This window comes from Eupeodes corollae, chromosome 2 (genome assembly GCF_945859685.1).
Source record: "Eupeodes corollae chromosome 2, idEupCoro1.1, whole genome shotgun sequence".
Classification (NCBI taxonomy): Eukaryota; Metazoa; Arthropoda; class Insecta; order Diptera; family Syrphidae; genus Eupeodes; species Eupeodes corollae.
Window position 1 is genome coordinate 132,192,882 of NC_079148.1, and position 72,089 is coordinate 132,264,970.

General features: G+C 33.4%; 3 protein-coding genes across 4 annotated transcripts; 2 read left to right on the forward strand and 1 right to left on the reverse strand.

The window, feature by feature from the left end:
* Positions 1-2,854: 2,854 nt before the first annotated feature.
* On the forward strand, positions 2,855-36,344 carry LOC129944280 (uncharacterized protein KIAA1143 homolog). The gene is made up of 4 exons (XM_056053619.1): positions 2,855-3,197; positions 3,269-3,440; positions 4,822-5,007; positions 36,217-36,344. The coding sequence occupies exons 1-3, from the start codon at positions 3,093-3,095 to the stop codon at positions 4,998-5,000; spliced, it is 456 nt and encodes a 151-aa protein (XP_055909594.1). The 5' UTR covers positions 2,855-3,092; the 3' UTR covers positions 5,001-5,007; positions 36,217-36,344.
* On the forward strand, positions 36,277-47,523 carry LOC129944279 (uncharacterized). 2 transcript variants are annotated; one of them, XM_056053617.1, is made up of 7 exons: positions 36,277-38,862; positions 38,926-39,195; positions 45,090-45,146; positions 45,369-45,632; positions 45,699-45,878; positions 45,953-46,319; positions 46,388-47,523. In XM_056053617.1, the coding sequence occupies exons 1-7, from the start codon at positions 36,277-36,279 to the stop codon at positions 46,390-46,392; spliced, it is 3,729 nt and encodes a 1,242-aa protein (XP_055909592.1). In that variant the 3' UTR covers positions 46,393-47,523. The 2 variants fall into 2 exon arrangements, with proteins under 2 accessions (XP_055909592.1, XP_055909593.1); XM_056053618.1 differs by lacking the exon at positions 45,090-45,146.
* Positions 47,524-59,425: 11,902 nt separating this feature from the next.
* On the reverse strand, positions 59,426-60,580 carry LOC129946208 (uncharacterized). Its single transcript, XM_056056304.1, has 3 exons — positions 60,290-60,580; positions 60,050-60,127; positions 59,426-59,989 (listed from the first exon to the last, which is right to left on the reverse strand). Exons 1-3 carry the CDS (start codon positions 60,451-60,453, stop codon positions 59,623-59,625), a joined length of 609 nt encoding a protein of 202 aa, XP_055912279.1. The 5' UTR covers positions 60,454-60,580; the 3' UTR covers positions 59,426-59,622.
* Between the last annotated feature and the right edge of the window lie 11,509 nt (positions 60,581-72,089).

The following is a 72,089-nucleotide window of genomic DNA, read 5'->3' on the forward strand; positions in this document are numbered from 1 at the left end:
TGGGTAAATATATGGCTCAACTTTCCATATAGTAAGTTTAGAGCGAGGAAACATTTATTTCTATTTTAAATCTATTTTCAAAGTTCACTTTGTTACATCCAAAACATGCAAAAATGGTTCATTTTGACATTTCTTCCATTTTTTTCAGTGTTGTCATACTTGCTTTTTTTGTGTTGGGGATTTCTTTGATTTTAGTGCTCAAATGCAAAAAATGCTTTGCATACACCCAAACTCACACCCACCCCAAATCCTTTAGTGATTCCAGGTAGAGGATTTGCAGGATTACATACCTAGCTGTTAGTACGCCGCCGTGTTTTCAATTTAAAAGAACTTGTTTTAGGCTCAAAAATGTAAGGTTAAGTCCGAAAAAGAAAATATTTGTTTCTATGGCTTAATATTGTTTCCTCACCCTAATATTTAAAACATGTTCTATTGAGACCCCTAGTAATGAAAAGTCGACCCAAATATATAATTTGCAAAATTAGATCCCATGAGAAATGGGTCAATAAAGAGGAAATCAAAGCTGTCAGGGACAAACTTTTGGGGTTGCGTCAGTATAGATGATCTCAATACTAATATAGAATTTTTTATTAAAAAAGGAAGGAGTTTTGTTGTTGTCTTTTCAAATATTTTCTTGATTTGAAAATTATTATAACAAAATGTTGAAAATGTTGTTTTGAAAAAAAATTGCAGTACGTGAGTAAAGAATGAAATTGCTGACGTAGATCCTGTTCTACACGATGCTTTTTACTAATACGAGGTATGTTTTTTTGTTTCAACAAAATTAGAAGTAGCTGCAGCTAGAATAATCGCTATAGCACAAAGTGCCAATCACTCACTTTGATACAGAAATGTCCATCACTCTCCATCTATTTACATATGTAAAATACAAATTGTTTTATTTTTGATTAAAGTTTTTACAATTTGTATGAATTGTATTGTTGAATTCATTTATTTTTTACAATACAATGTAGCTTAAAATGAAAATTAGTGAACTTTTGCTGAAAGAACTTATCTTGATGTAGTTTATCATCACTTTCTATCAATATATAGTTATTTTACACATTTAAGCTTTGACATTGCTACGTACATATAATAAGGATGCAACTACATTATTAAGTTTATCCCGTTTCTTTTAAAAAAGGTGTATTCATACACCGAGATACGTGTCCTATAATTGCAAAAATGTAAAGCTAGACCTACACAACCGAGCAACAGCCACTATTTGACAGATTGACAGATTAATTGATAATGTACTTTTTATTTCTAGCACAAAAACATAATGTGTAACTGCATAACAATCAATCAATTATAAAGCAGAAATACATAACCGAAAATGGTAACCTCATATATTAAAAGTTGCAAACTGATCCAGAAAAATTAATGGAGGGAGACATTAAGGTTAGGCGAGCACATGCAACTTTTTTGAAACCACAACAGAATGGTTTCTGCATTTTATTTTTTGTTTGAAAATTATTTAATTAAATTTCAGGATTGTGATCTAGGAATCATTCCCTTTCCATTGCTGTACCTATCTTTGATTAAGACCTATTTAACAACAAGTTATGGGCAAAAATTCATGTTCAAACTTAAAATGCGAATATCTCGCTTAATATGCGTCCCAGAGGGTCAAAAGTCGGCAATTTTTGATCTCCATCATTCATCGTTTTAGACCACCTAGAGGGCTGAAATTTCAGGATTGTAATCTAGGAATCATTCCCTTTCCATTGTTGTGCCTATCTTTGAATAAGACCAATTTAACAACAAGTTATGGGCAAAAATCCATGTTCAAACTTAATAAGTTTACAAATGGACGTTTAATGTCAATTATGTGCAATTAAGGATATAGCATAACCCCTCGATAATGTGTATTAATTCATATTGAATTTTATTTTGTATTTGTATTTTGTATTTAGTAAAAACAAATTTAGAGAACTCATTTGAATGTGGCTACTACCGCTACTATAGAAGGTGTTGCTTTCAATAAAATATCAAAACTTTGCATTTCAAGCTCACATAGCTTCAACTTATACTTCTTCGAAAAAGGGATCTTTTAGCCATATTTAATATACAGAATGACATGTTTAACGCCACAAAAACGCATGTTAAAAAAAAAACATTTAAATAGCTAAAAAATCCGACAACGGTGGTCAATTTTGAAGTTTTTTCTCAACTCTCATTGGTGAAAACATTTAAGACATTGGGAAATTGGAATAACTAACAAGTATTTAACCATTACATAAAAATATAAAAAGTCGATTCGAAATGCACCTAGTAATTTAAGTGATAGGTGATGCTCAGAATTTTTGCATTGTGGAAGTAAGCCATTCAGTACACTGTCACAAAATAAATTGAAGTGCGCAAATTGGAGTTTGCGCAGTTCACTTATGTTGTGAGTGGGGTTGTTTGTGCTGTTTTTGGAAATAATTTTGTAAAAATAATATTAATTTAAATTTTTGAATGGCTGGCCTGAGTTTAGCAGTATTTATGTAGCCATTCTCTAGCGATTACTGTTTCTTCTAACAATGAATCTAAGTACAGACCATTGACAGATATTGCATTATTGTTTAATCTGTAAATGCTTTGATAATAGCTGCCTACGAGCTGAAAATATTTATTTTTTTTAAGGATCATACGGCAGCTCCTCGTTTTTCCTTAAAAAAATTTGAAATTGGGAGCTTGTGAAATTACTTGGGTGAGCAACTTAAAGTTGCGTAATGGGCATTGTTCCTAACTAACAGTGTATACTACACCTTAAATAACTAAAAACTAAAACAAAACTGAAAATGACATTTCCCTTTTGACGAACGACAGCTGCTGCTGCGTTCTTTTTCTAGTTTCCCTCTTCAAATTTTTCCGCAGCTAACTTCAGGTTTAACAAGTATATTATATACTTTTCCTTTGAATTGGAATAAATTCTAATTTAAATTTTTATTCCTCCCAATATTTTACCTACAAAACTTAATTTAAAAAAAAAATCATAATTAAACAATTCTATTTTACACTCAGAATTGTCAATATCAATTTGTTGATCATAAATCTTCGATTATGTTCACCAAGAAAGTGAAGTCTTATAAGAATATCTAAAGAAAATGTCCAAAAGGAACATTAGTTACATTAAACCGCAAGATCCAAGTTTTTTGCAAAAGTTAAAGGCTCAAATTGGCTATAAGGAAGGTCCGGACGTTAATTCCAAGGTAAATATCAGTTTTTCGAAGAGTATTATTTTTTGAAAGAAAAATTATTTGATATAAATTTTCCCGCCCAGCGCCAAAAACTCGAAGATCTTGATAGAAATTCAGAAGACGAAGGGGATTACAAAGAAGGTGAGCGTGAGGGTGACTACGAAAGGGACGACGAGAAACCCCAAATTGTTGTAATAAAATCGGGCGACCTAACAGCCGAAGAGGCAGAAGCAGAAAAGCGGAGGATAGAGAAAGGTAAGCAAGAGTTTTTAAGTAGTTCCAAGTTAAGTGATGTATTATGGTGTATAGATAAAGATACTTAAGTAGAAGTAACAACAACAACAACAACATACAAAAACCAACAAAAAAAAAACAAAATATTTTTTGCTCAACCAAGTTTTCTTTGCATCCCGTGTCCGTGCTCGTACGTCGTACCCCGTAGCCCGTACCCCGTTTCGCCATCCAGGTCTTTGTCAGTCGTTGTTGTCGTCGTCGACGTTGTTCGTCGTTCGTCGCTGTCTCCGCGCCACGCCACCGCTACATACTTTGTTGTTGTTGCCTTCTCACTGCGTTTCAACCATTTTGTGTATATTATATACTCTTCTGTCAAAACGTTGTACATAGAGCAGTGCTATTTACACAATGTACTAAACTTTTCGCATTTTATTTTCATTTTCTCAAAAATTATCCGACTGTCCCTCGCGTCGTGGGTGAAAAAAAAATCTTAATTGTGTTTCAAAACTTTTAAAACCCTCAAAAACACACAAAAATAGTTAAAATCTTTGCCAAAAAAACCGTCTCATTAAAGTGCATTAGTTAATAAAAGTTTTTTCCTCAATAAATTTGCAAAAGAAAAAAAAATATTTTGTTTTCAAAAAAATACAACTCAATCGGAAGCTGAACAAGTTTTAAACAAAAATTGGTAAGTTTAAGTTTGGTCTGCAATTGAAAATCAGTTTAAATCGGCGAAAAATAAAATTTTCAAAAAGAAAAATCTTTCATAACCTCAATTTGTGTCCATGGGAGCGCCTCATATTGTGCAGCACTCTACTCTACACAGTGGGAACTCCCTTGGGTAATAGAACGAATGGTTGTTCCACCAAGTTGTTGTTGTTGTTTGGTTATTTTTTGTTGGTGCCTTCGTTGGTCGTTGTTGGTACTGTTGAGTTGAGTTAAGTTAAGTTGAGGCGCTTGTATAGTTTGTAGGGTTGGCGGGCTGATAGAAAAACAACGAGGGTCGGGAGGAGGGTTGATGACGGTGGTAGCAGGGGCACCAGCAACGGCGCGGCGGCGACGACGGCAAGGCAGGCACTTTTTACCAACAAATGTGTGTAGGTTTGTGGAAGAGGTTGAGGCAGAGAGGTGGAGGGACAGAGGGGCCCCCCAAAAGGAATTACCCGCGAAACAGAGACAGCATAATGTTTCGAGTCGACATCATCGGTCGTAACACCATTAAAAGGGGCAAAGAAGAGTAGGTACAGCACAGCTTTTGAATGCGGGGTGCAGGGGATGCAAACTGCAATACGAATATTTTTATATATTTTACATTTTTTTTTATTATTTTTTTTTTTGACTTAATTATTTTTCTAATTGATTTGTTGTATTTATTTTGTTTTTTTGTTTTTATTATTTTTAGAGGAAGCCGAGAAACCAGCCGATCTTAGTCAAAGGATTGTTTTCAAAACTAAAGCTAAAATAGTCGATGAGACATCAGTTAAAGTTAAAAAAGGTAAAAAGTTAAAGAAGACAGCGGCTAAAGAGGCAAAGAGTAAACTATCTTTTGCCCAAGAAGACGAAGAGGAAGAAGATTTTTGAAAAATTGGTAAGTGTAATAAATTTAAGATCTTTTGTTTTTTCTTTCTTTTTGCTAAGATAAATATTCAAACAAAATATAATTAATTTAATTTTTATGATTTGTTTGTAAACTTAAACAAAAAAAAAGGATTTTTAAGGAGTTCCAAATTGGTATTCCTTGATTTCAAGTCAACATGAAAATTTTGGTTCTTTTGAACAAGAATATACTTTTTCAAGGTTAACCTGTTGTAAAAGGTTAACTTGAAAATATTTGGAATCTGAATGACAAAAAAGAACAAATTTGCTTGGAAACTTATGAATAACCAAAAACAACAACAAATAAAGTGATAGTAGTGCATGAAGCTGATCTTATAATATAATTACTTTCCGTTTTCCCAATCGTATATTTGTACATATTAAAGTTTAGTTTCCTTTTTTTATATATTTGTTAGTTCCTATTAAACTGTAAAAGGAGTAAAGGTTATATATTGATTTGCTTTTATAAGTTTTAAATTTAAAGCAGAAGTCAACAGAAATTATAAACTTATCAAAATTTTGCGTTCTTATAACTTAAAAGTTCAAACTAAAAATTTGTATGCCCACTTCAAAACCTAATGAACATTTTTTTTTACCAAATGATCATAACTCTTACAATTTTAATGCATTCTAAAACATAATTCTTTTCCTCTTGTTGTTTTATTGAAACTCAGAAAAACAAAAACATTAACAAACAAAATATTGTTCTTGCACTTCAACTTGACTAGGATTACTTTTTTAAATGAGTATATTCGTATTAAGAAGAATTAGAGTAAAACAAAGAATTTATTTGTTGTCAAAACTTTTGAAACCATAACAATAATTATTTATATTAGTTCAGTCAACTTATTTGTGGTTTTATTCAAAAGTCTCGATGATGGATAAAATTAAATGTATTGCATTTATTTTTTAGGCTTTAAATAAAAAGAAAGTTACGACAGCAAAATTAGCCTAACACTTAACTGTCGTTCCTTAATAAAATGCATTTGAAATAATTTCGTATGACTTATGCATCGGTATTATTGGTGACGTACCTTATAGTCTTTTGGGTAAGAACTTATACATATTTTTGAAATCATATTAAAGACATATAATATTCAATAAATAGATGATTTTTAAAAATAAATATAGGGTTAATTTATTTAGCATTATTATTTTTCTGTGCATCCAAACATATATATTTCTATTTGATTTTAATGAATTAATAAATCAATCAGCCCTATCATGAATTCCATCGTAATCGGAAATTTTTACGAATCCCGAAAAACTGTATCATGAAATCCGTTCGTAGTGGAAAATCTCATACAATTTTGCATTCCGAACGGATTTCATGATGCAGTTTTTCGGGATTCGTAAAAATTTCCGATTACGATGGAATTCATGATAGGGCTGAATACTTCTGATGAAAGGCAAAATATGGAAAAACGATTAAGTGAAAGAGTATTTCTGTAGTTTTTGATAATAATTGATTTTTAAATCGATCATTAAGCCTATATCTAGAGAATAAGTTTTGTTATTTTTTAATTTAATTTGCTCAGAAAATGTAATACATAAATTTGAATGTTGCAAAAATTGAATTATTACTAAAGGAATTCACAACACAACCAAAAGTTTTTAAAATAGGTTTTTTTTTGATTATCATTAACCAAATTTGTGTCTGTATACTATTACCTGAAGTTTTAAGGCACTACAAATTAAGTGCATGTGTTTTAAATAAAAAATCAATAACTAATTGAACTTACACAGGTTACATTCAGCAAATGGACTTAAAGGTGGTGTTATTAAAAAAAAAACCTTTTCTAACCAGTTTAGGTACTGTGAATACAATATTTATTTGAAATTGTTCGAGTGATGAGATATTCGTTAAAAGGCTTTTACCATCAAAAGAGACCTCTTAGCAGGTTTTTTGACAGTTTCTTTTGAAAAAACAACCCTTTTTAATGTACAGTAGAACTTCCATAATTCGATCTATCAAAATGAAAGAGACAAAATTGGAGTTATAGAAACTTCGATTTAAAGAAATGAGACAAAAGTGTTTAATTTTTTTATTTTATTAAATGGAATGTTATTTAAGAAAAAAAAATGGTTTTTGATTAACAAAAGTTTAAAAAAAATCAGTAATCATTCATTTGTATTTTTTTTCATTACATTTCAATTTATAAAAAAATTCAATCTCGTTAATTACATTGAAAAAACGATCTGGCGTGTTGTTTTAAGTAAGAGAGCATCACGTATTGTTTCAAGGCTTAATGGACCTTAGCTTGTTTCGGCTGCGCAGTTAAGCCTTCACCTGGATCTGCATCAGCATCAACTTGATCGTCACTGATGGCTTCCACAAAAAATCCAGATACCATCCACGACTTTTTGTTCTTTCGATACTTACAGGAAAATACATTACTCCTTGTAAACATCGTGGCTTATTGCTTTTTCCGATCAAAAGATTTTTTTTTCTTTTTTACTCATATTTGCTGCAATCATACATGTTATCCGCTCTTTACTATTTTAACCACCGTGACATTTCTCACCCTTAAATGCCAATGTTTTATTTGGAAGGCAGTTATAAAAAAGTCTAGTTTCGTTGGCATTCAAGGTGTCATTTTTACTGTAACCTTCGATTAGTTTTGGTAGAACATTTTGTGTCCAATGCTCGAAGTCTTCTTGATCAATTTTGGCACTCTCTCCAAATAGTGTTTTTTGAACAATGTCATTTCTAATTGAAAAAAAAATATTGTAAACATACATACAAACTCTGTATGTACAATTTGTTGTCACGTTGAACCTACCTTTTTTTTAATTTACTAAGCCAACCTGTACTTGCAGCGAAATCAGTTTTTCCTCTTTCAGTTGCAAATCGTTTAGCCTTCTCCTTTATAAGTGTCCCTGAAATTGGGAGGTTTTTATTCCTGGCTTCCTTAAACCATTTGGAGACAGCCTTGTCAACACGATCATATTTCTCATTGAGGTTTTTTTGTCGTGAAGTTTCAGCATTTATTTTTTGATTTTTATCGGGTGGAAAGTAACCCTTATTTTATGGCTACGACTTTCTTTTTGACCCCACTCTCAACTTCATTTATGTCTTTCAGCTTTTGTTCAAAAGTAAGATGCTTTAATTTTCTTGTTGACATTTTAAATTCGTGAATTGCTGCTTTTCCAAAAAAAAAAATAAAACTAGGATCTTAGCATAAAAACTAGTTAACCCGTTCAAAACCGAAGTTGAAATGAATTAATGAAAAACATACAAACTCTGAAAAGCCATACATCTTCTTCAAACAAACCTAAAGAAATTAATCACAGTAGATTCAAGTATTTTTCAAAAAAATTGAAACAATTGGGGGTTTCCCAATTAAGAGCAAAGAATTTAGAATGTATCTACTGTACAAACGTCTAAAATAATTATAGTAGCCTTAGTAAATTTCGAAAATGAGGTCAACTAAAATGAGATTTCCCAATAGTAGACAAAAGTTCGAGTTAAAGAGACTATTTGGCTTTTGACATCAAACAGAATCTAAAAAATTCGATTTATAGAGAAATTCGGCTTACAGAAGTTTGAATTATGGAGGGAAAAATTCATGAAAATAATGTTAAAAAATCAAAGTTCTCAATAAAATTTTGAGTTATAGAGAAATTCGACTTAAGGAAGTTCGAGTTATTGAAGTTTGACTGTAATAAATCTTTAATATTATTTAAGCCAATGAAAATAATATTTTAACAGAATGGCGATTTTGGAATTCGAAATTTATCCGAAACTTGCTTTGAAATAAAATTAAATTATTTGAAACGTTTTCAAAAAGAAGATTTATTGACAATATTGTATAAACGGCTTTTTTTATAACATGTTTTTATGAAGAATTAAAACTCAATAATTTAATTTGATGATCAAAAATATAGCTTTCTGAAACAGATAAAAGTTTGCCATGTTTTAAAATAAATAATAGTGATTTAAAAGAAGCACTAATAAAAAGAAATTAACCCGTTGGCCACCATCATGGATTTAAGAAAACCATATTAACTTTAGGTTTGTTCCCAACCTCGACCGAAACTGCCAAATGTTAACTCCAACAATCATTGCCTAAATGCTGTTCCACAATTTACACAAATTTGGTAGTTTAGGACAGAAGAGAGAGACAATTTCATCACATGACATTTCTTTGGGCAGAAATTGTAAGTCTGTAAATGTCCTAGTGTGGTACGTAAATTGAAAATGAGCGTCGTTCTTTCGTTTTGCTTCGCATTGATTAAGTGCCAGACAATTTTTGCCAAGAAACCGTTCAATACTTTTTTGGCAGTTTTATTTTCTCGGAGAGAATTTCATCCCCAATCTTTAAAAAATGTTTGCCCAAATATCTTTGGAACAAACTTTTTATGTAAAACAAAAGCTGGTTATTGATACACACGAAATAATTAGAGACCCACCCTTAGTGTAATTAAAATTAATACCAAAGTTTAAACTATTCCTGAACTTTTTTTTTCTTGGATTTCAAATGCAAGTATGTTGTAGCTCAAAGTATCTTCTAGGTTAAAAAACACTTTTCTCCAATCAAAATCTTCATTTTGTTTTTTATATGTGCTATCTCTTGAAACACCTGTCTTACGATATGTTTTTAACTGAGGTGATGGGATTTGAAAGAAAATTGTAGCTCCCTTTATAATCATCCTTAACATTCTATTTACGCTATACACGTGCCAAAAAGCGATTAATATTTTTTTGGAATGTAATCCACCAAACTTTTGACATGCATAGTTTGTGATGAATCTCAAATTTAAAAATTTAATATTCATCAAAATCAAATTTTTTGAATCTGATTTTTGTTAACTATTTTTTCTAAACCTGTTATTCTAGAAAGAAAATTGTAAAAATTTCAGTTGCCTAAGTTTTTTCAGATTTCTATTTAGAGTAGCTTTTTTTTAAAGATGGAGGAATATGGTCATAAAATTAATAGGAAAGCTAATTAAGTTTAAAAAAGAAATAAGAACAAGTTTTAATTTATTTATTGTTGCAGATGATTCTTGAAATTTATTACTCAAAAGTATCTTCCTAAAAATATGACAAGATTCATGTTGAATTCCTTACAAAGCTATGGAAGTAGTTAACAAAAGAATTTCAAGATTTTGATTAAAATTTATTAAAAAAAAATAATTAAAGTAAAAATAATTCAAAACCTAAAAAAAAATATTTTGAAAGCTGTTACAAATTTTACTTTAAAACATTTTTTGCAAAAAAATATAAAAAAATAAAACTTGAAAATATTTTTGCAAAAAACGAAGAAGGAAAAAATAAAACAAAGAAGATATTTTATAGCCATTTTCTCCTTTTTTACACCCTGTTTTCGTTTGACGTGTCACCAGTCACCACCACCGCACCGTCGTCGTTGTTGTTGTCGTCGTCGTCGTCGTAGTCGACAACATCGACATCGTTGTCATCGTCGTCATCTACTTTGTCGTTGTCGTCTTTTCCCTGTTTCAACAAGCTTCCCATTTTAAAAACAGCTTGTTTTCTCTGTCCCTCTTTTGCTATATTTAATACAATTTTAAACGACCAACTAACTTCTTGCCGTCTTCGTCGAACCCCATCCCGCCCAATGCTCCATAGCCTTGCAACGCTTTCTATGAAACTTGGCTGGGGGATAGTGTATAGAAAATCGAGCGCATTCAACCTTTTTATTTTTAAATTACAATACAAAAAATACTTTATTTCTCGGTCGTTATGACCAATTGATAAAAATGACTAAAAGCCAGTGACAAAGTTATGTCTAACTTGGCATTGCTAAAATTATCAACGCCTTATGAGGTGACTCACTATATGAGAACCACGTTGAATTTGGGTTACAGGCCGAAGCAATCGGAATTGGAATTGAAATCCAATGGAATTCTGACATGGCCACTTTCGGTTTGGCTTGAATTCTGCTCCAATCGAGAGGATTCTAACTTATTATGAAGTCTATGGATGCCTAAAGTTTCAAATAAAGCAAATGAAGCATTTGGGGTCACAAAGGGGGCTGAGGGGTTGGAATGGGAAACTAGCTAATGCTGGGATCTGCTATTCTGCTGTTCGCTTCAGCTCGAGCTTGCATGTGCGATTTTATAAATCCATCGTTACAAACATTTATATATAGGTATAAGTATATATGTATGTAGGTTTTTATGAAGTACGTATTTTGTATCTATATCTACGAACTACGATGGCATTATACCACCACTACATGCACATAATATTATATACTCGGGACCTATGTATTAGTACGGTACATATGTTTTTTTTTTTAATATTATTTTTCGTGTAGGTACCTTGTCCGCTGATGAAAAAGTATGTGTGCGTGTCGAAAATAATTTTTCCTCGTTACTATACTAGAATTAACAAAATCTAATTTGTTGAAATAGAGTTTTTCATTTTTTTTGGTACATTGAATTGAAAAATAAATCAAATCCCATTTGGGGTGAGAAATTGTTAATGTTAACGTTGACGCAAAGGGCACCTAAGTGTTCCTTTTATTTTACAATGATTGTAGGTTGTAGGTGTCTTACTTACATATATACATAGGTACATATGTCAGGTAAATTATGTTGCGTAATTTCAGCACAAATTAATAGGAAAGTTGTTTACCCATGTAACTGAGAATGGAATGCAACCGATTGCCTGGCACCCTTATTATGCGTGGCATGGGGGTGATAATTGAGCTTGTAGGTTATGTTTTATTATCATCATCATTATTAACATCACTCCTGAGTGATGATGCCCTAACAAATGCTGATGGGATTGTTTTGGGAATATTTAATGTTTTTCAATTTGAATTGATGGGGATTCTTATTTATATATAAAATTTCCGTATTGACGAGAAATATTTTATTTCAGTCTTTTAATCGTCGATCTTATTTCCTCTTAGTTCGTTTTCTTTTAAGAAACAAAAAAAAAGTAATCGACAATGTTTTCGATTTTGCTTTCTCTTGAACTTCTTTCTTTTCTTCTTTTTCGACTTCGTCTTCTTCTTAGTTTTTGTTTTTTGTTTCCTTTTAGATATTCTCTTTGTTCGCCTTATATTTAATTTCTTTTTGGATTCTCATTCGTTATGATTCTTAGTTGGGTTTCTTTCCCTTAGACTTAGTTCAGTTGTTGGCCAGTTATTTAAGATTAGGAAGAAGATACTAGCATACCAATATGGAGGTGGAATTTTTAGATGAAGATACAAGAGGAGGATATATACATAAAGTAAAATTGTTCAAGCAGCCTGCAATCCAGTCAACTAGCCACCAGCTGCTTTTGAATCTCGAAGGCAAATAAGACAAAAATGAGGGCATTCGACAATAACTCAAATTTATATGATGTGCCACATACCCACAATTAAAGGGTAGCCGACCTATGCGGAGGGAAGACATTTGCTATTTTTTAAATATTTTATTAATTTATTTTATTTATTGAACCAAAAAAAATAAAACAAATACACATTTTTCTAGTGTAAACAAGAATTATTGTTGCGTTCTTTCGAATTATTCGATAGCATAAACAATCAAAAGTGAGGTACATACTATATATGTACAGTACAGTATACCAGAAATAAGTTTAGATAGGTACACATAAGTATGTAGGACGTAGGTACATATATTTTTTCTTCAACCGATTTTATTACCATCAGAAGTAATTATTAATTGAGGTATAATTTATTTATTACCTCTTAATTTGAAATTGTTGAATTAAGTAATGTTTTTATAAACCATTCAAACTGAATGTTTGTTATTTACCTTAAAATAATTTATTTTTAAGGGTGGTAACTTTTTTTTTTTTTAAATAATATTGCAGCCAAATACCTAACTTTTTTTCAATAAATTTTTGTTGGAAGGTTATAGCTGTTGTTGGGCGGCCATGTTGGCTTAACAATTTTATTGATTTTCTTGCATTTAGGTTGATACATATTTACAAGTATATAATATAGTAAACATATATATTATACGTACATAGATAGATAGATAATGAAGTAGAAATGGTATATTTATAGATTGAATGATGTTTTTAGTCAGATATTTTACTGAAGGAATTTTGTTATAAAAAATAGTTTTTTTTAACACATAATTTAGATATTGTACACATATTTGTATCATTGGCACACCTTTTGGAAACGATATAACTATGTACCTAAGTGTCATTAAAATTGATCTTTGATTTAATTTAACAATTTAATTTAATTGTTTTTAATATTGCCATAATTGCTAACTTAATATTTTAGTACTTCTGTTTACTTAAATATCTTGAAATTTATTTGCCTCTTTTGTATTTGTCATTTACTTGTTTTAAAGTTAGTAAAACCAAAATGACTCAGTACAAATATTTTGATTGTTTTAAAGAAGTAAAGAAGAATGCATTTCCTTTCCATAACTAGGTACTTTCTCTAAAAGCAAATGATGTATCAGTTTCTGTTTGTATTCCTTAGAAAACCTTATTATTGAACTCAAGATCAAAATTCCCTTAGAACTAGTTTTGTCGTTAAACTAGTTTTGATTTTTTCCAATTCACATCCATATTATTGAGTTCCTTCAAACTAGTGTTAGAGCAAAACCAGTTTTAAAAGGATTTATAGCTGGGTATAACTTTTCCTTAAATTAGGACTATAAAAGTTTGAATTTTCAAAAAAGTGCGTTTTTTGATTTCCATATATGTATAGTAAAGTGAGAAATTGCCAACAAAACGATCCGCAGCAGCCAGATTTTTGAATTTTTAAATTGGTGCAACTGAAAGAAGATCTGTCAGAATAATAATAAAAACAACACACAAGAAGAAGAAAGTTTTGTTAAAATCAAATGTTAAAATTAACCTAGCAAAGCAACTAACTAAAACTAATAAAATGGACAATTTTTAAGAAAAAATGGTAAGAAAATATTTGGAAACTGAGATTCTATAAAAAAAAGTGCATTTAACAACTGCTTCAAGGAGGGGGTTTGTTCGTAGACTACTACACTAACATGTGGTGTTGAAGCGAGCTTGAAGATCACCTCAATTCTTTATATATCTGAATCGAGTTGAAATGAGCTTGATTTGATTCCCGTCGGAGATCGGAGTCGAGTCAAAATTTGAGAAAACCTGTGTGGAGGAGTTGATTTTACAGATAATGCATTATGGTCTGTTTATTTGCATGTTTTTGTACAAAAAATATAGTTTTATTTTAATCAAATTAAAAAAGAAATTTTACATGGAGAAAGTAGCGTATTCTTATATGTTGCTGAACCATCCAGTCCTTCAATGTTTAACACGAATCAAACTATCTCACTTGCACTTCGTAAGAAACATCGAAACACCATTTGCATTTTAGAAAGTGCTGTCAAACTTGATCATTTTTAAATCTTCTTGTGCGGTGGAAACACCAAAAAGATTTATTTAATAGAAACTAAGATAAATTCTCAGTGGAAACATAGCAAAACTTAGCTATCTTTTTTATATTCTTGCAAAATAAGCCCAGCTAGTCCATTTTCATTAACAAAACTAAATAATACCAACAGTAACAGATTGATTTTTTTCGCCAATGAAAAACACACGATTTCAAATGCACAACTACTCAACGAACACAGCCATCGAGATACAAATGCAATATCAATCGTACCAACATTTGAGAACGAAATCATATAAGATCCATTCGAGACTCGTATAAATGTCAAAAACTCATCCATAGTAAGGTTCTACTCTAACTTTTATCGGTGTTATTCATACTATGGATATTTTTTTGTTATTCGTGTAAAATTCTACTATACCATGGATAGATTTTCCAACAAAACGCGGGTAATATAAAAAAATGCTTGCGTTTTTTCTTGGAAATATTTTTTATTTTATAAAAGTTATTTCAATATTTGTTTTAACTTTTGTAAAGGTACTTTGAAAATATTTAATGATAAAGGGATTTTGAAATTTGTAGGCTCGTACAAATATTCATAAAACTTTCAATATTTTTAAATTGAACTTATATGAACTTCAGGGTGTTTTTTTGCGACCAATATCTTGAGGCAAATAAAGAAATTTAATTTCCTAAGGCCTTGTAAAATTATCAAATTTTGTATGTGGAATTTAAATTTCTTGAGCGTGTACTAAATTCAGTGGTAATCTGTTATAACGAAATCGCTTACTAGAAAATATCAATTATTGCTAACTAATCTTTAAGTCCCAGAAGAGATTCATACAAATTGTAACAATCGAAAATCGGTTTTAACGATATCACCTATGAGGACTGTTTTACGAATAATAAAACAAATTTTGCATTTTCGTTTGCTAGAGAAAAAGGTAAAGCTAGTGTAAAAATTTAGTCTTTTTTAGTAAAAGCTGAATTTATTTAAAAACTCGAATTCAAGGCATAGATTACGTTGCATACAACTTAAACAAATTGAAATTTTGCGAAACTAAAAAACATTGTCTTTTTTTTAAATAAAAAACACAAATTTGAACATTGGTTGTAATGAAATACCCGATATGACAACAAAAATTTCCAGTCCCATGGAATTCGTTATAACCGATTTTGATTAAGGACGAAAATTTCCATTCTATTACTTTTTTTTACATTTCATAATAGTCGGGAAAAAAGGCACTAATGAACATTTAATGTTTTTTAGGGTTGGGTTCGATATCCCGGTTTTTATATTCCCGTTTCTTAAAATTCTGTTTTTTTTTTAATCCAGCTTTTTATAATCCCGATTTTTTATAATCCCGCTTTTTGTAATCCAGTTTCTTATAATCCCGTTTGTTAATATCCTGATTTTGCAATCAAAACCAGTTGTTTAATTTTTAAAAAGCGCGAGATTAAAAAAAAAAGTAAGATAGTATTCTTTTAAAACAAACTTAAATCAATTAACAGAGCCAACGATAGCAATAAAACCGTTATCGAGAGTTAGATTTGCTGTAGGATGCATATTTGTTGTGCAAGGATTAATATTGTAAACCAAAATTAATGTTTATGTATAGTAAAAAACAAAACAAATTACCAAATTTGTATCTTTAGTCAAGTAATTTAACATAAAAACCTTTGATTCACTCTTATTGTTATTAAGTTTAATGCACGTATTTTGTAAAATTGTTCGGCAGATAGAATAAGCGGGATTTTAAAAGACGAGAATAAAAAAATTGGTATTTTAGAAGAGGAGATTTTAAAACTTTTTTCTTTTACGCTCCGATACGCTCCCGTTTTTTCATAATAACTACAAAGCTCGCAAACCATTTAACTGATATTTTATGAAAATACATACTATGTGGTACTTTTAGAAAAATGTTTATATCATTTGCCAATCGTCACTTGGCTCTCACTATTCTTATAATAGCAGATTAATGTCCGATTTCATAAACAAACACTTTTATCTAAAAGCTTTTTAAATTTTATCAGGTGCCCTACTCTGTATTGAATCTGATATTCGATTTGTTTATGAATTCCTACTCTGTAAAATGTTCGAATTGAATAAAACAATCATCTAGTACTTTTTCGATTTATCGAATAGATTTGCCTAGTCTCGAAGTATTTCTTATGAGATTTGTCAAAGCAAAAACATAAAAAAAATTAAAAACAAATCACAAAGAAGACTTTTTTTACACTTCACTGCTTTGCAATTGCCTCATCTTCCTTCTTAATTCAAGCTTAGAAAGTTTAAGCAGATTTTTTCATAATCATTTGGTTTTTGTGTTGAAATTTGTCTTTTGCAAAGGTACAATACTTTTTTTCTTTCAAGTCATACGAATTCCACCATAATTTCAAATTGCTTTTGTTTCGTATGCACATTTTTTGCTGATGCTTCCCTGTAATGGAATTTATTTGCTTAAATTTTGAATAAAATTATTATATCCTTGCTTATATTTTATCTATTTTATACAACTTAACACAATTTTCCTTTTGTGTCCTTTAAAAATGACTTTCGAATTGCAGTTTGTTACCTCTCTTGGTGTAGAAACAAAATTTTCGTTCTCGAACGCTAATGACATTTGGAAACGCATTGCCAGGTACGAAAAATCCGAATACGGATTTGTCATTCCGTAAGTACTAGATTTCTTATCCGTATTAGAAATAGAGAGTACAAAATATTCATTTTCGAAAATATTTGCTTTCGAAACGCATTACAGAGTAGGGCCCTAGGCCTTTAAATTTTGTCAGTTTCACCAATCTAAAAATGGGAAATTTCTTCATAACCCGGTAAAAATAAAACCCCTTTTTTCCTTTTCTATGAAGAGAATTGTGTGAGAAAAAATGAGAAAGCAATATATGTTGAAATAAGTGACAAGAATCGCTTTGGAAGGTGGGAACCTCATTTTGAAGGCAATATCATCAGTCTGAAAAGGGGTTCTCGTGAACGCGGAATACTCTGGAACGTCGAATAACTTAATGTTTTTCTTCGTCAGATGAAGATAATCAATCTTATATTTTAATTAAAAATTAAAATCATAAAAATGATATTATAAATAGTAATGCAATGCTGAATTTGTTTACCTATTCATTCTGTATCTCCAAACATTGAGAATAAACATTTTACAAAACAAAACATCAGCTGTCAATTTGTCATATTAATTTTTTAAAGACACTTTTAAAATTTAATGAGCCAAAAATGGGCATTTTGTTTTAAAAGGCGTTTAAAAGCTTGTTTACTTTAAAAACGCTTGGTGAAACCACAATGTCCCATTTTACAGTTTAAAATCCTGTTAAATGTATAAAAGTTGGTATAAAATTGGGCATAAGAAGTTTTAGGCAGTTACACTGTAAGAAATAAACACAATCATTTTTGGAATGACAATTTTAACTGTTTAGTTTTTTAAGCACACCTTCAATTTTTTTTTGTTGAAACAAAATTGGTTCGCGGTTAATAACTTATTCTAAGACCCCATATTTAATTTTTAATAATCATTCGATGTTTATTACCTTAGAAGATTAAACTAATCGTAGTACCCGGTGCGTGGTGGTTAGTGCGTCATGCAAGGGGTCTTGGGTTCAATCCCTGCATGTACCACCTAACCTTTTCACGAGTACTGCCTCTTGCGAGGAATTGACAAATCCTCCAAGAGTAATTTTTTGTATGAAAAGTGTTTTTTTCAAATTAGCCGTTCCGAATCGGCATATAAACTGAAGGTCCATTACTCGCACACAGGGATGGTTGAGAGTTGTAAGCCACTAGGCCCTGGTTCTTCATGGACTGTTGCGCCACCTAATTTATTTTATTTATTTAGATTAAAGTAATAATAACGAGTGTTTTTTTTTTAGAACAGATTGTTTCAAATCTGGTAATACTTTTTTGGAGTTGGTCTTTTTGACAGCTGTCAAAATAGAATAGATTTATTCCTTAATTGTTTAAAAATCGTGCATATATTTTTTCCAAAAAAATAGGTTCGGTTAGGAATCATTTGTTAAGCATAATCTCGAGTCATGCTCATGTTGAATGGAGTCCAAGATTGTACGATTTAACATGTTATGTTATGTAAAGTCGCTTGCCTATAAAGATAAGTCCGACGCGGTTGAAAGAGAGTATTAGGGCAAAAAGTGGTTGGAAATTGGTTCTCTCGGCTGGAATTTCCTGATAATTAATTTTCGAATACGATCTGTTTAAGTTGGCCCAATTAATTTGAATTATATAAGATCAAACACCAAAAAGCAGTGTTAAGTGACCAAAAATTAAATAGAAACACAATTTGCTTTTTTAATTACATAAAAAGTATACTTATTGTTTATTTTTAATAAAAATCATAAATTTATTACATCAATTATTGCATATCATGCATACAAGGATTCGTAAAGCATACAAGGATACATGTATAATAATAAAAAAACATTGTTCTAAAGACATTTTTGTTGTTGTTTTGGAATTCATTCGAATTATGGTAAATTAACTCCTAAAATGTATAAATGTATGCTGAATTCATTGAAAATAATAACCAATTTCATATCGATTGTATTGTTTTAACTCAACAGAATAAACAGTGGTGGATACAAATTTAGCACACTTGAAGAAGATAAGAAATATCGTTATTTTACTTGTATAAATTTTGTTCTTAGCAACTTTTAATTTTAAATAGTCACTGACAACCATCTAAAAAACTAAAAAACTGTTACTCTTAATAAATAAATTTGTTTTTGTTTTGAAAAAAACTGCATAAGTTTGTAATTTAAACTATTTTTAGCTGGTCATAAATGTATCACTTTTAAGTCCTAATACAATTTTTAATCCGTTTAGTTTAACAAAAATGCACTTTTCGTGGTAATCCGGTATTTGCTTATCAAAATGTACTTAAATAGTCATGGCCAAAGAACAATGGTGCTCGGAAGATAAATGAAAAATAATTTTGCAGATGAAAGACAAGGGAAGGACAGTTTCTGGCATATCCAAGCTGTTGGAGTGCTCCAGAAAAATGGTTTACAACGCGCTTCGGCATTTTGAAGAATTCGGAACCATTCAAGACATGGAGCAATGTCCTCTTAAAAGGAAGACCACACCAAAAGAAGACAAAGTAATTTATCGTTTGTCAACCAAGGATCCGTTTCAGAGGTCCAGTACCATCCCCAACGAACTCAAAGAAGATTATGATGTAAACATATCATCAAGGACGGTAAGACGCCCCGATTAAATAAAACGAAAGCCACTCATTTAAAAAACTTAAAAACCAGACTAGATTTTGCAAAAACATATTTGAACAAACCACTGTCGATTTGGTTCAGATGGCAAAAAGTATGTATGGCGTCCACAGAATATGCAACCCTATCCTCGATATACTGTTAAAACAGTCAAACATGGTGTTGAGAATGCTTTGGTCTGGGCTGCATTTTCCTGGCACGGTGGTGGTCCTTTGGTAAAAATTGACAACGAAATGGACCAACGTGTGTACAAAAGTATCCTGGTACATCATATGATGATAATGACCCTAAAAACATCACAACTTGTGAAGAATTGCTTAGAGGTCAATAAAATTAGCGTTCTAAAGTGGCCGGCGCAATCATCCGATCTTAACCCGATCGAACATTTGTGGAATAATGTAAGAATTATGGCATTTCATTCAAGAGGCATGTTATAGCATTCCAAGACAACGATGTGTGGCTTTGATTGACAGTTTGCCTAGAAAAATCAGTAGAGTCATAAAAAACAAAGGATTCCCTACCAAATACTGAATCCTCCATAATGGTAAGTTGCATACATTAAAAGTTATCCATCTAAAACTTAAAGTGTACTAAACAAATGTCCAGATAAAAGTAGTTGTTTTAACACATTTTGTAATTCCTTATTACAGGTATAACTTGTACAATGTTCTTTTCGGTAAAAACATATATCCCACCATATTGCTTATAAATAAAATAAACTTGCAGCTTTTAAATACAAGATTGTTCATTTCGTCAAATAAATGTGCTAAATTCTTATCCACCACTGTATATAAGTATATTATATTCATAAGTATAACAATTGGATTCCTAGTTCCTTACTGTTCATTCATATTTACATACATATGAGTGTGTACGTTGATGCAAGTATCCAGGTCATAAAATTAACTAACCGTTAAATTTGACTCCATAGCTACTAAGTTTATATTTCCTTTCAACGAAAAACATTCGACTTCAAAATTATAATGGGCATCGATACGAAGTATGATAATTAGCAGACAGAATATTGTCGATTTCAAATTACAATAAAATTGTATGTTTTTTTCTTAGTAAATGCTTTAATTAAAAAAAAAAATTAAATAATTAAATGAAATCCTTAGATGTCCATAGGTTAAATCGTCCTAATTGTTTCATTTCATAGGTACCTACCTACTGTTTTGTAGTAGATAAAGATTTAAATAGGCATACAAAATAAATGTTTCAAAATAAGAGATAAGTACAATACTTAAATTTTGTAATTATTTTATTTAATAAAATATTATATCAAATGGCATATATATGTATCTATAATTATCACCTTGAAATTTATAACAATTTTATTTCAAGATTAAAACTTCGTACTTACAAAGGTACCCACTTTTTTCTAATTGAAATTAAAGAACCGAATTTGCCTTTCTAAGGGCGATATTCTGTTAATCAAATTTTGGAATTACGAAAATTTTGCGAAACTTTTTTTTTTGTAATTGAAAATATTGGTATCTTAGAAAAAGTAAAATATAAATATAACATCACTCAAAAAGTTTCCAAAAACTGATATTAACGTAGGTTTGATTTTTAAAAAGCTGTTATTTTTCAATGATACCTATAATCGTAAATATTAAGGGCGTTTTCTTTTCTTAAATCAAGGGACTTTAATAAATATTGACATTCTTAGACTTTTCTTAAACATTAAAGTTGAATTTTTTTATACCTATGTAGGTTTGTTAAGAAAATATCGTCAAGACTTAACTAAGACTTCTTTTGCAAAAAAAATAAGAAATGAGATCTTATGATGTACAGCCTAGATTGGTATCGATTATGTTACTTAAAAAGTAAAAAATGTGTTTTTTTACTTGTGTTTCAAAGTTAACATTTTTAAAAATTAATAAAAAACAAAATTTTTTAGAATGAATATACAAAATACATTTATAAAAACCTATAGTTACATATGGTATGAATGTAGAATTTATATACATATTTACACCTACCTGAAACAAGAAGCCTAAAGGTTAATGTTCCTTCTTCGGAATCCCCCTCTGAAAATGTATACATATTATCGCTAATATACGATTTATTGCTCGGATTTCAATAATTATTTTTTTCAAATTTGAAAATTTAAAATCCTTATTCCAGTCGATTGATGTTTTTAACTGATCTAACATAACGGTAATATTATTAAGTATTTTTATTAAATTGATGACATAATTATATAATTTACAAAAAATATTAAGAAAATAAAAATAAAAAAAAAAACGTCAAAAAAAAGTTTTCCTCTTTCGTTAGATTTCATGATTCAATATTTTGTGTTGTTCAGAGAAATAAAACGGAATCGAGGATAAATTTGAATAGGAAAAAAGGTAGAAAAGTGGCAAAGACAGAATGTGAAGAGAGGGTGAAGGGGGAAAATGTGAAGCGGTGCGGCGATGAACAAGATGAAAAAGAATGGAAGACGAAGGCAAAAGAAAGAAAATAGCAACAAAAGCATGTTACCTTCAATAGCAACCAGGGGGCAACATGGTCGCTTATTGCCGCCCTTCTGCCCGTTCAGCACCGCGCTCGTCTACCGACTTGTGTACCAAGAGCAGAGCAAGACGAGTACACAGACACACCAACCAAACCATATAACCAACAATAAAGCAATTCTATCTACGCTACGCTACGTCCTGTGCTTTTCGTTTTCAGTTTGATTCGGATTTTCTAGCGTTACTGGTCTCTCTTTCTGTAATCGGCTCGGCGCGGCGGTGTTTGGAAACGTGGTGTACAGCGTCTGACACAGAGTTACATTTTTTTTTTTGCCTACATATAGAATGATACTTCATGGATGTACATGTTTGGTCTATTAAATTTGTTTAAATATATTATTTTGCGCTAGTGAATTACAACAATTGGAATTGGAGTGTTATCACAGGGATTGATGACATTTCTGAAGTTCGTATCGTATCTTGATGATGTGAATGCATTAAAAAAGAAGTGAGGTTAGTTTTTCAATAGTTGTGGTTTGATGAATGATCTTAAGCTAAATTGTTTAATTTTAAAGTTGAAACAAAAAGAAGAAAGTTGCTCGGCGGCGGTCTCGGTCTTGGTTTCGAAGGCAGCAATATGCAAGTTTTTGCTGCTGGCGCTGCTCGTGTTTGATTTCGATGCTGTGTGGTAATGACACACATACATTAAATGGGCGCGTGGTTACGGCTTCGGTGTTTTTTGTGTGTGTTGTTGTTGTTGTTTGTTCCATGTGTGTGTTGAAAATTTGTATCTTTGGATGTATCAGTGTGCCAGTGAAACAACAAAAACAAATAAGCAAATGTGAATTTATAGTCTACAGTTTATGTTGAGGAAGCAGCTAACAGATGTGTGGAGTACGGTGTACCTTACCTACGAGGCTAGGTTCTTTTAATTCTTTACTCGGCAAAAAAGAACTACCTATAGGTTACTGCATACCTAGTTGCATAGTGCATAAATGAAGAAGCAGAAGAATTAAAAGGGCTCTTCGATACGTATATAATATATACTATATATTTTTCATGTACATAATAATTTTTGGCAAGCAAGATGTTTTGGCATTTATTTTGTCATGTGCGAGATTGTTGCTGATATCTTTGCGGCGAACATTGTTGGAATACTTAATTCGACGGTTAAGGGATGTTTTATAAGGCTAGCTGGAATGGTGATGTTTTGTTTACGTCGTAAAACTTACATATACGTACATATTTTGTGTTCTCTTATGTTTATGTGGGGATGGTGATACTCGTTCATGTAGATTTTTGAATTGGGAATTGAATTTTGTGTTTATTTTGGGGTAAAAACCTTTTCAATTCTTTCTTTTTTTCATTTATTTCCTTCATTCATATTCATGGATTTTTATGAGTAATGTATAAAGGCATCCATCGTAATATAAAATTGACCTTGACATTGTTTGAATGGTTTTCATCCTAACTCTGATTATACCAACAACATTTTAAAGTTTTTTGTAAACAAAACATACCTACTTAACCTACCTTTATTTTTTTTAACCAGAAGACCATTCTTTTAGATGAAAAAAGAGGGCAATCCAAGTTTAAGATCGAATAATATTTATTCAAAATAGATAGGTACCTAGGTATTTGTTTTTCAGTTTACATCAACTTATGCATTCAATGAAAGTAGATATGCATTCCTGGATATGAGGACTTTTATACACCTTATTGAACGAGTTAGATATCTAAATTAAGAAAGCTTGCAATAAATCCAAACAAATTTCAGCTGTTCACAAAAGCAGACAAACATTTAGATTTTGAGGTCTAAAACTATGTTTTGTGAGAAAAAATTTTCGGGGCGACTTTCCATTACCGCAGCACGAATTTCCTTCTGACTGTGAGGTAGGGGTCTCAATAGAACATGTTTTAAATATTGAGGCGAGAAAATACATTTAAGTCTTAAAAAAATTCTTTTTCGGACTTAACCCTACTTTTTTGTATTTTGTTATTTTGAGCCTAAAACAAGTTTTTCTTGAATTGATAGAACGGCGTGCTAACAGCTAGGTATCTAAGGGGCATGCTGTCCTTCTGCAACCCCTTGGGATCACTATAGGATTTGGGGTGGGTGCCTTGCACATGAGAGTGAATAACGAAAGGACGAACAAATTTGATTTTACACATTTCAAAAAGTCAATTTCAGACAAAATCACATTTTAATTATAAGAAACCAATTGGCACTAATGTTGGTAAAAAAAATTAGCATTTTGTTCTCTAAAACAAGAAAATTTTGTAAAAAACAATTTGGTAGTAACGAATTGCAGAGTGGTTGCTACGACCTGTCAAACTCTATTCGAGTTCCACATACCATCCACACTGCAAAACGAATAAATTGTTTGCGTCCAACCTAACCTCAAAATTATGGAGAAAACTGTAATTTATAAATTGATAATTCGTCGCTGTCTTTGAATTGAAATAAAGCTCATGTGATAGAAAAAAAAATGCGAACGTCCACAGGTCGCAGTTCGTAATTCATGTGCAAGATGCTTAAAATCAAAGAAATTCCCAACAAAAAATGAATTATGGCAACGCTTAACGAAAACCGAAGAAATGTCAAAACCAACCATTTTTGCGTATGTGAAAAAGTGAACTTCGAAAATTGATTTAAAATAGAAATAAATGTTTCTTAGCTCTAAAATTCTGTAATTATTACTTTTTTGCAAATATCTAACTAAATTTTGAATGAACAAAAGAATCAACAAAATTAATGTCATAAATATTTTAGAAAAAATGACAGTTTACGATTCATTCACAATAGCGTAAACCAGATGGCAGAACTGAATTATTACAACCAGTGATTACATTTTGTGTTAAGGCGCCAGTTATAGCCGTCATTGGTTTTCATCATTGAAAACAAGCATTGGAATTTTTTTGACAGGTCGTTTATAGCTGTCATTGAAAAATGTTTTCCTGATTAAAAGCCACCGAAAAATGTTTACTGATAGAAATCTGTCATTGGAATTGTGTGAAATTGGAACACAGATCAGGGGAACGATTTGTTTCCCTTTTGAACATAAAAGTATCAGATGTTCAGAAAAACGAGAAAAATAAATGTCGAAATATACTTTTTTTTCTTGTGTGATTTCCGGTCGATCGGTACATAATTTTCATTTCTAATCAAAGGGAAACACCGTCAAATATCTATTCAAACATTTTTCCCGATCGATTTCAATGATAGCTATAACTGACAGATCACAGACCAAAAGAAGAAAATGACATTTGAGCACAAAATTAATAAAAAGAGGAGAAATAACCAGCTTTAAAAAAAAATGCAGCTGCTCTCTAAAAAACATCGTACATATTACTCTCTTTTTAAACTTTTCATATGTCTACATACATATATTGTTTTTTGACTGCCGGGATAGTTAGGGATTGTGACAAAACAACAGGCTCATGTTTTTCTATCTATCAAATTTATATCCAAAAACTAGTTTTTCATATGGAAAGGTGCCCAAACTTAAGTGTAAATAAGAGCAAAAAATACGTATACAAAAGTGCATTTCATATGTTTTTCAAATTTTAATGAACTGAAACCCTATCACCCTAGTGCTTAATGTGCTAATTCTGAAAGATTTGACAGTTTTTTTTATAAGCTTCATAAATCATTTTTTTTTTAAAGAATGAAAACCATAGAATATTTACTTTTTTTTAATCAATTAGAAAATATAAATCTACATAAAAATAGTTATATTGTGTGAACATCTTACTTTCGCTATGAAGCCCATTAACTTGTCAATAATTAAATAATTTATTAAGCATATGAACAAATTAATAAATGAGAACAACAGACAACAAAAAGTGAAGCTATTAATAAGTACATAGGTACATATACATAAGTATCTAAGATTCATTATTTCTATTATCTTCAAATATGTAATTTAGAAAAAATCAATAATCCTAAACTCCATTGAAAACAACCCTTGATGGCTCTAAGCATAGTTTCTCTTTTCCTATCTTTTCTTCTGTACCCATACCTTTTATTTTCTTTCTATGTCTTCTTCGTTTTCCCTCCAAAAATAACTCCTTTTTAGTATGGCATTAATTGTTTTAATTGTCAATTTTAAAATTATGTACCTTAAACTTCGAAAGCTCATTGGAAGCTGTCTTGTATACATTTTTGCAAATGAAGATTTGATGATCCTACCCATTTAAATGAAATATCCAAAAACATTGTGAAGAAAATTACAAATACATATAACCCTTAGGGATTATGTTAAGCGTCTCCTTTCTATATAAGTGGGAGTTTGGAGAAAGCTTTAAGTTTGAAATGTATGAGACTATGGAGGTGCATTTTTTGTTTAGTAAAATATAGTTATTAATAACATACATATATGTAACAAGTTTATGTTGGGTTTGACAATAAGAAGGAAATATTCGAAATTGTTATTGTACAGAGTTTCAATTGCAAAACTGAGGTCTTCTTCAATACAATTTTGTGTATGTTTTAGAAAAAACATCCGTCAAAAATACCGGCTTTAATCTTTCTCATAGCTGACGAAATTCTCTTTTTAGTTTAGATAGTTTGATCGGCTTCTTAATCAGTATGGAGAGGAATGCTTATGCGCATACTACAGCCATTCAGTATCGGCCGATAAAAAAGTTTGATAGGCTATCCGATTACATTCAAACTAATCTGTCGGACAACTATCGGCCGACTGTTTAATCAGTATTGGCGCTCACAAGACGATTGTTTAGTCGGCCGATAGTTCAGTTCGCTCTGTGATTTGGCGTCGTGTGTGTGTATTTTGAATATGGTATCGTCGCCTAAATCACATTTGTTGATTGTAGAAAGTTCCGTCGAAAAGTTGATTGAAAAAGTCGAGAAAAGACCTGCGCTTTATAAAAAAAAAGTTTAAAAGAGTACTCCGACGCGAATGAGCCTAATACTGATGAAGATTTGAACTTTGCTTTGTCACTGGTCCCTTCACTCCAAAATTGAACCGCAGAAGAAAAACTTGATGCTAAAATAAGTATTCTATTTTCAATTAACAATTCAATCCTTTCGAACTTTGGCAGCCCTTGGATCATCTGGCCTCATAATAACCCATCCAATTTTGTATCTTTTGTTATCTCCATCATTGCGATAATAGTTGGCAATACCGATTCCCGAAAGACGAAGTCCAATGATAGCCAAAATTGAACCAATTACAATGTCGGGTAATTCAACCCATCCGCGTTTAATGAGGCCAGAGATTCCTTGACGAACTGGTGGTGCCGAAATTTTTGTTTTTAATGTTGTTTCATAAACCCCTATGAAAGTTCTTAACGTTTTTAAACAGATAAGATTAGCTAGGTACGTTCAGGCTACTTCTAAGCCAACATGTATGTACAACGGAGTACAGCAACCCTAGTACTCTTTTCCAATTTCGCAACCGACAACCATTCAAAACATTTCATCACCTGGCAACTCCAACGATACAGCCCAGTCATATTCAAATTTTTCAGATGCATCGCAAATATATGACTTGTAAACTTAATTTCTCAAAACGCCAAATTTTTTAATATTAATTCTAATAAAAATAGTTGAAAAGTATTTGTGGTTTATCTTACCTTGTCGTAACGCTCAATCTCTCCTCCAAAGGTACAGAAAGTCTTAAATTTGTATCTTCCTTCGCTATTGCTGGTCCAATTAGCTTGAAAAGTTCATTGAAGCTGGTAATACTCATTCGATAATAGGCGACATTTTTTTCGGGTAATCAAGTTATTTGGAATGCATAGTGTAAAATTTTCCACTAACTAATCTATCACTGAGAATGGGTTCACCCAATACTCTCGGAATCTCTTCTTGATTTTCCTCCTCCGGAGTATGATGAGACCAATAATTTTTCTGGCCAATATTTTCATTATGCGACCGCTTTAACAGTCAGTTACAAACTAGTTCGAGAATAGTCGGCCGGCTGTTGGATACTCTGCGCCCTGTTCACCAACCAAACTGTTTAGTCGCATCGGTGTACGCACTTCCAGCCCAACCCGACTAAATTATCGGCCGATAAAAAGTCTGCAGGCTGAAGCCCTAAACCTGCACATAAATGTAATAAGCATAAAATACGCCTTAGATCCTTTTTCTCATTTCTTCAGCTGTTTTAGTATAATTTTGTTTTGACAGGTAATGTAAACTATCCATTTTTGGTCGTTCACAAACATATTCTATACGAAAGTATCTCAGATTGCCTACCGAACGCGCCCATTCCCAAACGTGGTTTTCAGCGATAATGAATTGAATTACTTGCTAAACACAATGGTCTGGTTGCAGCTGGAGCTCACAGCATTGCCAAAGTTAAAATGTACAGTGGTATTCATAAACCCAGAAAATCTGCGTACAATCGCATTTCCTTTCTGATGCATTTGTGAACGCACTCCCAATGCAGAATGTCTGCAGTAAACTAAAAAGTCTGACTTAGTCCGATTTGTATGTAAACAGAGTTCATAAACGTCAGAGAAAAATTGCTGCCAAACAAATTCTGTTGAACTTTTTTTTCTTCTTTCCACCATAGAATTCCATTTCCATGTTTATTCGCTTTGTAATTAAAAGTTCAATGTGGTTAGTTGTCCACACAGTAACTACAGTACTTTCATCATCCCTTTAAAAACAATAAAAAAATTAACAAAATATTTACCATTACTTACATTATTTACCAGTACCGCTTCGTCCTTCTTGTTGTTGTTAAAGTTATTTTAATAATTCCCGCTCTTTCTGCAGCCAAACAAATTCAGCTGCACAATCTTAACGACGCTGACAGCAGCCTGACGTATATGAACGGTGGGTACTGCAGTTCGACTAGGTTAGTTCGATCGAAAATGTGACTTTATGAATGCAGATAAGGCAGTTCTTAGTTAGACTGACGTTTATCAATACACCCTACCAATGTATACAGTGCTCCAATTTGAAGTTGATGCTGAAAAAGAAATTTGACTGTTTTATTTTATAATATTGCTGTTTTACACAATTGTGGATGACATTCACTACAAGTGCGCAACTTTAATGACAGCTTTGCCTACAGTAATTCTTGTAGTAGCAATCACTTTGCATTATATTCAAGGAATTAACCTCAGCCACTCTGGCAGCTGCTACAGCTTATAGGTTATGTACATTATCATACCCGCAGAAAACCCCATCCACAGCTGCTATTCTTGCTGCCTGTTAAATTTTTGACTGGAATTGAATTTACGTGTTGTTCACCCGCGTTTCAATTTTTTGTAAATGGTGCGAATACCTATGTGTGGACACTTCATCGCGAAATCTAATTCTGCTAATTTTATCAATTTCTTGCATTACCATTATTTATATAACGTTTGTTTGCACTTAATCACATAAATAATATAGTAGATTAATATTCAATTCACATCTTAATTTGCAATTTCCAATCACTCTATGTTTACACTAATCAATTTATTGCAAGAAACTTTTATTGAGAACAAGAATAAGCAGAAAATCACATTAGAATTCAAGAACATTCACCTGTTGCACCAATAAATGTAGCACCTCCACTTCCATACATAGGTACCTACTTTACTCAATCAAATATCATAATATTCCAAACTTACCTCATCATTTAAGAGTAAGCCCTTTTCATCTTTCTATTGTTTGTCCACACGACACAACATAATCACTTATCCGTATGACCGTATAAAACACACATAACTTACTATACACTGCCATTCAGTATTCACGTTCACGTTCGGTTCAATTTAGTACATCATTTTCTTGTTTTCTTTCGTTTATTTTGTGTTCTCAATATTCTAAGCAGGTATCTACTATCTGCTTCTGTTACTCTTGTCCGAATCCGAAGTGAATGTGAAATAAATAAACTCAACTCAAACTGTAAATAAAATGTTTTTTTTTTGTCTTTCTTGATTTTCTCCATTTCGTTGTTTGTTTCGCATTCGCATTGTTGTGACACACCAGAAGCACCAAACAGCTAGCAGTTATGTCAGTGGTATTCTGTTTTGTTGTGTACTTCTACTTTGCTCGCTGTTTTGACAGCTCTCCATATTCCCAGTCCCATAAGCAAAATGTCATGCACTTTACCACACCACCTAATTTTATTTTTGTTATACTTCTCTACATTTACACATTTTTTACCCACACTACTAAATCATTGGCAAACCGGCAAAAGAACTTACACACTAATACATAATGAAATGGCATACTTTGAGTATGTACATACATATATAAACTTGTTATTATTATAAAAAAAGTAGTATTCTTATATACAGTAAATGTGTATGCATGTATGTATGCAGGTATGCATATACTTTTAAAATTATGTATATAAACAGCAGGCTTGCCAGATAGGGCTATTTATAGGGCTATTTTTTTTTGTTCCACATTACCGACAAAACAATAATTATGACAGCAAAATAATAATTGGGCTATAAGTAGCCCAAATCTTAAGCACTCCATACACAGTTCAACTTGTCTTTCAATTTAATGTCAATTTCATCAAATCAACTCGTGTGTGGGCTTGAATTGGATTTTTTTGAAGGTTGACGATTGAGTTGGAAGAAAATCAAAAGATTTTGAATTTGTTCAAGTTGATGTGAATGTTTTCAACTTAGTTGAGGTGTGTGTAGGCAAGTCATTTGATTTACTGTCAAACCAAACGCATTCCATCTCTTTCTTAGCAAGAAATTAAATGAGATAAAAAAACAGAGACGTGAATAATCTCAATAGAATTATCTCTGTGGTCATGTCTGATGTCTCGTATCTCTGGTTTCGGTGTGGTTTTGTATTTGTTTTAACGATAAAAAAAAATGATGTTTTGACAGTTGAAGCAGAAGTCTTTCAACAACGTTTATGTAGCGTGTGGCGAAGCATCAATTTAGTTGACAACCAAATTGAAAATAAAATTGAATCGTGTATGGAGTGCTTTATGCTGCGGGATATTTTTATTCACGCTTTAAAAAACAATATAAACACAACATTTTCCATGAAATTATTAGAGTGATGCGTAGGTTTTGTTTTCAACTATTTGCTTCTGTTTTTTATTTGTTCTGCAATTGGGCTATTATTTGGGCTACTACGGACACAGTTAGCGAAAATAAAAGCAACAATACCCAATAATAGCGAGTTTTGGAAAGAGTTTTTTTTTTTAACTATACAGAAGCTTACCTAAGGAATGGAAAATAAAAAGCGACATTCTCATCGGGTGGAATTTTACTTGAATTTTCACTAATCATTCTGCTATTCATTGGAAGTGAATCTGTGAATGTCGGTAATACTGCGGGGTATTTTTCTTTTCACGTGAAAGCATTCATTCTAAACAATTCAGATCCGCATACAAAATTCAGCGGATTTTTCATTTGACGTCTGGTTTGTTATTTTTTGTAAGCAAAATGTAAGTGAAAACTAATTTATTGCTAAATTTAGAATATTTGTTTTATAAATAAAAGAATATAAACATTTTTAGGGCAAGGAAGACACATTTCTCTCTGTTTGAGGATTTTCTTATTCCTCTGCTTACAATTGGATTAAAAAGTGAAGTACTGCCCATTTCCAAAAATTACACAAATTATTCTGTTTAGATGGATTGATTAAATTTAACTTTTGTATGAATCAAAACAATTTATCCAACATTCCCAAGATTTTTACTTGAACAGCTGTTTATTTGAATGTCAAATTAGTTTGGGGTAATGTAGTTCACCCGATGGATAGCAGAATGCAAAGGCAGTGTGAAAGGGAATCGAATATACGATCCACGTGAATAGCAAAATAGGGCTGTTAAAAAAAATTTAATCTAAAAGAATAAGAACTGTTGTTGGGAAAATATAAGAAAATATACCTTAATGCCAGTTTAGAAACGGTAACAAAAGTAAACTCAATTCACTCCTGTTATCGCCAGGAATTAACAAAAGTTAAAAAATCTAGTATTTTTTCTGTCGTTTTTTCTTTGTTTCCTTTACTTTTTTTCTTTATCTTCCTCTTCAAGAACCTCATTCATAATTAAATATGCCAAAATTATTTTTGACAATCTGCGTCTGTTTGATTCGAAAATTTTAAAATACTAAGGCTCGATAACATCAGTATCAATGTAAACTCAAAGTTGTGCGAACAGTTATTTTTGCCATCGTCGAGCATGCTCGTCCATGTAAACCCCCTATTGAAGCTACCGAACTCCTTTTTGTATTGAACTTGAGCTAACTATTATTTTGGATACATTTTCGGCTCAGTTTTGGGCTAAAAAATGTGTTACATTTCTGCTATTAACTAAGTTTTGAGCATGGTAACCCTGTATAAGAATATCACAGAAAAAAGTTAAAAGGAAATTTTGTATGATACATACATATATTCTTATAAGTAGTATATTATGTATCTATACATAATATGCTTGTTAAAATATTATTTCCAACATGGCGTCAATGGCACATTACTAGTCAAATTAAAGACATTGGCCACATTTCGCGTAGATACCATTCTACTTTTTTTTCTTTTTATTTTCACGTAAATAACGGAAAAAACTAAATCTAAACACCGCAATACACCGGTTGTCGGTGGCCAAGAGTGTGTTTTTATTTTGTTTATCTTTATCTATCGTTGAACTTCCGTTTTTGACATTTCTTTAGTCGTTCGCTGTGCCGCCACCGCAGCCGCCGCGCCATATCGTAGATTCTGTGTTTTGTTTGGTGTTTTGCTAGGTTGATTTCTATGTACCGTTATAAGGGACAGTTTAATATAGGTGCATGCAGTAGGTGTAGGCAGTGCCATGTAGAAATAGAATAGAATGTAAATGTAGTTGCATCTGTTTTTGCATCAATCAATCTCACAAGTCACAACAAAAGGGTTTACGTTTAAAAGTCACGTGTAGATTTAGCCTTATCTATGGTTTGCCTCTTAATATTAATTCAATTCTGTTCATCATGCAGTTATTTATTACACTCCATATAAAAAGATAAAATATGGTTTTATTGTATTGTGATGTGTGGTAAGTCAGCTGTTTCTTTTAAGACAAACAGCAGCTGGTTGTACAAATATTGGCGAAGAAAGCAAATGCGAAAATGTTTATTCAAAATAAATGAATTATTTTTTATATTCGAACTCTGCAAAAATGGAAGACACTTGTTATTTGAAAAATTTGGTCTAGTTTAGTAATTTCTTCTGTTATAGTTAGGTATATGTCACAGTCGACAAAACAAACAGTACCTTGGTATAGGTACCTACTTACTTTTGAACGTACCCACAGCTAACGGAAAGCTGTACATTATGTTTGGGGAGGTTGTTCGCATAACCTCAATTAACCTTAGCTCTTTTGTAGATACATATACATAGATACCTAATTGTTTGGTGTTATTTGTTTGAAAAACTAGATGAATTATTGTCTATCATGGTCTATCCCAATATGTCGTGATTAATACAAAAAATTGATGCCTAGCTTTAAGAACGAAATACCTATATCTACCTACCTAGCTTTAATGTAGGTAGTTATGTATTGTAGATAGGTAGTGCTAGTGATGGTAAGGCAGATATTTTATAAACAAAATGGCTGCCAATGGCTAAACCGAATGACGATGAATTTGGAACTAAGAATAGACGAATAAAAAAAAATGGCAAAAGAAGAATTTAATGTGTACTTTTCTGCCTACCAGCTTTAATTTTGTATGTAGGTAGTTTAAGAATATATATTAACCTAGGAATAGGCAGTTGACATTTTGTGAACAAAGGACACTAAAAGTCTATTGAAAAAATAAGTAGGATTTTTTTTAAAACTTGGATTTTATAGTTTCCAACCAGTGTCATAGGTATCCTTTTAAAAAAATCAGAGTGTCAGTCTAAATTTTTTTTTAGCGAAGTCTGCAAAAAGCAAGTTTTATTTAGTACTGAGAAAATGTTTTAAAAATCTTGAATTATATACACTACATCAAAAAATTGCACATACAACAATAAATAAATGGGTTTCCCTTACACCATGAACTTCCTACCGCAAATCTGAGCTTATTGACTTTATTTGATAAAATTATAATGTATCATAGGAAATGCAACAAAATGTTCGAGCTTTGCCTATAGTTTTTTTTCCGTTAGTAGAATTTTGCCAGGAATGTCAAAAAATTGGTCGTACATCAATCAAATGTTCGTACACTGTTCCATTCTCTAAAAAATGGAAATAACTGTTCTTTTTGAAATGTAAATTATGTACTGTAATGTAATGATATTGAGATATCTAGGCTCAGTTTGCCGTGGTGTATTGAGCTTTAAAATTGTTTTTCTTTTTTAAATTTTCGAAGTTTATTTTGAAAAGAGAAGCTTCTCATAAAAAAGTACCTCTTGAAGTTAGAAAACTAATTTTTAAACTAAGAAACGACGAAAAAAATTATTCTGATATTCGTCAACTATTGATAGACCACGGTCTACAGTTTAATATGTATTAAAAAATAATTTGAAAAATAAAAGCTTTGATGTGGCCCCAGGAAGAGGTAAAAAAAAAAAATACTACACGCTCGTATAGAAAGAAAAATTGAAAGTATGGTAAATGCTGATCCCAAGTTAAGTGCTCCTAAAGTAGCTGCTGACATTCAAGCAAATGATGGAATATCGCTCAACCCTCAAACTGTTCGGAACTTTCTGCATTCAAAGTTATATAATGGTCGCAAGGTACAAAAAACTCTATATTTCAAACGTTTCAAAACGCTTGAACTATGCGAATGCATACGTTTCGAAACCAGATGATTCTTGGAAGAATGTGTTCTTCCTTGACGAGAGCAAGTTTAATGTCTTTGGGTTAGGCGGTCGCAGATTTGTGTGGAGGAAACCAAACACAGAATTAGATGTGAAGAATTTGCAATCACCGGTTAAACATGGAGGGCGGATATGTTATGGTCTGGGGAGCTATGGGGTCCAATGGTTTTGGAAGTTTAGTTTTTATAGAAACAACGATGGATAAAAACAAATATTTATAAATTTTAAAAGAAAATTTGAAAGCCAGCGCTTTAAAAACTGGCCTTAAAGAAGACTTTTTACTTGTGCAAGACAACGGTCCTAAACATTCATCAAGGATAGTAAAGGTGTGGCTTCTCTATAATGTTAAATCGCAATTGCCTCATCCTTCCCAATCCCCAGACCTTAATTAATTATTTAAAAAAGGTTTTTCCTTATTGACCGTAAAAATCGTTATAAAAAGGCAAAATTTGTTGTTGTTTTTAAAATTTTAATACTTTTTATTCAATACGAATGCATTTCGGTTCTCAGCTGCGGAACCATCATCAGCGGACGACAATTAAACAAAAACACCTTAATCCCATTGAGCATCTTTGCGATTATTTAGGAAGAAAGGTCCGAGAATCAAAAATAAGTAATAAAAAAAGAATGGAATACAATTTCGCCGGAAGTCATTTCAAAACATCGCCTTCAGGATGTTATAAAAGCGAAAGGTTATTACACTCGCTACTAAAACTTACGTATTTATACATAATTGAGTTTTTTATCACTGTAAGTCCAATTTTTTGACCTTTGATTTCCTACTTTGCCTAATTAGTTCGATTTTTTTTTCTTCATGAAGTTTGTACTAATTTATTTTGTTTTGTTTTTAAACAAAAATAAATAAAATATTCTCGTCCTTGGCTTATGGAAAGAAGCTCCACTTTAATTTTAATGTGTCAGAAATATGGATCCAATTCCTGCCTGGTAGCTAGGCAAAGGTTTTTTTTTCACAAGTTGACGATGCCTTTGTGATTTGGGATAAAACTGTAGGTTCCGTATATCCCTGACATTATGTGCACCAAAGAATGGTTGTAGGCTGGTTCATTATTAGACTTGGCGCTTTCAAAATTATGTTAAGGGTGTTTGAGTTCGTTGTGTTCAAAAATTCGACTGGTACCAGGAAATTGGTCCTGGAATAAGCCCGGAAATTGGTACTTTCCTTTCAGGAACAGGAAAGTGAATTTGAAAGGAGGTGCACATTTCTGTTATTGCATTGACTGGAAATAACTATAAATTCGCGTAGTACGGCTAAAGAACGCATCTCTGTACTTCAACCATAGTTGGTCTCGAGGCTTAATGCATATTTCCATGTTAATATTTGTATATTCATACTTACATGAGTATGTACAAAAATGACTAAACAATAATATTTAAAGTTTATATTTATTGCTTGATTTACAATTTTATGGTAATAATTTTATTTCTTTGCTTTTCAGGAAACAAACGATCAAAATTCCAAATATTAAAAAAACGTCTACACAAAAATAACACTCAAAATGGGCGAAGTAGGTGAAGTTATACCAGAAAAATCAGAAGTTGAACAATTACCTGCCACAATAACAACTCTTTCGTCAAGTGTCAACATTGATTCAACAACTGTAACTTCTGATGCATTAGTAACTCCATCCGCCCAACAAAATGGTGATGTTGTCAAAGAGGTTAAAACATCGCCTTTAAAGCTGATGGTCTCAGAGACCGATGATGAAGATTCACAAACGAGTTGTGGTGACAATCAAAGTGACACCAAGGCTGGAGGCGAAAGTGCCACAGCCAATGGCGATGCTGAAACCTCACAAGACGAAAGCGAAAGTAGACGGTTATCTAAAGATGATGTCGAAACAAAAGACTCGGCACTCGATAACGGAAGTGAAGAGGATGATAATGAGGATGAGGTGTCAGAAAAGTCTGAGAAATCCGAACAGTCAGAACAAACTGAGAAAACAGAAAACACAGATGTGAAAAAGAATGGCAACTCAACTGAGAACGAAGAGGAAAGTCAAGATGATGCAGAATCAGAGGCACCAACAAGTCAGGACGACGCCGAAGAGGGTGAGGATGGTGATGATGGTGACGACAGCCAAGATGAAACATCTCAGTCTGCTACCAACGATGAAGAAAGCCAACAATCAAGCCTGCCCGCCACAAAAACGGAAAAAGAAAAAATAGTAGAGAAAAGTGCTCCAAAAGCTGTCACAGTCACTGGCACCGAACAGAAAGTTAATGGAGATGTAGTAAAGCCAGCGACAGTGCCAACACCAACGGCAGCGCCAGCGCAAGTGCAGGATGATGATGGTATTGTCGATTTGGGAGAATCGGATGAGGAAATGCCAATGGCAGATGAAACGCCAAAGCAAGAAGCTGAAGAAAGTAATCCTCTTAAGGTGCCCGAACCCACTACATTAACTGAGGCGACAAAACCGAAAAGTAATTCAAATGACTCCGATGGTGCGGTTGTTATTGGTTCAGATTCCGAAGCTGAACAAGAAGACACAAAAATTCCAGCGCAAAAGACTCCTCCTGCACCTCCTGCTCAATCACCCGCAGTAGAACAACCTAAACCGCCTCAACCCCCAAAGCCTGACGACGATGATGATGATTGTGTTCTTATAGAAGACGATAGTCCCAGCGAAGCTTCGGAAGCCGGCAACAACGTTTCTGGCATACAAAACAAGAACTTGGTAAAAGTACGTGACTTCGCCTCATTCGGAGAAGAACAGAAAAACGATGATGCTCAGCCATCGCCTAAACGTCAAAAAACATTTCATTCTCCTTCAACACCGCAAATGGCACAAATCACAATCAAGGATGCACGTTCTCTAATGCCAGGAACGCCTAACACCTCCCAGCCAGCGTCTGTGGTCATCCTCGATACAGATTCTAACAAACTCGCACCTCCTCTACCTCCAGGCGGCATTTACCCGGTGAATATTTTACCAGCTGGACCTACGAATCAAGCGCAATCAACAACGGGGCCAAAGGCTATCCCTACCATGCCCGTAAGTCCAGCCATTCCCGCCTTACCAACAATATCGAACGCCAACCTTCTGCCTGGTTTGACAGACGACATGTTCGTTCTCGAGGCTCCATCGTTTATTGTCCCTTACATTTACGAGAAACCTCCATCGGACAACCTGCGCGAAATTGTCACCCAAATCGAAACAAAGTTTGACTTGAAAAAACAACCCAATGCCCAAACAGAGGATCTTGATTTGGATTTAGAAGAAGATGGCAAAGAAAATGAAGAATCTTCTAGTAAAAAGAAGAAAAGAAAGCGTGGCAACGGCGACGATTCCTGGTCGGAATCTGAAGACGATGATGACGACGACGACGATGACTCAGACAACGAGACTCGTACAAAAGTCCTTATTAAGGAGGCCAGTGATGACCTGAAAACCATCAAAGCCGTGATAAAGCCAATTCATACAGAAACTGTCTCATCAACCGCAGGAACACCTACAGCAGGCAACAAATCCCAAACGGGAACAGATAATTATTTCGAGAGCCCCTTGGGTAAATTCTTCATAGACATTGGTGTTGGCCTGGTGCAGGAGTTTGTCCAAGCTGACTTGATTCGTATACAAAAACGCAAGATGCGACGTTCGTTGGGCAAGAACATAACGGAGATTGAAAAGGCAATTAATGCATTGAGTGGTAACTTAGAGGCTAGCAAGAAAAGAAATGCTCCGTTTAAGTTCAACATCAAACGTTGCGAGTTTTGTAATTTCAAATCAGAATCTGCCCTGGCAATGGCACACCACTACGAGACGCCACACATGAATGGCGCTATGTACAAGTGTAACTTCTGTACATACGAAGTGAGAAACTCCTCAGAGATCGTGTACCACATGGAGGCGATGCACAACATCAAAGCCAGACTCTTTAAGCACTTGCCATACCATCAGTGCCCGAATTGTGGATTCGAGGACAACGGCAAGGCTAAGTTGGCCAGACACGCGCCAGTTTGCCAGAAGAAATTCCGCCCAGAGTTAAATTTGACACCTCCACACGATTGGGAGGCTCCCGCCAAGATACCCAGAATTAAACCAAGACATGGATTGGTCGGAACTGCTACAGCTTATCAGGTAAAGGTTTTTTTTAAATATTTCTTTTTTTTATTATAATTTATAAATAATATCTTATAATAGGCTATGGCGGCACAAGCTGCAGCTCAAAAAGCAGCGTTGGCAACAATACAACAGCAACAACAGCAGGCGCAACAAGCTCGTAACATACAAGCTGCTATGGCCAGTAATAATGCCAACAAGGGTATAATGCGCGGCCGACAACAGCCACAACCGGTAAAGTCAACTCCAAACGGTGGAAATATGTTGAGAGGAACTCCCGTTCGGCCAACAATGCCAACTGGTATGGTATTACCAAACAACTACCAAATTGCAGCTGGACAATTGATTCAGGTGAGTTGATTTGTTTAATAATTGCGCGTGTGTGAAGGATGATGCTTAATTCATTTTTATTTCGGTTTTGTGTGCTAGAAATTTTATTAAGCAAGTTTATAATTAGAATTGGTAAAGGGGACCACGACTAACCACCAGTAACCATAAAACATTACTTATTCATCTATTGTGTTGGGAAAAATTGCTCATTTCTTCATCATAGTTTTTGTTTAAAAAAAAGTAGGCTAGAAAAATTTCAGTTTAAAAAAAAAGTTGGCAAAACAAATTTTATAAAATTCCTCTGATCATACAAATACGTTTTGAGTTTTTTTTAAAGTTATTATGATTGTCAGGCACTAAGTTTCAAGATGGAATCATCTATTGAACATAAGATAAAATGTAAAACGTTGTCGAAGATCTGAACACTTTAGTCTTTCACCCTACCCCTTACATATTTGCCTTAGCATTCATTTCTATTGGAAAAATTAAAGCACATCGAAAAGTGTTGTATTGAAAAATGTTTGCGCTCCCGAAAAACAAAACATCGTTATAGATCTTTCAGGCAGCTTTAGGGGAAGCATTTGCTAGGTTATCAGGAGCCTGATTATGAGGTTCGCGGCGGATCGTTTTTAATTCGACCTTTCAAATTCGACTCGCGTCGTATTTCTTTATTAAGGAATTCACGGCGCACAGTGGCCTGTTTTGACTTTTTTGGTTGCAAAAATCATATCACCTAAGCGAATAAAAATATTGCTTATGTACATATTTTTTATCTTGAAGGAAATTTCCAAGGCTATAAAAAGTGAGTTTCATAAAAAAACAGTTAACAGAGTGTTTCAGAAATTGGTGTTAAAATAAGAAGTTTTAACAAAGGTGATAAACATAGCTGTATTTTAATATGCAAGCGTCAAAATCATTTTTTTAAGTAATCTGAGTGAATTGAAACAGTAGAGCAAAAAGAAAAAGGACCAATTCGAATGAAACAGTGGGAAACAAGTACTTTTTGTTTTTAATTTTAAGGCATTTTTTTCAGTATTCAAGAGTACATAATGTATTTTGGTGATATATCAAAAGTTTTACACTTTGTTGGAAGATGTCCAGTTCTTAAAGAAATAAAAAGGAACACTTTTGATAGCGAAATACTGACGCAAAATTAAGTTATACTCTTGCTTAACAATATGGAAGTTAAAAAATGATATCAATTCTGCAGGATAGTTCTTTTCTGAAGAAGTAGAATTATAAATGAAAGTTTTTAAATATATTATTGAGCTGTTATGTTTTGCAGTAAAGCCATGCTTTTTTTTGTAAACCTTATAAAACAAAATTTTAATCAACGTTATGAAAATAAAAACCAATCTAATCAAAAGTCAAACAGTGGAAAAAGAAATAAAGACCAAGCAAATTAATATATAAACACTAAATTTCTTGAAAACTATCATCTAAGTCCGGGAAAATGTGTAATAAACTCATCATTTCTGGAGAGTATCGTTTTTTCAGATCTTTTTGGATTCTCACATGCCTTAAGGAAGTAATAAGTGGAGCATGTTAAATAGGTACTCATTCTGCCGAATCCTTGAAACATTACACGTATTCTGATATCGATATTTCTTGTAGTTTTTATTTATGCATTCCTTGGCTACTTCTGACAATTCTCCAAGTGGTAGTGATTGATATTCAATGATATTTTGACTAGGAACTAGGTGTGAGTAGTTTTTCAGGATATTTTTGTGTTAAAAGCTCTGCTGTTTTCTTAGTATACTCCCCAAATTTAACTGCATTCACTTCTTCTCTGCAATTCAAAACTTTCAATATTACTTTGAACCTTATTATAACTTCTTCATTGACTCCATTTATTCGAGCGGTTGCATTTGACTGTTCAAAAAATCTTCTTGCAGTGTTTCCGTCATTAGAGTTTCCAAACCCTTGCTTTGGTTTATCCACATCAAGGCCAAGCTCATCACGAAAACACCTTTGGATCTCTTGTTTTATTCTTTTGTTCCGCCTTCTTCTTGTCGAAAAGTATACGCAAGCTTCAAAATAAATTCCATGCATATGATTCTAGCGTGTAGTGGAGAGATTCAATATTGGTAATTATGTTCGTCCTCAATTGATTCATCTTTATTGAAGTCTTTTTGCATATCGATCATGACCGCGTAGACTATGTAAAATTTTATAACAGGATTAAAAAAATTAGCTCTAAAACTGTTGAAAATCTTACGTAATAAACATAAATCAAAAATGATTAACATTTTAAAAAAAAATCATCTTTTTTAAATCATACTTCCAAAGAATCTTCCATGAAAAAAGAGGATACAAAAATGACTGACTTCATCAATTCAAATCTTACTAGCTCAGTTCGATGCAAAATTACGCAGTTGATCTTTTGGATTTATGTTAAGGATTCTGAATCAGTTGAGAACTAAGCACCACTCTTTTTCAAAAACATTAAATTAAACAATTAAATATTTTTTTTTAATTATCGATCTAAAAAATAGCAAAGCATATTATGAAAACAAAAACGAAAGGCGTTTCGAAGCCCTTTTTCTAGTTTTTACATTCAAAGTTAAAAAAAAATTGAATAATTTTTTCAATTACTCGAGCCTCAAATATTTGTGAATCCAGTGATCTAAAAAGTTTTGCATTATAACCCCTCTCGAAAAATGAATATTGCAAGCAGTTTTACATAAGCGGGCCACTGTGCGGCGAATCAAAAATAGTTCTTCCTATATTCCAGTGATTTGACTATTTCTTCCTATATTCCAGAGATTTGATGGCTTTCCACAAATCTCGTTTTGTTTTGATTGAATTTGTGAAATTTGCGGTGATTTATTCAAGTATTAAAACACAATATAAGAAAATTAAAATAAAGCTAACTAACATTTTTATATATTTTCAATCAAAAAAGAATCTACGAAATCGAACAGTGAACACTCTTTCGCCTGTGAAGTTACAAATAATTATAATGTCGAATAAGGTACCCTCCCTATTTCAAACATATGTTTTTGTTTCCATTTGAAGTGTCAAAGAAAAAGAATAATTGAAAAAAGAAAACTGTTGAAACATAAGTTTTATTTATTTATTTGACTTTATGTTTATGTGTTGGTTTATTTTTGGAAGCTGAATCCAATGAGCTAAGGGCGCAAAATAAAGAAAAAAGGAGAACATTGCAACAAGCTATTCTCCTCATCTCAGTGTTGTGAGTTTGCGTCTTTTTTTATTTTTCTCTTTCAATTTTGTAAACATCTTCTAGTGTTCGAGAAACCCTTTTTAATGTTTTGGTTGTGTCCTTATACAAATTTTCTGTTTTGTTAAAAGCTGAATCGGCCTTCGGCGTCTGGTCCTATTTTCCGCTGAGTTTTGGTGATGCTAGATTGTCGTCTTTTTTGTTCATCAACGAAAGCGGTAATTGATGTGGACGATTCCGCAGTCGGCACTTGATGTGCTTCCTGCTCCAAATGATGCAGCTCCAATGCCACTTACAGAGCTGCCAATATTTGTTAAGGCTATCACAGCGTTCTCTAAAGGGGTGAAAGACTTTTGCCTGCACGGTCCTCCACCAGTACCCGCTATTTCTTTTTTATTTGTCGAGAGTTTTTTTTTTAATGTAAGACTTATAGTCACTCCAAACCTTTAAAATATAATAATGAAATATGTATACTTAAATCACAATGGAATCAATGCACAAAATCACGAACATGCTTTTTTCCATCCACCAAAATACCTTTGCTTTGGTTCCAATGACTTTAGCTGATTGGCCAGACCTTCCCAAAACACAGTGTCATTTTTGTATAGTTTTGAGCTATGTCTGGATATTCGCTCAGCAGAGTTACCATTCCCTCATATTGCTGAGCGCTTGTTTTTTCGTTTTGCCTAAAAACAAACAGTCCATTATTAATAACACAAGATAACGAAAATAAAGTTAATTTTTGTATTACTTACATTTTAATTAACTATTTAAAAAAAAACACTTTCCGCAACAAGAACTTGTCGAAAGACTTCGGTAAATTATGTTTGTATCTGTCAAGAATAAAACCAAACAAGTCATTGCAAATCATCGCATGTCGGAGAGAATGTAATACCTTGAAACAAAATGTCTCCGATTCGGAGGAAATCGGAGAGAATTCCGATCCGACGGTTACCTCGATAGGGCCGATTGTTTCAAAAGCTAACTCTATGTTAGGTTTCCTAAAACGGAATTCTTCTGGTTTTAAGGACCCATACACACTGAAAGCTATTTTTTGTTCACTTGTTCGACCATTACTGGAGTATTGTTCTGCCATTTGGAATCCTGATACTAAAAAGTTGATAACAAGAATTGAAAATATCCAAACAAAATTTGCTTTAAGAAATTTTAATTTAAATGCTTACTCTAGGCCCTAGTTCACACAGGACTGTAGCGCCACCTTAAGTTAGCTTACTCAAATCTTGATTATAAATCTAGATGTCTTTTGTTAGGGATGTAAACTCTTGAATCAAGGTGTAGAATGTTTATTCGTGATATTCTTTTAAATGACGTTGATTACGAGTTTTTGCTTTCTTTGGTTAATATTTATGCACCTAGTCCATCTTTAAGAACGGGAAATTTCATATTTGAATATCCTTATTCAACAAATTATGGCCAGCTTGAACCTATTTCCCATTGTTGTAAATTGTAATATGTACTATAATGAACTAGATATATATCTTGCAAGAAATAAATTTAAAAATTCATTATTAACATTATTGCATAGTAACTTCTCTTAATTGTTCCTATTTATGTAAATTAATATATTTATTAATATTTAATATACAACGAAATTTTATATATTCTATAAGCAAATCTGTGGATTAAGTATCGTAGATTGAATAAATAAATAAATAAAAAAAAAGCTGTCGGTTCCAACTCGCCACCAAACATTATGAGATTTCAAATACGCCTTCGAATTCGTTAATTGGTCGAATTCAAAACGAAAAAGGCGAAAGCAATAATTGACAAATGGCAAACTCGCTAGCAAAACGATACCCATAATCTGGCCCAGGATTATAAAAGAAAAAAACATACAGACGCTTTTAGTAAAAACGAACTTTTGTGGATATGAATATTGAATACCTCCTTAAACACATTACAATCAAGTCTGCACACTGTAATGAGTGAAAAATATTAAGCCTGGTAAAGCTTCCACATTCGTGTAGTGCGGCGTAAAAATGAATCGCTTTACTTAAGAGTCTGAAATAGAGCTCAAAGATATACTGATGAGTATTCCTTGTACTACGGGTGTTACGGTTGAATTGCTTGATAGAAGGAATACAACTCGCTATCAAACATGGCGACGGTGTTAAAAAATTTTAAATGCTTTGGCTGGACAACAGTCACCTATCATTTTCAGAGCTCTCTTTTGAATTCTGTCCAAGAATCGTGCGTATTTAAGGCACATGCCTAATATGAGAATTATACTCAATTTTCGGACGAATAAAAGCTACATAGGTTACTGCATGACAAGAACTACTTTAGTAGGTTTTGTCAATTCCTCGCAACAGGCGATACCCGTGCAACAAAAAAAAACGAAAGTTGCACAGGCAGGAACTGAACCCAATACCTCTGGCATCACAGTCCTAGAATATTACTCCAAGATACAAAATTCCTTGCTTTGCTCCAACCACATAAAATTTAGGAGTTGGAAATTTTGTAAATTATTTATTTAATGACATCCCACCATCGTTTGGTTTGCCTTTAAAACGGCCTTCACAAAAATAACGCCATTTTCATATGCTTACTAACCATTCTAACTGTCACAACATTCCATTAAAAAAAATAAAACTTAAAGGAGAGAGAAATTTTAACACTCTCTTCATCATCAATTAATCTTGATCTGAATTCAATTTTTAAAAGAATCGTAACTATTAATGAACGCCAATAATTTTATTTGTCCACGTAGGTTACGGGTTCGGGTATAGCGATCCTGCCAACAACCCATAATACCCTAACACTGCAGGTAGGTTCCGAAACGCCAATAGTGTGGTTCCGATTCATGAATAAATGAAAAAAAAAAATATTGAAAACTAAAAGCTAGTATCTCAACACCAAAGTGTGTATATTTTTTTCGATTTTCTTTTCTGTAAATTGTTTGCTAGCTTATTAGTTTTTTTTTTGAATTAGAAAAAAAATGTTAACCATTGTTCATTGAAAATGTTTTTTTTTCTTGTAAAAATTTCAGGCAGCAAATGTGGGGTCAACTAAAAAGAATCAAACCGGTCAACCAAGCATTTCAATCACACCTCTACCTCGTCAAAGTAGCTCGCAACAAGCTCAATCACAAGCCCAAGCAGCTGCTGCTAACAAAATGCCACCAGCAGGAATGAAACCAGGACAGAATTTAAGTGGGAACAAAGCACAGTTTGTTATATGTGAAATATGTGATGGTTATATTAAGGATCTTGAACAGCTGCGAAATCATATGCAATGGATGCACAAAGTCAAGGTAAAAATCACTTAAATACAAAAATGATAGTTTGGTTTATAAATGGTAGATGTTTTTCTTTTAAAGATTCACCCCAAAATGATCTATAATCGACCGCCTTTGAATTGTCAGAAATGTCAATTTAGGTTTTTCACAGACCAAGGTTTGGAGAGACATTTGCTTGGCTCTCATGGTTTGGTAACAAGCTCAATGCAGGAAGCCGCTAATAAAGGCAAAGATGCTGGTCGATGTCCTGTGTGTGGAAGGGTAAATATTAAAATTTAATTGTTTCCCAAAGGAATTTTATTTATTAATTTGCATCTTGTTTTTCCTCAATCAAGATGTATCAATGGAAGTTGCTTAACCATGTATCCCGTGACCATCATATGACCCTTAAACCTGCACACCTATCCTACAAATGTACGGTGTGTACGGCGACCTTTGGCATGTACAAACAATTCGAGACACATGTGTACACCGCTCATAGTACGGTTGCCAAAAAGGCAATGGATGGCAAAAAGAATAACGCCGGCAGTAGCAGCATGACAAATAACAGCAGCAGTAGTGGGACAAGTAGTCGAAGTGGTTTGTCAGCGGCAAATGATACTTTGCTTAAGCCTCTTAAGATCAACGATGAAATTACAATTATTCCACAGCCGGCGTCTAAAAATCGATCATCAATGAATAATATAGAAAGTCATGTTATTGGTAAGTTTTTATTTCAGCATTTTCAATTCCAAAGGGTTCTCAAAATATTATTTTTTATTTATTTACAGATTAAAAGAAAACCTCGTTGTAAGAGTGTGTAAATTCACAATTAGAAATCGGCCATATGAGTGCTCTCCAGTCGCTCCTCTCAAAGCGACACAGGATTTCTCAAAGGAGGACCTTCCTCAGATGATTATTTGGCCGATATGTATTTGCAAACATTCGTAAATTTATATTTTTATTTCATAGACCTCCGTTTTTTTTACAATTGCTTAAAAAGAGAAACTTGTAATGTGTAGAATAAAAACAAAACAAAAATAGTAAATTTTGCATATACCTAATTAAAAACAAAAAAACAGCAAGAACTTATATACAAAATAGACTATCGATTGGTTTGCTCGTATTTTGAATGATTTGAATTTTTATTTCATTAAGTACATACAAATAAATATATCTTTTGCTCTTTTATGTTCATCAGATCAATAAAGTAACTTTTAATTCTCTTTTTATTAGGAATATAAGATACTGTTTAGGATTATTCTATTATTATTCAAAACAAAATACTATTAAAAAAAATAATAAACAAATCCCATTTGCAAAAAAAAAATGATAAAACAGAAAAAAAAAACAATGGGTACCTCTGTAATATAATTATTTATAATGTAAAGATATTTTTTTTTAATACAAAGAACAAACATTTTTTAACATTAAGAAAACATCATTAAATGCACATCCGCAAAGCATTTGTTTCTCATGGTGTAGCATAATAAATATATATATATATATATTTAAAAAACGAAAGAAAAAAATATATATATATAAATAAAAAAAAAACAAACAAAGAACTTGCATTAAATGTTAATACAAATTAAACAAAATCTAAATTTTTAGATACACAAATGAAATACGAATAAAAGTTATAATTATTATAACGATAAATAAAATAAAAAGGAAAATTACTTTAAACTACTGATTTTTGAGAATTATTTAATAAAAATAAAATTAAATTAAATATAACAGAAAAGGACAATTTATTTCAAATTAATTTTTAGTGCATAAATAATATTATTATTAATACATATAAAATATATATATATTTAAATTAAAACAAACAAAACAAAATAATTCATTGTAATAAATTTGAGTATAAAAAAAACACAGCGTTAGGAAAAAAATAAGAAATAAAATTTAATTAAAAATGGTATGACGGTATCATTTTATTTCAAAAATAAGGAAAATAGTTTTTGGCTCTATTCTTTTTACATGGTCCTATTGGTAGATGCTTTGAGATTTTGATATAGCCACTGGTTAGAAATGAGGACAATACTATTTTATTCAGCCTTATTGGGAAATATTTTTCCTTCCCGGGTGCAAGTTCCTACTTTCGGGAACTCTGTACGGAATTCTTTTTCCTTGGAAACAAATTTTGCCAACATGAGAATAATACTTTTATTTTCGAACATAGTTTTGGAATGACAGTCAGTTGTATATTTTCGTCCTAGACCTAATCCTTAATTAAAAAAAATATTAATCGATAAAATGCAACGAAGTTTTTGTTGTGTAAAAGTTTTTGAAACTCGAGCTTTGCTTTAACTTCCTGCATTTTCATCACTTCCATTTCAAGGTTGTGCAGTAGAGGTTTCATCCAACATCGTCTGAAACTCACTAATGTTATCATTGGACCTGTATGTTTTCTTGAAACGGTATTCCATTTCTTTTTGGTGTCGCTTTATTGCCTCAACTGCCTATTCAACTTTATTGCAGAGTTCTTTTTGGATTTTAATTTCTCTTTCCGAAGCGACATTACAAGTTATGCCTTTTTGTGGCTTTTTTGTAGGACGAGGAGTTCTATTTCTAGTTCTGTTTTCAATGTTCAGCTGCTTGGATTTCACTTGAAGTGATTTTGAAGTTATAAATTCCAATGATAGTTATAACTGGGGAGTTAGTGGTTTTTAATAATTTTGCCTTTTGTTAATAGGCAAAACACAAACTTGTATTTATTTATTTAATCTACAAGCTACATGCTCAACAGATGCAAAAAAGAAAAAATACATGTGTAGAAATATACAAAAAATAAATAATTTACAATTCATGATTAATTCCTTAAAAATAAATAATGCAAATCGTTTTTGAATTTGTTTCTAAGCCATGTTATGTCTATATGACTAATTACTTCGTAGAACTCAATAATTGACCTTGAAACTAGGGCCCTACAATGTAACTCGATTCTACAATGAAATTGTTCGAATTCGAAAAATTGGTACTATCACTATGTATCTATTTGACTACTTTCGAACGAACGAGAATCAAATAGTTGTAGTAGTGACAACACTATATTCTTATGAACTTTCGAATAAATGTGGAACTACGTAACTCGAAAGTAGAATTAAAAACAAGGCAAAATCGAAAATAATCACTCTACAACAAATGTGTTTGCGAGCGAAGTTTTTTTTGTTAAGGTGTAAGTAAAATGTTAAATATAAGTTCCATCTACCACCCCAATTGCACGTGGAATTCGTGATTTTTCCAAAAATAGCGTTTGAACTTTCGTTTCTCTCCTCATCAGCGGGCACAAGACTCTTTCGATTGAGGCCAAAACTTCGGCAAGTAGTTATCTCATGGTTTGCTGTGCAATTTCAGCGTTCTTGTCACCATCGATTTGGTTTTGGCAATATCCTGTTGCCAAAAATTTCAATTCTGCTGATAACTTAATGATAATCGGAACAGCATTTTGTCTTCTGCGTGTAGTCATGTCGGATGATATGGTGTTAAGTAAGAACATAAACCCGTCTTTAGAAAAACGATAATTCTTAACAAAACCAAAACAAAAGTATATACATATGTACGTATTTCTCATTAATAATGAGTTCAAACCAAACATTCTACCATATACATACATATACATCTATGTATGTACAAACCTTTTTCCATTCAGCTCCATTATGTTGGAATTATCTCTTATGCTTCTGCGTTCAATTTGCTCGTACCGTTCATCATTTCCTTGCAAATTAAACCAAATTCCAACGATTTCCTTTTTTGTAATAATTATTCTTGTCCAAAAATTGTATGTTTTATTTTTGTTTTTAAAACTGTCAAACACCTCGATACTCGTTCGAAAGTAGAACATTTTTTGAAAACAAGTTGGTATAACCGGCGTTCGATTCTACTTTCATACGTAGTACGATTCAAATATAGAATCGGAAATGAGTTTCGAATAGAATCAAAAGTAGAATCGAGATACATAGTAGGGCCCCTGGTTATAATTTGTGAAACGATTCTGAACTTTCACAATTCTATCCGAAAATGTTTCTAGAAAAGGATTGAAGATGACATCTGCATACTCAAGTAATGATCTATGTAACTAATGAGTTATATAGAGATGTAAGCGTATAGGGATCCGAAAAGTCATTTGAGTTTCTTTTAATGAAATCAATCATAGAGTTGGCTTTAGCGACAATAGCATCCATGTGCGGAACAAATGTAAACCTGGAGAATACGGAAACTCATAAGTTGTGAGTTTTCTAGAGACAGAGATAGCGAGGTATTTCTTGACATTAACTTTAAGACAGGTAACCAAACACCAATTTGATAAATGATCGAAGAAATCAGCATATAAATATGAGCCATTGGCTGAATTTTATGTTTTTGCAAATATCATCGATTAAGATTATAAATAAAAGTGGGCCAAGATGACTGCCCTGGGGAACTCCTGAGGTACATTTAATAGACCTCGAGGTTTCATTGTCAAGTTGTGAATTTGAATTTCTATACAATTAATAACGAAAGAGGAAAAACTTGCGAGATTAGTGACAGTTGATTTACCTGAAATAAACCCATGCTTGGCATCACTTACATGTTCTTTTACAAAAAAAATCCAGTTTGAACTTTCGAGCAATTAAGGAATTGTGGAAAACTTACAAATATCTCTGTAATTTTCAACATTATTTTTCGTACCAGACTTATGAATTGAGATCAGAAAAGAAGATTTCCATTCGCCCAAAAATATTGCGGACGATAAAGATAAATTGAATATAATTTGTAATGGAAAGAACTAGAGCATTTTTTTTAAAGTTGACAAGAGTAGGAATTCCATCGACACCAAGAATGTGATTGGGTTTAAGATTCTGAAGACCATTTAGTACATCAGGGAATGAGCCAATACCTACTTTAATATCTGAAAGAAAAACCAAGTTTCCCTGTGAAGTTGAATAAATAAAAAAACAATCCAATGGGGTGGCGCAACAGTCCGTTGTGAACCAGGGCCTAGTGACTTACAACTCTCAACCATTCCTGTGTGCGAGTACTATTGTCAGGAATGGAAGGGACCTACAATTTTAGGCCGAATCCGAACGACTAGTTTGAGAAAGCACTTTTTCATGACAAGAATTACTCTTGAAGGAATTGTCAATTCCTCGCAAGAGGCAGTACCCACGAAAATTATTTTTTTAAATTAAGGTGGCACAGGCAGGGATTGAACCCAAGACCCCTTGCATGACAGTCCAACGCCCTTTTTTTTTAAATTCATTTTTATTAATTCATTCTTAAACCTATCTTAAAGCTAGACAAAAATTCATAAAACTAGCCTAATTATCCATAACTTACAACTAACTTAATGGTCCCATACGGACACTCTAAGTTAAACTATCCTCTGGATCTATTTGCGCTGTCCTGAGTACGTCTCTGTTCTCTTCAGTTCTTTGGAGTTTAAGACACGGAAGGTCACTATCGTTTTTTTCCTGAATATCTTGTTGATTTTGGCGAACATACTAGGGTCACTCGAATTAACTGACCGGATCTTGCGGCCCCAGTACTTGTTAATTGATAGCCTGTAGTTCTCCTTAATCAACAGATTGACATTTTTTATTGACGATTTCAGTGTCCTAACCTCCAAGTCGTGTGGGTCTTTAAGTCGTCTGTACAAGTTTTTGAGTCTTGTCAGTAAGCCACTCTTGTGCCTACGTATAGTGCGTCAATTGTCGCGTTTCTGTAAGCGTCCATATGGTCCCGTTCTTTGTACTTTGGGATTGTCCGTTCCATCGTTCGTTTTATTGTTTCGTCCATCTGTTGTAAGTGTTGGTCAATTTCTGTATTTGTCAGGTTTCTGTTGTTTGGTGGGGCTATGTCACTCGAACGAAGTTCTCTCGCTAGGGCATTGGTGAAACGAGGCCAACGCATCTTACTGTAATTGTAAGAATGCGTTGCAACGTATTCCTCCAACTCCACGCGTTCGTTCGGAATCTGCATTACAGCAGCCAGTCCGCAGTGATCACTGTCGTACTCGACTGTCTGTAAGCAGTTTCGAGGGTGATTACCCACTTTGTCCGTTACTGTCAGTCTGGTGTCGTACAGCAAAAGATCCAGAAAGGAGCCGCTTCTTGGATACGATGGCCTTTCAGTAGCCAGCAGGTCGACGCCATATTCAACGCTGTAAAGATTCATCAAATTAAAAAGATGATTACCTCTGGGATTATTATGTTGGTTTCCCCAATCTTCATGTTATGCGTTCAAATCACCGGCTAAAATGAAATAGTTTTCTTCCAAGCTCAGTTTAAGTTCCCTAAAAACAATCTCGAGTTCTGATGCAAAGTAAGTGACTTGCGGAGCTCCAGCCGCATAAGCCGCAATCATATACATCCGCTTCCCTTGAGCGAGAGAGATGCATACAACGCAAACTTCTAGCGTATTGAGCTTTCGCAATTCATTGTTGTATATGACTTTATAATTAATGCCTTTTCGTATAAAGAGAGCGACACCGCCCACTTGAGTGGAGTCGGGCCGGTCTCTTCTTACGATATTGTAATTTTTATGAGTCAATTTGTGTTTGTGATTTAGCTTAGTTTCGCTAGCCATAAACACATCGAGACTATAGTCTTTCAACAGTTGGAACATATTGGCTCTTCATTCAATCCTAATCAGTGAATTTACATTCACAACTAGGACTTTAAGACGCGTCTCCGGCAGCGCGCCCATTATGGTCTAAATTGCGGCAGGCCAGGCAAAAAAGAGTAGAGATGATCTACCCTTTTGCCTTGCTCCTTTATCTGAATTTGCAGTCGTGTTAGTTGACCTTGAATGCTCAACAACAAGGCTACAATGTCAGGCAACAGGGGAATTTGGGGCAACCGTTGGTGGAGCCTGTCTCGTGTTCCCATTCCCTGACACCATTTGGGCGTAGAAAAATTTGGGGTCTACGAATTTTTGTGTTGGAGCCTGTCGATCTGATCGACTTCTTTCGGCTTTTTGGCTGGCCTGTTTTTGCTTAATTTCTTGGACCTTAGGGCAACCCCTATAGTTAGCCGGGTGCCCTTGGTTTCCACAAAGGACACACTTGAGTAGGGTAAAATCCTCAACCCGCTCATTCCCCAGCTTACATTCTCCTTCTTTGTGGGTTTCTCCTGACACAACGCAACTGCATATTGCAATTGGCATTGGCATGGCCAAACCTCTGGCACTTCGACAGTCCAACGCACTAACCATCATGCCACGGGTACTACTGCAGTTAAATAAACTGATTCTAAAAATTGAGCAAAAAGATTAAGAGTTTTAATAATGTCAGTAGAACTATCTTAAATTCATCGTAGTTGAAATGCAAATTGTTTTCCTTTTAGAATTAATAAATCTCCAGAATCGTTTCGGATCACTTTTCAAATTAAGCTCAATATTCGAAATATAAATGTGCTGAGAGCCATGAATTCTTTACGAAGTTTACAAAATGTATATTTGTCGTCTAAAGTGTTTGACGTTTTATACTTGGCAAACTATTTATTTTTAATTTTGTTCAAATTAGTCAGCCTTTTGTTATACCACGGAGGTTTTGTGATATTCTTTTTTGCCCTATAAAGGTCCAATAAGCATATCTTCAAGTTTGGGTTTAAATATTCAATATTCCAGTGTACAGTTCCAAGATAATTATCAAGTTCAATGAAGTTAGATTTTAAGAAGTTAAATATCTATATAATTGGATTTCAATATAAAATTCTTATTGTGGATGAATTGTTTAACAAACTGTACGAACAGTATCTGTGATTGAAACTTTCAATTCAACTTGTGATTAAAAAACTGAATCAAGAATTGTATCTAAACAATAAACAATACTATTAATTTGATATAAGTTTAAAGCAAATATATTATCAATAAAAGTTAAATTCAGAATTAATTAATTATCCGGATATCTTATCTTTCCTTAACTTTCAAAAAAATCTGTTTTGAAAAATATAAGTTTAATCGCGAAGTTCATAGATATGAATAGAAGGCACTCCTCAAGCCAGTAAAGAATCAATATTACATCCATTAGAATTGATTGTGTGACGCACTGCTTTACATGCTGGTGGTATCATTTGCCCTTTTTTCTTTCAAAACTAGGAGGAAACAGCTATTACTATAAATAACGACCGCTTTCGATTGATTTATTGTTTTCAAAAGTTATTTAGCTAACCAGCTGCGACAATAGCCTCCAGTAAGACTTTTTATACAGCATGCTTAACTATCAATTTGGTGAAAACGTTATTCCTAGAAGTGGTTCTGTTAACTGGCCTCCTTATTCGTGATACTTAGCGCCTCACGATACTTGGATACACTTTTGAATATGTTGGGTCTCTCGTTTCTGCCAATAAACCAGCAATTCTTGAAGCATTTTAAGCGGAAATTACTTTTGACTCTATACAGTTTATTGGGAAAAGTAGTGAAAACTGAATGGACTATATTATTGGTAAGTCACGGCGGACCTACTCCGAAAATTATATTTACAAAAAAATGCCATAAGTAGAATTAAGAAATTATGGTGGAAAAACATTCGATCGCTAATGTCTATAAATAAATTAAATTGAAAGTATTTCTCAAGTAATCGTTTTGTTATTAATCAAAAATATAAAATATAAAAATCATTTTAATTCTCAAATCTTCAAAATTCTTAAGTATAAAGAAATAATTTTTGCGGTTTTCAAATGTCTAAAGAAAACAAACCACTTTTGGAGAGAAGTTCTTATGTCCCCTATATACTTCCCGAATGGAAAAACGAATGCAAAAGCGATAAGCCACGTGTATCTACGCCTACAATAGTTCAACTTACAAATGAAAATGCATCCAAATATTCTGATATAACGTCACATGTGGGTTGGAGAAGGCGTATCGATTATGCCCTACAAAATATTGAGACCACAGATAATCAAGATCCCAATAAGTTTGCTGGCTTGTTAGAAAATGTTATTTCCACAGTTATTGTATTGGCCAGTAATGGAAGTATTCCAGATGAATATCTAATCAGCACTTATCTATTTCTGAGAAAGGTTCGTAATGAATTTGGGGAAAATCCACCAAATATAGCGTCATTTATGGAATTCTTGAAAACAAAAGCATCAGAAAAAGTTTTATCCATCATTCAATCTGTTGAAGTATCAGAATTAAAGAAATTGCCTCCGAACTTGACTATCACTGCAATATCCAAAAATGTCTCCAGACAAAGCAAAAATAGCACTGATCAACAAAATTTTAACTTTTCTGTGCCACACGGACAAATATTTTAATTTAAAATATTGTGAAATAACACAGATATTGTTAATCAAAACTGTTTTTTTTTTTATAAATGACTTAATAAATCTTAGATTTTCGTCCATGTTTCGTTTCTCGTTGGTCCCTTTTAATTGCCCAGCAGTAATCCGCTAACATATTTGGGTTCCATTTGCCCTAGTACCGCTTTTCCATATTCAAAATGTGTTGATGGAACCTCTCACCGTGCTCGTCGCTGGCAGGCACTAAATTGTCAGGAAAAAAATCAGGTAGGAGTCTAAAAAGTGGATCTTAAGTGACATGTTGCAACCCAAGGCTTTATATGCCATTAACAGCTCCCTGTAGCTGTCACTCTTGTGGTTACCCAACAAAGTTGCAACAACATTTTTAAAAGCCTCCATGCAGATTTTTCTAAATCGTTTAGTTTTGAGACGAGATCCTAATAGTTCTGATTGTTTTTTGGACAAATTTAGATTCCGAACTAAATCATTTTAGTCTCCTTGAGTTATGAAATGTGGCACGTTTGCGATTCCTTTAAACTTAAAGTCGTCCTCCTTGTGAACACATTTACCTGAAGTGGACGCAACTAGTAATAGTTCTGGCAATTTTTTACAACTTGAGACTGGTCTTATAGCCGAAGATAAGTTAAGGTAAATAACAGTTTTTTTTTTCTTGTATTTTATACCGTTTATGTCAGTGAGACAAAAATAGCATTCCGAAACGTGATCTTGATGTTCAGTCCATATCATGGGTACTGCAAACGGCATAGGTCGTGCGCCTTTCTTCCAGTCGCGTCGGTTGAATTTTTCACACACGTTATGCAACATACATAAGGAGCCCAGGATTTGTCTTGATGGGCGACAGAAAAACCAAAACATTGGTGATCACACTCCAACACAAGATTCGTAAAGTTTCGTCTTTGTTTTTTGAATGTCAGTTCTCCGCAAACATAACATAAATAGATAGGATCATTGTAACACTTCCTCGACATGTTCACAGAGTTAATAACAAAAAAATGCTAAAACAAAAAGGTGTTAAAATGCAACCACAAATATTTTTAAAACGGTTTACTTGGAAGCGCTTCTGTTAATTTGCTGCGTAGTACAAGTTTTGAGTTATACCGTACCACAACAAAATGCAACCACAAATATTTTTAGAACGGTTTATTTGGAAGCGATGTTCAAATGATAGACATGTGCAATGTGCATTCAAGAAGACACAAGCGTCCACAGGTTTTTCTCAAAACCAACCTCCGTCTATCAACTTCTACTCTCACCTCCCCGTGGTGAATATCGGGTGCCTAGTACCTCAACTGGAGATTGGGTTCCAACCCCAGTGGAAAGTTGTTGGGGCAGCAAACGAGAGAGGTGGGGAGAGGTGTTTCCACTAAGGCACCTCTGCTTATCCAGGCGGCAGCGGACGAATTCTCAAGATGGAATCAACGGTGGCGACTACAGTTCCAGTAATGTTGAACTACTTAGTGAACACCTTATAGGGCTTCTTCGACATATTCGGAGCCCAGGCCTGTGGTTTATCCGGCTCCCCTTCCTTGGAGTTATACTAAGGATTTTGCCCTCCAGGTTGGGGGTTGTGCGTCGGGGTGACTTCCGTAAAAGCTTTCATAGTTGCGAAGCACCAACAAGCCTCTGATACGCACGGATTTACTGTTGACAACCAACGCAAACGAATAAAGGGCAAAGAACTTCGGATATGCACGTGGAATGTTAGGTCCCTTAACAGACCACGTGCGGCCGAAGAATTAGCGGAGGTCCTAGACCGCTATAAAGCAGATATCACCGCCATCCAGGAAATACGATGGGATAAGCCGGGAAAAAAGAGGATGAAAAACTGCGATATTTACTATGGTGACTGCTACCACGAAAACCAACAGCGCTTATTTGGATGCGGCTTCGTCATTGGAGCCAGACGTAGGCAAGAAGTCTTGAGCTATAGGTGCATCAATGCGCTCCTCATGACCATACGCATCAAGGCTAAATTCAGCAACATTAGTCTGATATGCTCGCACGCCCCCGCAGAAGAGAAAGACGACAACACCATAGATGTGTTCTTCGAGCTCCTAGACTACTACGATATTTTAATATCGTAGCCCTAGCTACGAAATCCTGGGCGATTTTAATGCCAAGCTAGGAAGGGAAGACATCTTTGGTGGAATAATCGGGAAGAACAGCCGGCACGACAACACTTCTGACAATGGATTCAGGCTCATTGATTTTGCTGCGGGGCGAAACGTCATGATAGCCAGTACGCGTTTTCCACACGTCAACCAGATTGACCATATTGCGATCGACGCCAGACACGCTTCCAGCATTATGGATGTACGAACTTTCCGAGGAGCTAACATCGACTCGGACCACTACCTCGTTGTAGCCAAGGTAGCACTTCGGATTTCCAGACCCAAGGCAAAACAGGGAGGTGCTGGGAGAAGGTACAACGTCGAACGGCTACAATCGCCAGAGATCGCCAAATCCTTTTCCGACCGAGTTACAAGTAACCTCTCTCGAAGTTCTTAACCGCCAACACAATGTATCGAAAACCAGTGGCAACAGTGCCAAGATGCAATCAGAGAAGCCGCTTTTGATATACTGGGTTTCAAGAAGCCACCAACAAGGAACCCCTGGTTTGATGAGGAATGTCGGCAGGCAAATGCAGCCAAACAACAAGCACGCAAAGCGGCGCTGCATAAAAGGACGAGAGCTGCTCGTGAGCTCTATGAGCAGAAGATGCGAGAGGAACGCCGACTTCTCAGAAGGAAAAAGAGAGGGCATGAGAAGCGTGCGGTCGAAGATGTTGAGAAGTATAAAAGCAGGAATGAGGTTCGAAAGTTTTATGAACAGGTGAAACGAAATTCACAGGTACATAAACTTAGAACCGAAGGCTGCAAAGACGAAAGTGGAAACATCATAGTGGAACCGCAGTCAATGCTGAGGATATGGAAGGACTTCTGCAGACTGTATAACGGCGACGAAGAACTGAATTCCGCTGTCAGGCAGGATGATCCATTCAATGTAGACGACGAAAGCCAACAATCCCGTCCTCCCGACTTAGACGAAGTAAAGATTGCCATATCTAAGCCGAAGTCTAATAAAGCCGCTGGAGCGGATGGCTTGAATGCAGAGCTCTTTAAAGCAGCTGGAGATAAGTTGGTTAGGAGCATGCACCAACTTATCTGTAAGATATGGTCGGAAGAAAGCATGCCCAATGAATGGAACCTCAGTATTGTTTGCCCGATCCTGAAAAAAGGAGACCCTCTAAACTGCACCAATTATAGAGGTATCAGTCTACTTAACATCGCCTATAAAATCTTCTCTGCCGTAATATGTGAACGTGTAAGGACCATCGTCAACAACCTGATAGGTCCTTATCAGTGTGGTTTTAGACCAGAAAAGTCCACAGTTGATCAAATATTCACATTACGGCAGATCCTGGAAAAAACCCAAGAACACCAAATCGACACCCACCATCTTTTCATCGATTTCAAGGCCGCATATGACAGCATCTACAGGGACGAGCTGTATAGAGCCATGTCTAGTTTTGGCATCCATGCCAAACTAGTCCGTTTGTGCAGGATGACCATGGAGAATTCACGCTGCTCCATAAAGGTTGGAAACAACTTAACAGAACCGTTCGATGTCAAAAAAGGTTTTAGACAAGGTGATGCGCTGTCATGTGATTGAAAGAATAGTGCAGATCTCACACGTTAACACTAGAGGCACTATCTTTCAAAAGTCTGTCCAATTACTGGCATATGCTGATGACATTGACATAATCGGAAGAACTCAGCGTGATGTCAATGGGGCTTTTGTGAGTAATGAGCAGAGGCAGCAAAAATGGTTTTAACGGTTAATGAGGGCAAAACAAAGTACATGCTGTCGTAAAGAAAGGACATACTACACCGACGTTTTGGTCAAAATGTCACAATCGACAGACGTAACTTTGAGGTAGTCTCCGCTGTAAACGCAAAAAACAACACCAGCGCTGAGATCAAACGCAGAATAACTTTTGTTAATCGCTGTTTCTTTGGACTAAGAAAGCAATTGAGTGGTAAAGTCCCAAAGTGTTGCTATATAAGACCCTTATCATCCCCGTCCTGCTATACGGTGCAGAAGCATGTTCCATGACAAAAGCGGATGAAAGCACCATGGGTCGCTTCGAGAGAAAAGTTTTTCGTGTGATCTACGGTCCCGTGTGCATCGAAGGGGAGTGGAGGAGAAGATGGAACGACGAGCTGTACGGGCCCCGTAATCAGGATTCAGGAATCAGGTGGCGCGCACAAGTGGAAGGTTACCTCACCCAACTTGGAGCGCGAAACTGGAGACATCTAGCTAGGGACCGAGCTAGATGGAGAAGTTTGTTGGGTGAGGCCCTAGTTCACACAGGACTGTAGCCCCACCTTAAGTAAGTAAGTAAGTTACTTGGAAGCGCTCCTGTAAATACCGTATCACAACAAAACTGAGGCTTCTTGACACTTGACAATTGTGATTTAATAATAAGACTAGATTGACAGAACAAATTTAGCTATCAAAGTTCGTGGGACAAAACCAGTGTTGACCAGTGTAATTAAAATAATAATTCACACATAAAAATTGTTGTTTCCGTTGAATTATTAAATATGTATGTATGTATTTATTAACAAACTTATAATTCTGATGAGAAAAATATTGATGATATTCTAATTAAAAAAAATTGATAAGTTTACAGTCTTTGTTTTGTGAGGAGGAAGAGGAACGACAACGATGAATACAATGGAAATTAAGCCTGACTTGAATTAGAATGCTGCTTAGTCATCATCTGAGGCAGGCACCTCATCACTATCATGCTTCAGCGATGGGAAAATGTTTTCTGCGTCAGGAATTTGTGATATTTCATCTTGAGTTAATACTTGAGGTCGTTCACTATCGCTGATATTTTGGGTTGTAAGTTGAAAGTACGCTGTATCACTATGAGTTAGATTGACAATTGTTCCAGTAAGAGGAAGTGTGTTGAGTAATTCATTTGGATTACTGAATGCACCAATATTGACTGGTGCGATTCCGGTAAGAACTTGACCACTTACATTTGTCTGAATTGGAAGTGGAATATTTCCCAGATCGATGTGACTGCTATTTCGATGCGCATCGAAAAAGGTCAAGTCGACACGTTCTTGACTGAAATGGAAAAGCTTAATACATAATTTTTGATTGATTTTTTAAATTTCGGAGGTTTACCTTTCAATGCTTGAAGTGTCATTTTCATCTTCATCTGTGAGAATACCGATTTCGTAGACGACCGCTTTGACAACGTATCTGCAGAATTAAAACATGGAATTATTTTTAAGTGCATAGTTAAATTTGGCAATCTCGAGAAAATTGCATCAAACGAACTACCATCAATTTGGAAACAGCTAAAAATGCTTAAATGCTCTTTTCAAGTCTACGTGAAAAAAGTGATATATAGGAAGTACTCACAGGTTCTTTGGCGTATCATTAACACTTTCTCTCAAGCCTTCTATAGTTTCATTGTCTATTCCCGAGGATTCATCTAGGACAGGTAACACAGGTATTCCAATTGTGTTCGCCCAGATGGCAGCACAGAAAACTGTCATAATTGCAATTCTTTGAATTTGATTCATTTTAACTTTTTATAAAACATAAACTTATAACAAAAAAAATATAAAAAATAATTCTTCGCAGCAGTGCAACTGATTTACAATATTATTTAAGACTGACTGTTGGTATTGAAATGATTTTGAAATATACTTCATCATAAGCTTTTATTATATTTCAGTTGTTCAAAAGTTGCTAATTTATTTTTCACTAAATGGCACTCTAATTAATTTAACTCGTTATTACTACTTTAAGTTTGTTTCGTTGTTGCTGGTTTATTATTGACTTTTGAAGGAAGCTAAAGGTGTATATAAAGGTACTGTCGGGAAGTAACTATTTGTGACGTCACTAACATAAAGATGTGAATAGTTTTATCTTTTCTTAAGTTATATAGGCATTTAGTTTTTATTTTTTAAGTGTAAGAGTTGTAAGTATTTAAACTTGCTTCGTTAATGTTTGTTTAAGGAATAGTATGTGTAAATTGCATTCGTGCGAACCTTTTATGACACATCTAAACCATAATCACGAGGGTCAGTTTTATCTTTAATAATAGAAATTTTGGATAGTAGCTATATTTTAAATAACAAAAGTACGATTATCCAAATAAGTTGCATTTTTGATTATTTTGTGATGCATGAAGTAGATAGGTTTTTAAACTAAAGAAAGAATCAAACAAAATTTGTTAATCGAAAAAGGGTAAAAGGAATGCGGAGACTCACAACAATAACCTCGTAATGGTGCCTCTTAAAATAATTGTTTATGTCATTTAAGGAATTTCTAAACGTATACTTAGCTTCAACTGAATACGCACAACCATTTTTGAACATACATTATATTTTTTTCTCAAATATAAAGGGTTTTGTGTCATCTGTTGATTCCAAAAAAAGGCGAATCTTCCTGACCCTCTAATTACCCACCGATTGCACTTACGCCCCTTCTTTCCAAGGCATGGAAACGCTGATTAATTATCAGCTCAAGAAATATCTTGAAGATCGAAAGCTTCTTAATGACCATCAGTACGGCTTTCGAAGGAATAGATCCACTGGTGATCTCATGGTTCATCTCATCGAAGAGTTGAGCAAATCTTTACATTGCTTTGGAGAAAGTAAGATTATTGCACTTGATATTTCAAAAGCATTTTATAGGGTTTGGCATCAAGTTCTGTTATCGAAAATGCGTGCTTTCAATTTTCATGAATCCCTGCTTCATTGGATTAGTAATTACCTTTCGAATCGTTCAATACACGTAGTATTTAATGAATTCAAGTCTGAAAGGCTCAAAATAAATGCTGGGATACCCCAGGTATCTGTTCTATCTCCAACACTCTTTCTCATTTTTTTTAATAGTCTTCTGTCTGCAACTTCTAATCCAAATTTCACAAATTTCACCCCTTCTCCTCTAGCTGTTATCTTCAAGACTTATATTCGTCCAAAGCCCATATCTGGGCTCGTACTCCTGCAACTTACTAAAGCCTCTTGGATAGTATTGAACGCAGAGCATTTAATTTGATAGGTGATAATATCATCATAAGTTGATTAACTTCGCTTGAACATCGTCGTAAGGTTTCTTGTTTGACCCTTTTTAGTTTTTGAAATAGCCTTTACCTTTTTGAAATAGGCAGCTACATTCCTCCCATCATCAATATACCCTCGAGCTCAACTTTGGCCGTACTGTCCGTACACAGATTCGTTCTTTAGCCGCACTACGCGAATGTGAAATGCCTTACCATACTCTGTTTTTCCAAGTCATTGCAATATTCAAGAATTTAAAACCAATGTTCACCGATATCTCCTTTCTCCTCTTCCTAGTGCTTATACTTTGTCTCTGCATAATAAGGATAGTGATATTCCCTTCAATCGCATTTAAAAAAAATTTTGCTTTATGAAACTTTTATAACCGAAAATAATGTAAATATCTTTAAATCAAAGTTAATTAATTATGAATTGAAGTGGATACCAGCTATTAGAGTACAGTCAAGAGGGAGATCCAGCGGGGATTGTTTTTTCGGATATGAGAAGAATATGAAGCTTGTTAATTGTGATTTTTGGGTTGTAGATGAGGTGACGGGAATATTAAAGGATTAATTTACCGTTTACTCCTAACATACATCAACTGTTACCATTGGGAAACTGATTTTGTGAAACTTGAAGAATTTGTGGAATAATTGAGTTCAAAGTTTAAAATGTGCCCTTTTCAGATCACTTTCCCTTAGTTGTGACTTGTGGACTTTCTTGGCAACTGAGGACTCAAACCCTATGAGACTCATACCAAAATTAGGTGGAACCAAAAAATAGAGTTCAATATCAAATAAATCTTAACACTTCCCTCCAAAATTATCAGCAATATAACCTGAGTCAGTTAGAAGAGGTCATGAAAGCATCACAAACGAGAACGTTGGGCAGTATTAAGAAAGCACACAATAGCTTTTTAGCGCCCTGGTTTGATCCAGAGTGTAAAAAGGCCAGAAAATTATCATTTGGATGGTTAAGAGCTTATCGTCGTTTAAGCCATGAGTACTTTAAAAGACAATATCTTCAAGCAAGACCTTGTGTTTCCAAAAGAAAACAAAATACTTTGAGACAAAATCAAGACGGTTATAAAATTGTATGAACTCGAAGGTTTTTTGGAAGTTGGTGAACAATTTGAATGGTAAAACCTTTTAAATCCATCCCGAATTGAGCCCTTTGCTTTTGGCAGACCATTTTAAAAATTTGCACATCCGGGTATTTATAATGGAGTTTTCGACACAGATATAACCAACGAAGAAGTAGATGCAGCAATGAAAAAAAATAAAGGATGGAAAAGCGGCGGGCTCCAATGGGATGGCAGCGGAATTTTTTAAGTATGGGACTGTTGAGTCAATAAGTAAGCTTACTGTAGTTTACAACGAGGTGTTGGAAACAGGTGTGATTCCTCAAGAATTTAGGGAATTAATCATTTTTCCGATCCACAATAACTATCGAGGAATATCCTTTTTAAATTCGTGTTATAAAATATTTACATCTGTTCTGCAAACACGGCTCAGTAAATGGATTGAAGAAAATAAGCTGTTGAAAGAATATCAGGCAGGCTTTAGATCCGGTTACTCAACAATGGATCATATCTTTGTTCTGAAGAGCATTGCGGATTCATTTATAAGAAGAAGGAAGAAGTTGCACCAGTTTTTTGTAGATTTTATGTCTGCATTTGACACGGTGAATATGCAACTCTTTTCTATAAGCTCTTTGGTATGGGAATGTCGTTTAAATTTGAAAGAGTCCTGCAAAGCCTGTATATGGATACTAATGCAGCAGTTTGAAATGGTACAGAAAGGTCGCATTGGTTTAGAACTGAATCAGGCGTTAGACAAGGTTGTACGATGAGTCCAAGCTTATTCGCTCTATTTATCGAAGACTTAGTCGATTACTTAACTGCTGGTATCGAACACGCGGGAGAATTAATTAAAGCACTCTTGTTTGAAGATGATATTGTGGTTCTCGCGTCATCTCCAGAATCACAGCTTATGATAAACCGGATCTTTGAGCAATGTAAAATATGGAACCTAATAGTAAACATAGAAAAGTCCAAGATCATGATTTTCAAGAACGGAGGAGGTAAAAACTGCCTTAATGAAAAATGGAACTACAATTGTGAAAATACAGAGGTTGTCAAAGAGTTCAAATACCTTGGAGTGGTTTTGACACCAAATTTTAACATTGAAACGCATCTGAGAGAAAAACTTACAAGTGCAAAAGCCGCCATCGGCGCATCTTGGAGTAGGTGTTTCTCAATCAGAAATATCGCACACAGCAGTAAGTACACTGTTTTTAAGGCAGTAGCAGAATCAATCTTATTCTATGCAGGCTAAGTGTGGTGAGTGAAGCAATATGAAGATGATGGAAAATTGTTACGCTTCTACGTTAAAAGGTTCTTCCGCTAAACTATATAGTTATGTTGGAAACGGGACTGCAGCTACTCTTTGAACGAACACTTCGAATACAGATCGATTAAGTGCTCAAAATCAAGAATATGGATAATTACCGGTTACCGAAAATAGTGGCACTTCAAACTATTCAAGATAGGTCGGGATGGTATGCAGAATGGATGAAACTTGCTAGGAAGAGTGACATGGACCTTAACATAGATAACTTTGATTTCAATCAATGGAAAGAATCACTGTACCCCCTAATTGCAAAAGCCTTAATAAAGCAACTGGCTCTCTGCACAGAGCAATTTACATTCAAATAAATCACAATTTGTAGTCGAAGAACTGTTTCCCGTATGAATACAGCGTAGATGAGATTTCGATGACGTAAAGCTCCGTGGTGAACTCAAACCTCTTAACTTCAATTCACATAGGAAGGATCTATCAATATTATGCTCCTTATGTAATCTACAAGTGAGAGAAGATGTATTTCACTTCATGGGTATGTGCCCAATTCTTGAAGACATCAGGAGAAATGTTCTTGGAACGGGTTTTTTTAACGAAAATGAAATTGTATCATTGTTGAACGAAGTCGACGTTAAAAAACTGTATATATACCGCAAACTGGTTCTAAATTATAGGGGGAGAATTGTTACTGAAAGTTTCTGAAGATAATATTGAATTTCAATAGTAATAGTAATAGTGATTTTGATTTTAAGGATTTAAAGTTAAGAAGTATAATATTAAAAATGTGTATCTTCAGCATTTTTCTGTTAAAATGCAAGACTTAAAGGAATCTTTGACTTCAATCTGTAAAAGTAATATAAATCTAGATCAAGATTATAACCAACTTATAGGGTAAATTCAGATTTCCTTCAATTTGAATTGATATTTTTTCGTGGTGAATGGAACAAGAGTAGAGCTGTCAAATTCCTATATAAACCTTTTTTATTAAAATTGTATTTGTATTTTTGCAAAGAAATGTAAGTCTGCCGAAAAATCCAAATTTGCAGATCTTAAATCAAAAATAAATCAAATTATTTTTCAAATGAAACGCAAAAACAGTGGAAATAGACACGCAAAAACAGTCAAATAGACAGATCTAGATCAAAAATAAATTAATTTTTTTTATACTTATGGAAAACTTCATTAGAATGAGTTTGGTTGAACAATTTTTAACGAAATACTCATATTTTGTTTAAAGAAATAGTCAATACAAAAAAAAATGTCTCACTGTTGGATACTCTCCCCACTTCATTGATCGTAGTTGGATTAGTGCTAGTATTAAAACTTAATAAAAGGCTAAATTATCAATTGGCTATGAGAAAAACCACGCGTGTGGTTTATTAACTTCTCACACCTTTGTGCAAATAAAAAAATACTAAAATAAAATAAAGCCCAGTCATGATCTTTTTGAATCACATCACATGTTGGAAATATGAATCATGACTTTAATAAATAAATTCTAATTATATCTCCAAATTGGACAAAAAATGCTTCAAGTTAATTATTTAAAGGTCCATTAATTTTAAAATTGTTTTGGCTGGACATAACGATGTTAGGATTTTAAATATTCCAATAGAAAAGAGTAATACAGTCTATGGCCCTGAAGTTTAATATAAATACAAATTGTGAATTGTAGTCTAATTCTCTGCAGGAGTTTGAAATGGGGAAAAAGGCATTGGCAGACAATTCTAAGATTGTGATTATATGAAGATAATTTCGACTTGAGATTATGGTCTAAAATTGAAGAGTATAAGGTCAACTACTTTAATAATTGGTTATTAAACCAGAATTAGTTAACTCTAGAATTAAAAAGTTAAATCAAATTTTTTCAGAAGAGTTCGAACATGAAAGGACCTAACAGAATCATATAAAGATATTTCTGACCAATTCTAGAATTTTCACCGGTAGTAGATGGTGCACACCAGTAATATGAACATTTTTAAAAATTCACAAACAAATTATTAGTTTAAGTAAGCTAATGAAATGATTTAATAAACAAAAAAGCAAAGCGTACATATGTATGTAGTATGTATATAAAAGTACATGAGATTCATGGCTGAATCACAAACACGCTTCAAAGCTGAAGCGTGTTTGTGATTCAGCCATCAATTATCTGAGCATTTGCTTTGTCTGACAGCTCAACAGCTGTACAAAAAATGTAAAAAAAACTAAATATTAGCTCTTTGGAAGGATGAAATAATAGAAATGTCATTCAAACAACCTCGAAACAGGCCCACCGTAACGCAGATGAAGGCGTAGCTAAAGCGTGTTTGTGATTCAGCCATCAGGGACTTAGATAATAGATTTCTTTTGTCAGCTTGTTGACTTAACTAATACGTACCATTGCCGTTTGTATACGGGCTGCTTGTCACTTGTATTCAATTTTTGCGCCAAAAATTAGTCCAAAAAACAGCGCTGCTTCGAAACTGATGATTAAATAAGTTACTAAATTAATGACATAAGATTTATTCACGTTCTTAACAAATTCGTACGGTTGTGATTTTTTGTAAATTGTGAACTAGACTGTCAAAAATCATAGCAAAAGTGGAGCTTAAGTCAAAAGTTAGTTTGACACTATTTGTAAACGACAAGGTTTCCTAAACAACAAGTTTTATATAAAACCTCTCGAAAACTAGTTGGAATTCAAAGTTGAACAAAACAAACAAACCTTTCGGAACATTCAGCGCTCAAATTAATGTAAACAAAACAGCTGATGGCTGCTGTCAAAACAAATATTTTACCTTGAAATTTTGTTCAAAACAATTAAAACAATCAAAACAATTTGGCCGTGGTAAGTAATATTATTTATACAATTTTTTTTCCGATTCTCCTAAATCTTGCTTTAAGGTGTCCAAAACAGTTTTCAACAACTTTTTGACATTTCGAAAGAGCGTAGTTGAAGTTCTTTTCTTCTTCGGAAGCTGTGGTACTGAAAGGAAATGGTTTCATCAAAGATTCAGAAAACCTAAAAGCGGATTCCCCAATTAAGACTACAGGCACATCCACATCGCATATTTTTTTGACATTTCATTCAAAATTGGTTGCCGATGCTGTTGGCTCACATATGAATCTTCGTATATCTTCGAATCATTGCAACGCCCTGGACTTCCTACGTTTATATAAAGAAATCTATAGCTGTGTAAACATATAAAGAATTAGTTAATTTTTAAAGAAAAGTTTTCGATTTGACTTTCGATTATTACCGATAATCAACCACAGCTAGTAGTACAGTAGAGTACCATACCTTATAATTACAATAATCAACAGCATCCTGAGCAGGGGGTTGGATCTCAATATGGCAACCATCTTTAGTGAAATTGAAAATATTATTTGAGACTACTTTTAAGAACATACATTAATTATACCCATACCAATAGCTTCAAAACATTGAGGGAAATCAAGTTTTTCGAAACCATTCACATTTTCCTTAATAATTTGTTCAGTAAGTGGATATGCACTTTTTTTGTAGAACACGCCAAACTTTCTGACAAAATGTTGTCACAATAATGCATACTGTGGATATTCCTACCCCAAAGATAGCTGAAACTGTCCTGCATTCAGCGGATGATCCCAGTGTATATATTGCAATGGCTATTCTTTTTTGTAATGGTATACACTTCCTAAAGTTTGTATCTTCCATTTCCAGAGCCTTTAGTTCATTGCAGAGTATATCGAAAGTTCTGCGGCTCATTCTGAAATATTGTTTGAAATACTCATCATCGTTTACTAACATTTCATGTTCCCAAAAAGAATTTAGATATATTCATATGTAGCTTCCTATTAATTGAATTGTTATAACAATCCACATATTTCTTTGGCGATCACGTTTTTCAATTGCATCAATTAAAACTTTTCTTTTCCTTAGAAGTTCCAGGATTTGCAAAAGAAAACGACGTTTATTTTCATGATAGAGGCTTGAGATGATGAAAAAAAGTTTAACAAAATCTTCATATTTTGTTCATCTTTCTTTTTATATATTGGAAATAATTTCAATTGGTCGGAATTCATTTTTTCACAAACAATTTGAGTCTTCTCAAATTACAAAACTTTTTACTCAAAAAATTTTTTTATCAATAAAAAATTTGACAGCCGGTGTCAAACAAATTCAAACGTCAAATGAAAACGTGTAAATGTTTGGTGTAATTTTCGGGTTTTCGAAAGCTTTTTGCCGAAAACCCGGTTTTGGGTTTGGTGTGATAAACCTATTACTTAAATTACAAAATTCAGATTTTTCTATTGAGAATTTTGCTTAACATTCCTTAAAACGAGTAAATTTGTTATAATATAAAATATAAACTGACCAACTCACGTTACCAAACTGTCAACGACCCCTTTTGCTACGTTAAGAGAAATTGTATCCAATTACAATCAAGAACCGAGTCCCAACGTTAGTTGGTCTTATAATCATTCATAAGGTCTATTTCTTTACTTTGTTCATTTGTATTTATGATTTTAAGTCCCAAGATCATTTAATTGCATTTTATGTGTATAAATTTTACAAGACCTTGGACTAAATGGCAAAGAAAATCACTTAAATTTTAATTTAGAAAGACCCACTTATTTATTCAAAATTGTCTGGGGATTTTTTGTTTTTAAAAGTTAGCAAACGATAAGCTTCAATTTTATGCAATTATTCAGTGGAAAATTACAGGCACAATATTTAAGGGATAGGAGGGCTAAATAAACAATATAAAAGTTTACCTTTTCTTTTGAAAGATTAATCGAGCATCATATTTTATTAAGTATAATCAACTATGAAACTATCAGTTGGTAAAAATTATAAATATGTCTTAAAAAATTTAATTCATTATAAAATTATTTAACTTTTTATTGATAATTATACATTTTATTGTTTTTTATAACAGTCTAAAACATTTTTAACCATGAAAATTCTTTTTATAAACCTGTTGGTTTAAATTCTTTGATATTCATCAACTATCAATTGATATTTGACAATCGCAATAAGTGTGCAAAAAAAGGAAACCCATGTCTCTCCTATCTGAAAAAGTAACGATTTAGGTTCCTACTATTTGAACATTCAATTCATAGTATTTTACCTTTTAGAATCTATTTGATATTTCCATTATAGCTGCAATGCCTTATTTTAAAACAAACAAAATAACCCTAGACATGTTATTTTATCAAAGTTTGCTCAATTATCATATTTTAGCAAGTATGTATTTAAAAATTAAACTAAAACATTCATAGCACATAAAATCTGAGCGCCACCGAGCCGACCGCCGGGCACCGAGGACAAAATTCGCATAAGCAAATATTTTTTGTTTTTATTTCTAAGATTGTTTTTGTCTTTACCTGAAATTGTTATAAACATCATAATAAGGTATAATTTTTAGGGGAAATCTATAATGTACTTTTATTTTCGTGAACAAATGATAAAATTCAATATTCTTATTTGAATTGTCTCTGTTGCTGTTTAAGCATTGACAAACATATCTTAAGATCATTGGATTTTTAAAGGTTTGCAGTCACAGATCAGTCCAAACAATCCAAATACACTTAAGTCATTTATTTTAATATTTTTGATAAAAACAGACATTTTATTTATAATTGTCTCCAAAATATATTGCGTATACGCCACAGTGTACTTATAAAATATATATTTTATTTTTAATTTATATAAATATTTGTTTTTAATTTAGAATAGAATTCAAGAAGGTAGTAATAATCTAATCTTCAATGAATTTTAATTAATGCAAAAATCTATTTTAAGGATTTAATTTTTAGTAGGATGTAAATTTAATTGACGTGAAAACGCTATTTACGTAAAATAAACTGCAAATATTTAATAGTACATTTCAATTGCATTATTTAGAGTGTGTAAATCTGAAAATGCTAGAAATCTAATTACTCCATGTTTTCCTCAATAGAACGAATCTACGTAAATTTCTGAAATAGCACATACCTGTAAAATAAATAAACTTAATGTACGGCATTGAAGACTTTGTAAATATTAATTGAACTATTTAAATAATACTAGAGTTAAATAAACGCAATAAATATTCATAGTATATTATGCAACAAATTGTATTTTGTTTTTAATTGGAGTAAAAGTTTACTCTGAGAATTTTGTAAAAAATACCAATAATATTTTAAAGTAAAGGCATATTCCCTGTTTTTATCAATTAAGTTTCGCTAACTTTCATATTTAAAAGCTGATTTAATTTTAAAGCAACTATTCAATTGTTTGGTAGGGAACCTATGTTTAATCCATTAAAGTTAAATCAGTTGCACGCAAGGCATGAAAAGAAGACTCAAACAAAAAAATAAATTATTGATTTACAGAAATATTGCTTACATGCTTCCAACACACAATCAGCTGGTTGGACGGGAGAAGAGCTCTCCGAATGTTTTGAGACACTTTTTGGAGTCAAACAGGGATGCTTGCTATCACCATTGCTGTTCTAACTGTATATAAACGATTCGCATGAATATTTAGGAAGAGGCCTCTTTATTGACTTGTTTAACATAAGGTTGCTGCTTTATGCAGACGATATGGTTATATTGGAGAATGATGTCACGGTCTTGCAGCAGATGATAACGCAACTGGAATGTTACTGTATTAAATGGAGCCTAGAAGTAAATCTATCTAAATCTGAGATAATGGTGTTCAGAAATGGTGGAAGGTTATCTAGTCAAGAGAATTGGACATTAAATGGAGAAAAAATTCGAATTGCCTCCAACTATACTTACTTAGGAGTTTTACTTTCACCAAAGATGTCGTTTTCAAAGCACGTAGAAAAGAGAAAAACAGCAGCCAAGAACAGAATAAACGCGACGTGGCAATGTTTTATAACAAAAAGAAATATCAACTTAAAAACCAATTGGAAACTATTTCAGGTGGTTTGTAGAGCTATTCAAAAATAATACGGTGCTCAGATCTGGGGCTTTGGAATGCTCGAAGAAGTGGATAAACTTCAATGCTATTTTTTAAAACGAATTTTAAAACTGCCTACATTTACTCCAAACTACTCTTTGGAAATGGAAACTGGGGTGGACATAACTATAGACTTGATCTTCACCTCAGATATATATCAAAAACAATATTCGAATACAGTGGAACAAGACTACCGCATCAGCGAACAAAAATACTTTTGAGGTAAAAATTGTTCTGGGTAAATGAATTAAACAATCTTGGATATTGTTTTGGACTACGTTGAGATGAGAGATCTATTTCTTAAATTGATTGGATCCAAAACGGCAATGATCTATTGTGGCTGTTGAAATCAGAAGATCAATAAGAAAATCTACGAAGGGCATCTGAGAGCAGTACGGGCATCTACAAGCATCTGGATCATTTAAGCGGACAGATTTATATTAACGATGGTTTCGAAATGAACAAGATCACCTGGATTTTTAAGGCATGATGTGATTTGATCAAGCTTCATGGAGACGGATTTGGCCAGAACGAATCATCATTATGTACTGTGTGCAACTTAAGGGAGGAAGAAAACATCCAGCACTTCTTGGGCAGATGTCCGGGCTTAGAGGAATTTACGGGGCCTTCCTCGGGAAAGTTTGGTTAACAGAAGCGGAAATATTCTAGGTACTCAATTGAAGAAACAGCACCAGTATTAAAGGGCTTGCGAATTTTATCACTGTAGCCTTACCATACCGAAATGAACTAGTGAGAGAATATAACCAGTAAAAAATGTTCTGAAAATTATCACCAAATTTTAATTTGAAACTAATAATTTTAATAATATGTACGTAAATTTAACTACCACCCGACGG

Excerpts from the sequence above, each read along its gene's own strand:
- LOC129946208 (XM_056056304.1), bottom strand. The coding sequence starts at position 60,453 with ATGAATCAAATTCAAAGAATTGCAATTATGACAGTTTTCTGTGCTGCC. Across the intron at positions 60,128-60,289 it reads AATGATACGCCAAAGAACCT|ATACGTTGTCAAAGCGGTCG; the intron begins GTGAGTACTTCC and ends TTAATTCTGCAG. Across the intron at positions 59,990-60,049 it reads GACACTTCAAGCATTGAAAG|TCAAGAACGTGTCGACTTGA; the intron begins GTAAACCTCCGA and ends TTTCCATTTCAG.
- LOC129944279 (XM_056053617.1), top strand. The coding sequence starts at position 36,277 with ATGGGCGAAGTAGGTGAAGTTATACCAGAAAAATCAGAAGTTGAACAA. Across the intron at positions 45,147-45,368 it reads ATAATACCCTAACACTGCAG|GCAGCAAATGTGGGGTCAAC; the intron begins GTAGGTTCCGAA and ends TAAAAATTTCAG. Across the intron at positions 45,879-45,952 it reads GATGTCCTGTGTGTGGAAGG|ATGTATCAATGGAAGTTGCT; the intron begins GTAAATATTAAA and ends TCCTCAATCAAG.
- LOC129944280 (XM_056053619.1), top strand. The coding sequence starts at position 3,093 with ATGTCCAAAAGGAACATTAGTTACATTAAACCGCAAGATCCAAGTTTT. Across the intron at positions 3,198-3,268 it reads GTCCGGACGTTAATTCCAAG|CGCCAAAAACTCGAAGATCT; the intron begins GTAAATATCAGT and ends TTTCCCGCCCAG. Across the intron at positions 3,441-4,821 it reads AAAGCGGAGGATAGAGAAAG|AGGAAGCCGAGAAACCAGCC; the intron begins GTAAGCAAGAGT and ends TATTATTTTTAG.